This window comes from Ananas comosus, linkage group 14 (genome assembly GCF_001540865.1).
Source record: "Ananas comosus cultivar F153 linkage group 14, ASM154086v1, whole genome shotgun sequence".
NCBI classification, from domain to species: domain Eukaryota; kingdom Viridiplantae; phylum Streptophyta; class Magnoliopsida; order Poales; family Bromeliaceae; genus Ananas; species Ananas comosus.
In genome coordinates, this window is record NC_033634.1 from 8464376 (window position 1) to 8532462 (window position 68087).

The window sequence follows — 68087 nt, forward strand, 5'->3', positions numbered from 1 at the left end:
AAGAAGAGATACCTAAACTATCCCTTTGTTCCCGTTAATTAAGTTTTACAACGAATTTACAACCCATAAATTAATGTGAGATCACGCAGGTTCCCAAATTACATAATGTTAATTCGGCTGCGTACACCGGAAAAAAAAAATTATTAATCTAATGATTTTGGCTCCTTGATTAAATGTACAAGCAATTCACTCATAAACTACAATGATACAGCACATTCACAAGGTCGGTACCCCATGATCATCACCATTCATTAACATTCACATCGCATATAATAGATAAATTCTCTAATTCAATTCTAATTAGATTGGGTTTTCGATTAATTTTAAAAAGCAAATCTTTAGTTTGTTTCATAGAATCGTATTTTCGTGAAATTATTAAATAAGATCTATATACAGTCCATGTATAAATTTTAAAAGTTTAAAAACTAATTTAATTGTGGATTCAGCAATGCAAACCGCATGACAATAGCGTCGATCCTAGCCGTGTCGCAACGCAAGACTGCAGGCAAGCTGTCTTGTCCGCCGGCATTTGCGTGCGCACGACATAGCAATGTGCATATTGTCCATAGCACGTCGCTCGCGCTACCACATGCAGTCAAAAAAGCCCATGCCGATCTTAAATTAATTTAGTGCGTACATGGACATATTTCATGGGCCATCATAATAACGGAGACCACGAATGAGTAACATTCCATGTCAACTGTTCTAGTTGTCACGCTCAGTACCTTTTGTTCTCCTTAACAACCACCTGCATGTCCGTCTCATGTCGCCAACTATGATCGACTCGAGATTCCGTCATCACAAAAAGGAATGGCGCACACTACATCAATCTTACGCGGATCATATCATCGTCCCCTATGATGATCCTTCGCGATTGAGCATTTAATAATCACCTAATAATATGCTTCATCAAATTCTCAAACTCTTGAGAATACATATTATCATTCTATTTAATTCAAAGGACGATTCAATGGACACATTTACATGAATGAATAGAGGCCGCAATTATATAAATAATAAAGATTAGTATAAATATATGTCCCATAAAAATAAAAGCGTCAGCGTATCTGATAGCTTCTAGGGCATACAACTAACAAGAGGTTCACCCTTCTTCTTCTGTATCTTGTGGCCACTGAAAAGAGCGACGAATTCATATCTTCATAACCGTATCTCTGCGTGGTTTGAATTTGTGCTCCTCGCTCCTGCTGTTACAATGCTCTGCCTCTCACGAGACTATTGTGGGTTCAGTTATGATTGTGTCTGGCCGACCTGAACTTGTGTGGTGAACTCGAAAAATCCTCACTGAACTATCCATCGGTCTCTACCTCCACCGTGCTTAGCTACACTCTCGCGGGTCTCATCAGAAGAATTACGGATTAGGGATATAAATAGCAGATTCATCAATGTGAGGCATACCTACTAATAATACTTTTGCACGATTCAGGACACAACAATCTATATCCTTAACCCCAGATGGCATAACCAATAAAAATGGACTTTTTAGCCGCTAGTTCTAACTTGGCCTTTGATTGACAGTGAACGTAACAGGGCACCAAATATTCGAAATTAGAATAATCAGAAGGGACTGCGCAGACCATTACTTCCTCCGAGTTTTGCAATCAACCTGCTGATTGTGGAGATCGATTAGCATCCGTAGAGATCGCCTATGCCTAGAAAACTCTTAGGCAAAAGCCACATTAGAGGGCATACCAACGAGCTCTCTCCAAAAGATTTATTTCATCCGTTCGGCCACCTCGTTTTGCTGCTGGATATCTCTAATCGGTCTATGCCTGAATTCATTCATTCATATAGAATCTTTAAACTGTCCGTCGACGACAGAATTCAAACCGTTGTCGTTCCTTAAATTTTTGATTCTTCTTTCAGTTTGCTCTCACATGCCTGTCCCTGCTTGAAATAATTGATACCACCTCATCCTTACTTTTCAGAAAGAACGCCACACTTTACCGAGAATAGTCATCAATTAAAGTCAACATATATCTAGCACCACCATGAGTAGTAGTAGCGAGAAGGTCCCCATAGATCAGAACTGAATATAGGTCTAAGAGTACTTGTTGTTCGCTGAGCTGCGCGTTGAAAGCTCCACTTCTCTTTTGTTTGCCAAAGGAGATATGGCAATGCTTCAGCAGAAGTCCAATTTTTCAACTCTTACTACCAAGTAGGACCTCGTCTCATACCAACTCATCATACATATTCCCTCATATGGCCTACGTCGTCATGATGCCATAATCTGGTGCTATCCGAATTAACATAGAGCAAGAAGTCACTACTGCTGAAGGCTGTCACAGTGGAACCTGGGCAGAACATATAACATGTTGGAACAACTTGCCTTCATGACTACATAGATTCTCTTTAGCGACCGTGTCATTAATCCATACAGGCCTAACGGAATTAGCTTAAAGCCTTTAGTATCAAGTGTACCCAACGAAGATCAGATTTAATCCTCATATCCGAACATGCCGAACCTTCAGATATAGTCCTCACTACTCCATCGAAAACATCTCGTACCCCGAACAGTGCCAAATTCCAATAAGCTGTAGACACTTAAAGTGATTTCCTATCAATGCATCTCCTACTTTCAATAGTGCTGTACGTGGGAACACATTCTCTATGCATGTCAGATATGGAAGGAACAGATGCGGAAGTTCCATAAGCCACTCATCCTGTCTGCTGTTCTTATCTTAACTGTGAAGACGATATCATTTTTATCTTGATTCTGCCTGCGCAGATAACTTGTTCTACTTTCCAGTATTGGTGTTTTTCGTGATCTTGATTTTATCACTGTATTCTTCCGCGTCTTATTTTCACTTGAAACAATCAGCTTTTAATGTGACCCTTTCTTCTTACAGATAACCACAAATCAGGAATACATCGTGCTTGACTTTGATCTAGATTTTACCGTCTATAACGGAGAACGCAAAGACCCTTCTCTCGAACGCTCCCCTCTAGCGACGCAAAAACTTATCCTGAAGCTCCACCGCCTGTCTGCGTTGCTTATCTGTATGTCAATGTAATCCTGATTAGGGCAAATTGCAAGATTCGAGTTTTGGATTGTGTTGGACTTTTCCATTCAGTTTTTGGAGGGTCGTTGATTAGTGTTTCCGACACCCCTGGCAAGCACCCCGAGGGTGTTGTTTGAGACTTGGCACCAAAATCCCAAATATTAACCGAAATTTTTTGGTACAGCGCCTCGAAGGCCTGCAGACAGTGGCTTGTACCGACAGACGTCCTTGTAGCCGGTACACAGGATTGATGGTGTACCGTACAGCTCATCGTGTTGGTACCGTACAGAGCCGCAGACGCCGCGACCCTGACCTCGGGTTTGCATTTCGCAGGCTTGTAGCCGGTACAAGAGCCCCGTGTACCGGTACAAAGGAGGCAGATTTCGTGCGTTTGAACTGCAGGGTGTTTTTTTCGCAGATGTACCTATCTATTCATAACACTCCATGCCCCTTAGGGCTTCCCTGAGCCGTCAACAGCAGCAGAGCCAGAGGTAGGGGAGTTTTCTGCCACACCTCTCCTCTCTACTTTTTTTGATCTTTGGGTTGGTTTAAATTTTGATTTTAAGCCATCTCATTTTCCGCGTCTTTTTTGCCTTTGCTGGTGTTCTCATCCTCCGATGAAGGAGCTTGAAGCTTGTTTTGGAGCTTGTTGAGGGAGATTTGCAGATTTTGGCGACTTGAACCACTTGTTGGAGGCCTTCCAAAGAAGGTTAGAAGCTTAATCTTTTCCTTTGATCAATTTATAGGATATGTCTTGGTAATGAACCCTTAAGATTGTGATATTAGTTTATTTGGTATTTTGAAATCTAGTGCTTTTGAAGCTAGATTTTGAGTGGATTAGACTTCCATTAGCTTTGGAAATTGGATGAACCCTAGCTCTCTTTTGAGCTTTAGAGGAGATTTGTGCACTAAGGTGAGTTCTCGCCTATGCTTGAGTAGAATTAAGATTTGAGCTAGGTATTATTTCGTTTTGCCGCGTATACACATGTTTCTATACGCTCAGGAGTATAGAACTAGAGGGAACACCTCGGTTGAGCGAACGAGGAGTTTTCGCGTCATGTGGGTTTTGGCTTCGTGGAAATGGCGAAATGGCCGCTATGCTTCTTTGCACTTGTCGTAAAAATATTTTAAGTGTTCATTTCTAATGTTACATGGAATTTATATAAATTTTAGAAACACTTAAACTCATGCCTTGGCTGGTATTATAAAATTTCATCTATATTAAGTAGAGCTATATGAGTAGATATCATCATACGGGAAAGTGTTATTTTTGCAAGTGTAAAAATACATCTTCTTATGGAGGATTATGACTTGGTAATATTACTGGTTGATATAGTTCCATGCTTGGAACTCCGTCTGAACAAAAGTGTCATTAAGGGACTTGGACTAGCAAACTGTTAAACGTGCAACATGGAGACATATTGATAACCACGAAACGTATCTGCATATTCCATGTTAGGACATGATGAACATCGAGAATAGGCCATTGAGATAACTTTGAATATATTCCATGTTGTTAGAACCATGAGACTTGACTTGACGACGTGATCATTTGTTACTTGCATTTTGTTCATGTCGCACCATGCTTGTGAGGGTCGCTGCCCTACAAGCCGCACTCGCAGGAGATAGCCATCGCGACGATCGAGTGCTCGCCATGCGGGATGGGCGCCGAAGTGATTGCCGGGGGGAGGCCTCATCCAGAGTGGGGATGTTGACTACGACGGGCGCATTTAGGCACGGGCTCAGGCCAGACAGCCTTCGGTGAGTCTTATATATATGTATTGGGACTTGTGCCAGAACATGCTAGTGAACCTTATAACTGTTAAACGTGGACTTGGACTAGAATAGTCAAAACATGACAGTCTTTAACGTTTACTTGTGTACTTGGTAGTTGCATAATCATGCTTTATATGTGTTGGTGGTTCATGGTGATATAGCTAGTAGTCGCTCTTCTCACATATGTAAATTATAGCTAAGTAGAGGTATCATGTTTTTCGGTAACCTCGTTATTCTTATTATATATACATGCATTTATCGTTTTGTTAATGATGTACGACTACCCCTTTTCATATAGTTTCGGCTCAAGTGGTGCATTTCACTAGAAGTCACAGTAATTGCCCTACGGGAACTATTTTCAATAGTTCTCACGCCCCTGTTTCTATGTTTCCTTTTCAGAGCCTTCGGCACCGGCGGAGGCACGGGATCGCAGCAAGGGTGTCGCGTAGCTAGCTCGCGGAGAGTTCTTTTGCGCTAGGTGGTTACTCCTCCATTTTTTTATATTTTGTGAGAGGGGGAGAGGTTTTGTACCATGTATAGAGAGACCACCTTGTACTCCTTTTAGCACTTGTTATGGGATCCCTATTGTACTTACTTTATGTTTCTATTTAGTGGACTTTCAGCTTTATGTCCTTTCCTTGTTATAGAACTAGTTATACAATGCTCTGATATCTCTAGATCTCTTGTATTATTGCTTTTATTATTGTTGTTAGTAGACGCCTTATATGTTTTAGACGTATGGCGGGTCTGGGCACGTGCCGGGCGGGCTTCCGCTGGGTCCCGGGGCGTGACAGTCAATTCTCTCTTTTGAAAGTAAAGAGGATTTAATATCATCGAGACATAGAGCATCTCGTCCAAACAAGAAAGTCTCACGAAAATTCTTATAAGAGGGCGGTAGGGAACATAATAATAAAAGGGCTTCATCTTCCTCCTTGATTTTAACATCTATCGAGCGGAGATCCGTAATAATAGAATTAAATTCATCTAAATACGACTTAATAGAGGTACCTTCCGCCGTGCGCAACATGAAGAGACGTTGCTTCAAATGTTATTTGTTGGTGAGAGACTTCGTCATGTAGAGAGACTCCAATGTAAGCCAAAGCCTTGCAGCGGTCTTTTCATCCAAGACCTCGCGCAATATCTCATCAAATAAACATAATTGTATTGCTGTAAGAGTTTTATCATCAATCTTGTCACGCCACGTGCCCCGCCTATTTGGTCGGGTTCGGGTACGCCGACAGACCGCCGAACGGACAGAGTTTGTACGTCCTAGGCGTCGCAATCAATACAATACAAGGGTTCCAACCAGGAACAATATTCAACATTCAGATTGCATAAGGAAATATCAAAAACATAAACAGCTAACTATTACAAGCATTCACATACATGCTTTATACATCACAATTACATATTACTTCTCAAATACAATTTAAGTTATTACAACTTTTACTTTTTCCTTCCCTCTACCCCTAGGCTATGCCGACTCGGGGTACCGCTATCTCGGTCTCGGGGGTAGGGTGCTAGTTATGGAGTTACGCCCTTACCTCGTGCCGCCGCGCCGTTCACGTACGAATCTGTAACACTCCAAAACAACGTGGGGTGAGAACCAACTCCATGGTTCCCAGTGGGTACGGCCACCCAAGGGAAAAGCTCGACCAATAGGTCCAAGGAGGCACTGCAATCATGTTAGTCCAAAAACATCTATAGATATATATCATCATGTTATTATGCAATTAACAGATAACATGCCTCGCAATATGCAATATAAATATATGCAATCAACTAGTAGATCTATTGATTCTACGTTCAACTTTGCTATTTTTAGCTCATATCATTCATCTCTAAGGTTTCTACTACCTTAGGTTCACGGTTCAAGTTTCACCTACTTCTAAGGTTTCTATTCCCTTAGCTCATGCCATCTATTTCTGGCTTTCAAGGTTTCTATTATCTCAACCAAGCTATCCATCCGACTCGGCCTCGAGTCAATCATCCGCGGATAATCCGCGCACTGGCTGCACCTCAGCCTACCGCCCTCCGTGACTTAGCCCCATAGCGGCGAAATCGTCGCACACGCTGAATAGGCTCAAGTCACCTGGCGGCCTGATCCACAATCGGCTTAACCATTTGGCGGCAAAATCGTCACACACGCCCAGCCATGGTTCAAGCCTCCGGGTGGCGAACACTGTACACACACCTAATCCACCTTGGTATCAATCTCGGCGGCGAAATCGTCGCACACGCCCTAGCCTTGATACCGAGATCATCTCAAGTCCTGGGATTCCGGAATCCACTTCCATAGGTCGAGGGTCCATATCCAACCCTATGCTATCGACCTAGAACATCCTAGTGGTTGCTACCACTGTACTCAACAACCTAGGTTCAATGCCACTCTAGGTTTACCACATATCATAACCAAGGTTCCAACACTCTAGGTTCTATGTCATTAGTACCTAGATCTCAGCTTCTAGGTTCACTTGTTCAACCTATGTTCACGACACTAGGTTGGATGCCACTCACCTAGATCTATTTAACTCTAGGTTCATTCACAACCTATGTTCTTTAACACTAGGTTAGATGCCACTCATGATTCACCCTAGGTTCAACAACACTAGGTTCAATGCCACTTGATCTATTCGACATCCTAATTGTCCAATGTCGAGTTCTCTACTTACTCTAGAGTCATCGATCCAACTCACATGCCTATCCTCACAATGCTAATCATGCATTCATTTAGTATTAGCTACATGCAACCATCTAGCATTTTACAATATATATCAACATGCATTCATAGATTTACAGCTAGCTACCGCTATATGCATCAATATGAAATCACAATTCTCTTAGACATAACGGCGACCTAGTCGCTTCGGTAAGCACAACCCACCTTAACTTACTATCCGATTGCTCGTAGCCACTTGCAATCGGCCGCCCGCGGCACCCGCTATCCGACTCGGCCCAAACTCGCAATTGCGCACCAACCGCGCGCCGCTTTGCAGCCCCGAAAATTATAGGTCTTCGGTTATGTGCTACGGTGCTCGGGATCCATTTTCACGATTTATGGACGCCGCCTCGGCCCTCCAGGCAGAAACGAAGCTAAACCGTCCATTTCTTCAATAGCCTTGCAATGGCTTGACGAATCGCCGAACCGACTTCGCTAACACGTTCGGATACCTAGCAAATAGGTCTACAAGGGTCTAAATAAGATCAAACTCATCTATTAACAAAAACCCTCCTTGGATGCTTTAGATGCTACTATTGCTAAATCCATCGTTTAGCTTCGTGATTCACACATCAATCATCTATTAGGCATCATAGGAGTCACCTAAAATCATTCTTAGGGTATAAAAACTCAACCCTAAGGATCTACCATGGATGAGCACTAAGCTTATCTCAAGAAGCTTGCTCCAATGGTGAGAGGAAAAGAAAAAGGTGGAGATGATCTCCTCCTAAGCTTGCTTCTCCTTTTTCTCATTCCTTTCCTTTCTTTTCTTCTTCTTTTCCTTTCTCTTCTTCTTCTTTTCCTTTCTAGAGAGAGAGAGGGAAATGGTTAGAGAGGGTGAGGGAGAAATGAGAGAAGAGGGAGAGGAACCCCTCTCTTAACCCCTCATATGAACACTTTGCAAATAAGCCCCTCCACTTCATGCCTCTTGCACAGCCCTCACTGGGCAAATTTCGGGTACGGGGACCGGTCCTTACTTGAGAGACCGATCCCCGAGAGCAAATCCTGCGGGCAGAGGGCTCTGCCCATTTTCACACGTACGGGGACCGGTCCTCCGGGTGAGGGATCGGTCCCCGAGAGTAGAACTCCTGCGCAGACTCCAGTCTGCCATTTCCCACGCTTACGGGGACTGGTCCTCCAACTGAGGGACCGGTCCCCGAGAGCATAAATCCTGCACTTTGTAGAATTTCACCAGCTTGCTCTCGGAGGTCTTCCTCAATGCACTTTTGACCTCTTTGTCATCCTTGGCTTTTTCGAAGGATACCCAATCGATGATCAGTCGATTATAATCGAAGTTCAACTCTCGTATTTCGAAAATTCACTTCCTTACAAATCTCCTTCTTCTGCTTTGTCGTCAAAGAATCAGACATCTTTTCTTTTCCCAACAGTACCTTCTAATCTCCTTCTTCTGCTTTGCCGTCAAAGAATCAGACATCTTTTCTTTTCCCAACAGTACCTTCTGCAATCCTTGCTGCGTCAATACAGCACGCATCTTGACTTGTCATAATGCGAAATTGTTAGTCCTGTCAAATTTCTGAATCTCGAACTTCGTCGTCATCTTAATCCTCAAAGGGAATAGAAAGGCTCTGATACTAGTTTGTTAAAATCGAAACGACGAAAATTAGATCCAGAAAATAATTTAATGCATGAAACGAAAAGATAAGAAAAAAGCACATCGATATTTGCATGGTTCGGTCAACGGCCTACGTCTACAGACAAAAACGGAGCAAATAATTTATTAATGTCAATACAAGAGAATCTCTCAAAGACCAAAACTTAATTAGATTGGAAACGCCGCAACAAAGCAGCTCCAAAAAGTGGCTTCTCTCTCACCCAACCGTACGGAACCAACATGCATGGCTTTGCTTAATTAGAGCATGGTTTCTAATTAGTCTCAGCCCCTAACCGTACAGACCAACAAGAGGCTTAATTAATTAGGGCTAGGCTTAATTAATTAGGGCTTCTTCTCACCGTGTAAAAGACTTCAAAGGATGCTTCTCTCTCACCACCCGTACAGACTCCAAGAGGCTTAATTAATTAATGTTGCGGCTTCATTAGCTAGAGCTTGCCTCTAATTAGAACAGTGTTTTATCTCCCTCCACAGCTCGCATTGCTGCTGTACGTACGGATGGACCACCAATGGCTGGATTAATTTTGCATGGCTCTTAATTGGGTCGCGGCCTCATTAACTTGGCTGTAACATTATATATATATAATACATGTCTCCTAACTAGAGTTTAATTCTAATTCAATTAGAATTACACTCCTAATTATAATGCATATATGCCAAATTAAATCTAAATTATATATAATCACTATAACAGAATTAGGTTATAGGGACACATGTTTGGGACACTTTTGAGTAAGTGTCCCATTTATGCTAAAACTTAAAAAAACGTCTACTAATGCCTAAATATAAAGCCCAATCCAACCAAAAATAAAAGATTACTCTACTCAACCCACCACACCCAGTCCATTTGGCCCGATTACTAACAAAAAAGAAAAAAAAAGAAAAATCAATTACCATCTTTTCTTCTTTCTTCACTCAATCCACTGAAAGTCTAGACGAAGAGCCTTTCCTATCGTCCTCCTCCGCCACCGCAGCCAACAAGATAGAGTTTCGACAGTTGCTAAATGCTTAAATAAGTGTTGGTAAATTAGAGTTTCGACCATTTTTGTTGTAGTGAATCCCAATTAGATTAGGATTTAACTCCAATTTAAGTAACTACAAATCTAAACTAAATATAACAATCTCCACCTTGGTGTAACAGACGCCGCAACGACAGAAACGGGCATTTAAGTTGATAAAATGCGAAACTCGAACTGAAATTGTCACGCCCCGAACCCGAGGCGTAACAGACGCCGCATACCTGCTAAATTAGCAAATATACAAGGCTACAGAATCAGACAGAAACAAGCAAAAAGATTTTTACAAATTTTTTCGCTAAATCCAAAGAATCAAGAGATGAGATCAGCAATTTAATTTCAACTAGAATCAAACAAATTCTCACATAAGTAGAACTCGATTTTATTACGAAACACAAACAAAATTTCGGTCCAACAGATTCCATAAATAACAAAATAGGGGTACGTAGAAATAACGAAACAAAAACAGATAAACAAATGATCGTTTACGAAGTCCAAAATTCACATCTAAAAATACTAGATATAAAACAAAAGAAACTAAAATCGAACACTAACTACATCTAACGTTCACTCGGTCCCGACCCCGTCTGGCAAATCAGTCTCGGTATCTGGGTAAGCAACCATACACTACATTAGTCGGATTAAGCATACAATACAATAAATAAATGAATACAAAAATTAATTCAAGCGACTGGTTTTCAATTTGTCAAATTTCAAAAAAACAAGAATTTATCAAAACTTAAAGTTCAGATCGGTTTGAAATTATAATTTTACAAATGCATTTCTCTTTCAGCAAATAAACGAAATAGATATTAAGTCTTCGGCAACTAACTATATTGTGTGATTCGTTGGCGAGATCCAGAGGCACCCGAAGGCGCAAACAAAACAGAGGCGCTCGAAGACGCAAACGAAACAGAGGCGCAGATAGGCGCAGACACACGAAGGCGCAATATAAAGACGAAGCTCGCTTCTATAACAAAATACATGTCGACATGGCCAACATAGCATAGCAGAATACCAGGAGACATCATAATTCAAAAATTATCCAGTCACTAATTTACAAAACAGATTTTCAAATTTCAAAAATTTATTTTGTTAAAAGGACCCGTCAATCACAGTTGAAGCTCAATATACAGAAATATTAAATAATATGCTTAACGCTTAATTTTAAAATCTACAAAATAAGATTTTCATACAATCGAAATATTTTTCTAAATTATTTTACGAAAAACTAACGGGTGTTCGGTCGCTTACCTTAACGCAGCTTTAAGGACAAAAAATTTATCCAATCGAAAATGCGCAGAAAATCAATCGTCAGAATCTAAAATAGAGACATGCGATTCTCTATAAGCTACTAAAAAAAAATGAACTTATAAAAAGGATATTTATATATACATATATGGAAGGAAGCTCATACAAAATTTTAGATTTCGAATAGGCTCACACAGATTGACATGACCGGTGACAAATACATGTTGATAGGTTGAGATGGAGCTCAGGAAGGCTTTAAAATAATAAACTCGACAAAACTCAATTAACAATCAAAGGATGAGAGAATTTCAACAATTAAACTATTCAAAGAAGCAAGATGATATAAATGAAGTTTTAAATAATAAACGAAGGATCTAATGATCGAAAAGAGGGTTTTCAGATGTTGAAATATATGATTTGAAATCAGTAATTAGATAGGATCAATATTGGAAACAAAACAATATATGCCTTCTCTTAGGCATTTTATCGAACATATAGCAGGCATGAAGATCAAAATGGCAACCTAAGAGGGGAGGTGAATTAGATTTCTAAAATAAAAATCCAAATAATCAAGCAAATTAAAGATCCGATGCAAATAAAAGTGAGAAGTTTAAAGAAATGCAAACTCAAAAGCACACAATCGATTTGTTTCGAGGTTCGGCACTTTGCCTACGTCCCCGCCAACTTCTCAATACTAGAGAATGTTGAATCTCCACTAGATGATACTTTTGCGGGCAAGCACCAAGCCTTCACACCAACTCCTTCTTCTTTTCAAGCTTCAAGACTTTGATTTTCTCTCTTTTTACAAGATTAAATCTCACTACAAATTTTACTGAAGTGTAGAGAGAGAATTGAGAGCTAAGAGTATTAGAGACACTGAATTTTTAAGCTCAAAATGAACTATCTAGTTGCTACTGAGAAAGGCCTCAATACCATCTATTTATAGCCTCGGGCAGCTTTTGTCCATTGTACTTTCGGGTGCCCTAAACCTGTTTTCGGGCGCCCAGAAGTTGTGCACGCCAGCTTTATGTCAGACCACGAGCGCCGCTTTTCTTGACTTTGTATATTCGGGGCGTCAAAAGTTGTGGGCGCCCAGAATATGAGGAACAGCTTTTCTGACACGCGCCGCTTCCTCTGGATTTGGGCCGTCAGAAATTGTGGGCGCCCAGATCTCAAGGGACAACTTTTTCTGACAGCCGAATTTTCCTGGATTCGGGATCATTTTGGGCTTCCAGAAGATGTGGGTGCCCAGATTTTCAACGCGCGCGCCGCCTGCGTCAGAACTTTTTGGACTGATACGCAACCTGTCAAGTCAAACACTTTCGGTCGCCCTAAACTGAAAATCGGGCGACCAGATCCGGTAAAGAAGTTTCCGGACCACCCGAAAGCAAACAGGCAGGATCCAAAAAGTCTCATGAGATTCAGATCCACTTTAGGGCGCCCGGAACAGGGTCCAAAAATCGCAACTTGACAGAACATAGAATTTGAGCAGTTTTTTGAATATTTAAAAATCCTATGCACCTAATCAAAAGTTAGAAAATGTTTAAGTGATCTATAAGGTGATAAGATAAATAGTTTTAAACTTAGCTCAAAATTTCTCACTCTAATAGAGCATCAAATAAAGAATAGAGAGAGTGAGTTTGTTTTTTTGACAAAGGAAGTAGATATAGCTTCAAGTGGTGAGGCTCGGTGCTAGAAGATTGCCCATCTTGAGTCCTTTTTGAGGATATAAAGATCTAAAACACAAAAACTCAAGATAAAGAATTAGTCCAATAATCGTAATTATTTGTTATCATCAAAATCTAATAAAAGATTAGGGCCACTAGGCCAACAGGGCATTCCAAAAGTGTGTACAATATGCAGAAATTATATAACTAAATTAGATAAAGATGCAAGATAAAATGATAGTTCAAGCAACAAATATTTAGATCAAAGCAAATCAGATTTTGATAGTTTTAAATTTCGATCATCATGAGGCAAATATTCAAAATAATAATATAACGATGAACAAGGAGGTTGGATGATCACAAGATTCGATATAGAGGTAAAATGAGAGAAAAAAAAGAAAACCTTCTCGAAAACGGTGAAGACGACGGCAAGATGCCGTCGATAGTGAACCAAAAAATAATAATAACGGCCAATGAGGATTGCGACGGAGGCGGCTACAGATGACTGCGACGGAGGCGGCTACAGATGACGGCGACGACGGCAGTGATCAGAGGGCGTCACGCGTGCACGTGCGAAACAGTGGAGGTCGTACGGACGTGGAGGGGAGAGAGATCGAGCGGGAAAGAGGTGATCGGGTTGGGGGTTCGTAAGGAATGAAAAGAAAAAGACCTAATTAAATTAGGGATTAATTAAGCAACACTATGCTGCCGAGTCCCTCAAAGATTTAAAATTACGAAAAGGTCCAAACTTAATAGGAATATAAGTCAAAACAATAGGTTAAGGGTATGGGGTGTTACAGAAATTGCGTTCGATAGGCCAATTTTACCGATTAACGCACCAAAACCCTAAACCTAGGATGATTAGTCCAGAGGTCAAGTGCTGTGGCTTCACATTGCCTGAGGCAGCCCACATGGCCTATTTGGATAAAAGCCCCTAAACTTACATCTATTTGGATTATATATGTAAAATATTAAGGTTTTGACTTGTTATCGAATTTTGCGAGCTTAGAAACCCAACCAGCAGTGCATGATGATAGGTCGTGATGTGCTGAAGCCCAAGGTTGCTGTCTGAAGCGCGAAGGATGGCCAAGGAGCACGTCGAGGCTATGCAAATTGTAGATTTCAAGGTCACAAATAGCGATACAGTTGAATCCACAAATTAGGGTTTCGACTGCAACGAAGGTTAGCACGAATGTCCACAATACCTTTGGAGGACATGCTTACCTTCCAGAGGGTCATCGATAGCCAGGATGGCCATAACAGAGAAGCCAGCCCAAGAAAACCCTAGTTTAGGACGGCTAGGACATCACCGACCACACTTTGAGTTCTGGCGTCCGAAGATGGCGCATGCCGACTGGAGGAGGGAGGACTGGTGGGGTCGATTGCTGGCAGTGGGAGGCAAATGCGGCACTCAAGAAGCAGCAGTCAACCCAAGATGAACTCGAGTTAATTCTAGGATTCCGACGATAGGGGCGACCATAGGATGTCGGGGTGGTACGGGAGGGTGGTCTAGAGTCCCCCTATGCTAGCGGCGAGGGCGGGGTGTGGCAATTGCGACGGCACAACAAGCTGCAGCCAAGCCTTGCTTATTGCTTCAGGGGAGATCCGTGGGCACGGGGGCCGACAGTTTCTCGGAGGAGGGTCGCTGGACCTCTGGGTTGCAGGCGTGGTGGGTTCGGGGCAAAAATACCCAATTTCCAATTTTGACTATTTCTCGATTCTTGAAATTTTTTCGTGCTTTCGACTCACCGAATTCGAAAACGGACTACACCACGACTTCCGGCATTGGCAGACTATTAAATTAGTGTTTTTGTTTCATTTGAAATGGTTGCCGGTTTGCGGAATAAGCCCTTTCTCTCTCAACTTCCAAGATTTGAATATAAATTCAATTCAACATTTCCAACTTGAATTTAAATAATTTAATTTATTCAATATTCAAATTTTATGGTTATTATAGTTCAAACCAAATTTACTATATATTAGAGACGCTAATTGAAGGGTAAATTGCCATGAAAAATAATAACAAACTATTTTAGGTCAAGGTTGCAACCTCCAATTGGCATGATTGGACCGATTTTGAAGGTTTTTGGTCAAACTGGTCTTAGAGTTGGATGAATCGCATATGACCATTCAATTGAGTGGTTTCTCTAGCAATTAGCAATAAATCGAGTGTGCGCGGTGCCTTTCGAAGCGGTTGAATTTCTCTCTATGCTTCATTTGAGTTCATGCATAAACATATTGGTTAAGTGTTCTAGAGTGTATTACTATTTCTTCTTTCTTATTTGACATGTATGTAGACCTGGCAATCTCGANTGTTGAAATATATGATTTGAAATCAGTAATTAGATAGGATCAATATTGGAAACAAAACAATATATGCCTTCTCTTAGGCATTTTATCGAACATATAGCGGGCATTCCAAAAGTGTGTACAATATGCAGAATTTATATAACTAAATCAGATAAAGATGCAAGATAAAATGATAGTTCAAGCAACAAATATTTAGATCAAAGCAAATCAGATTTTGATAGTTTTAAATTTCGATCATCATGAGGCGAGTATTCAAAATAAAAATATAACGATGAACAAGGAGGTTGGATGATCACAAGATTCGATATAGAGGTAAAATACGAGAAAAAGAAGAAAACCTTCTCGAAAACGGTGAAGACGACGGCAAGATGCCGTCGATAGCGAACCAAAAAAAAAAAAGAATAACGGCCAATAAGGATTGCGGCGGAGGCGGCTACGGATGACGGCGACGACTACAGTGATCAGAGGGTGTCACGCGCGCATGTGCGAAACAGTGGAGGTCGTACGGACGTGGAGGGGAGAGAGATCGAGCGGGAAAGAGGTGATCGGGTTAGGGGTTCGTAAGGAATGAAAAGAAAAAGACCTAATTTAATTAAACTAGGGATTAATTAAGCAACACTATGCTGCCGAGTCCCTCAAAGATTTGAAATTACAAAAAGGTCCAAACTTAATAGGAATATAAGTCAAAACAATAGGTTAAGGGTATGGGGTGTTACAGAAATTGCGTTCGATAGGCCAATTTTACCGATTAACGCACCAAAACCCTAAACCTAGGATGATTAGTCCAGAGGTCAAGTGCGTGGCTTCACATTGCCTAAGGCAGCCCACATGGCCTATTTGGATAAAAGCCCCTAAACTTACATCTATTTGGATTATATATGTAAAATATTAGGGTTTTGACTTGTTATCGAATTTTGCGAGCTTAGAAACCCAACCAGCAGTGCATGATGATAGGTCGTGATGTGCCGAAGCCCAAGGTCGCTATCTGAAGCACGAACGATGGCCAAGGAGCACGTCGAGGCTATGCAAATCGTAGATTTCAAGGTCACCTAGAGCGATACAGTTGAATCCACAAATTAGGGTTTCGACTGCAACGAAGGTTAGCACGAATGTCCACAATACCTCTGGAGGACGTGCTCACCTTCCAGAGGGTCGTCAATAGCCAGGATGGCCATAACAGAGAAGCCAGCCCAAGAAAACCCTAGTTTAGGACGGCTAGGACATCACTGACCACACTTTGAGTTCTGGCGTCCGAAGATGGGGCATGCCGACTGGAGGAGGGAGGACTGGTGGGGTCGATTGCTAGCAGTGGGAGGCAAAGGCGGCACTCAAGAAGCAGCAGTCAACCCAAGATGAACTCGAGTTAATTCTAGGATTCCGACGATAGGGCGACCGTAGGATGTCGGGGTGGTACGGGTGGGTGGTCTAGAGTCCTCCTATGCCAGCGGCGAGGGCGGAGCGTGGCGATTGCGACAGCACAACAAGCTGCAACCGAGCCTTGCTTATTGCTTCAGGGGAGATCCGTGGGCACGGGGGCCGACGGTTTCTCGGAGGAGGGTCGCTGGACCTCTGGGTTGCAGGCGTGGTGGGTTCGGGGCAAAAATACCCAATTTCCAATTTTGACTATTTCTCAATTTTTGTAATTTTTTCGTGCTTTCAACTCACCGAATTCGAAAACGGACTACACCATGACTTCCGACATTGACAGACTATTAAATTAGTGTTCTTGTTTCATTTGAAATGGTTGCCGGTTTGCGGAATAAGCCCTTTCTCTCTCAACTTCCAAGATTTGAATATAAATTCAATTCAACATTTCCAACTTGAATTTAAATAATTTAATTTATTCAATATTCAAATTTTATGGTTATTATAGTTCAAACCAAATTTACTATATATTAGAGACACTAATTGAAGGGTAAATTGCCATGAAAAATAATAACAAACTATTTTAGGTCAAGGTTGCAACCTCCAATTGGCATGATTGGACCGATTTTGAAGGTTTTTGGTCAAACTGGTCTTAGAGTTGGATGAATCGCATATGACCATTCAATTGAGTGGTTTCTCTAGCAATTAGCAATAAATCGAGTGTGCGCGGTGCCTTTCGAAGCGGTTGAATTTCTCTCTATGCTTCATTTGAGTTCATGCATAAACATATTGGTTAAGTGTTCTAGAGTGTATTACTATTTCTTCTTTCTTATTTGACATGTATGTAGACCTGGCAATCTCGACCCATACCCGCGAGTGCCCGCGGGTTACCCGCAAATTTGCGGGTATGGGTACCAACTTTTCAAACCCAAAAAATTACGGGTAAAACGGGTGGGTACCCATTAAGCTGTGGGCATTTTGGGTAACCCGCGGGTACCCACGGGTACCCGCACATATACTTTTTAATTAAAAAATATATTTTCTTAATTAAAATACATATATTTTTATTTATCCATCTTAAAAATTCTAACCCTAATTTCTTACCGCGTCTTTTATATTACGAAATTTTTTTGTTTTAAGACTTTAAATATTTTTATTGTATGTTATGATATTTTAAATAATGAATTATGCTATATTTTTAAAACTTATTTATATGTATTTGCATTTAAAAAATATAAGAGAAAAAAGAAAAAAAAAAATTGCGGGTAACCCGCATACCTACCCGCCCACCCGCGGGCGGGTATGGGTAAAGATGTTGGCTACCCAAAAATTTGTGGGTAAATTTTACCCATGCCCAAATAACCCGCGGGTACAATGACCCGCCCCTGGGTTACCCAATCCACCCGTTTGCTAGGTCTATATGTATGTATGCTAGTGATTACTTTTCCCTATATTTCAGAGATTATGGAATAAGTAGAATGCCACCTATCTTACTTGGTAACACTAAAACTTGTATATAACTAGTAGTAGAAACTAGTTTTGTATGGACATAGTGGATTCAAAATGCAATACTAGATATTATAATAATTGCCACACATGAATATCGTGATCATGCATAAACTTGAACATCAAGCGCAACTAGAAAATGATGACAATTCATATTGAACAAAGTAAATCTAGCATGTCATATATTGCTGTAGTTGCATTTCGTTTCGAATAAGTATACAAGGGATTGGTAGATCTAGGTATTTGCACCATGGTATGATAGTGCATTCTCTTGTATAAAGGAACATGATCATGCTCGCCAAGTTTGTCAAAACTTGTAGAGGTCGCAACTCCACAAACTATGTCCTTTGAAAGTGCCACATTAAAAAGGGTGCTAGGGCGCAATAGCGATTCCCCTTAGGTGCAAGGGTGTAGAATATTGGGCATTGACAAATAGGTAAGATTGCAGTGTGGGTTGTTAGTCAGCATGTTTTTAGAATGTTGGATTGAGTTGGAAACGTTTTGGCACGAAATAGATGCAAAAACGGACTCAGAAATCAAAATTAGCTAAACCTGTGCTGTTGGATGCCATTTCGAATGCTCAAAAATGGTTTATGGCGCTCAGATGTGGTGAGTTGAGGATTTTGGTGGTTTCAGACCCTCATTTGGGACTCCCCGATTGAGCACTGTAGAAGCCCGAATAGTTTTGGAACAGTGTTTGGATAGGTGTAAGAGTATATGTGTACACTGGTGAGTTAGCATGGTTTCAGCGCAGGTTCGAAATGCCCAAATCGATCCGGGCGCAGCCAAGAGAGGATTTGGACTGTCAAAAGCAATGGAGGGGTGCCCAAAGGGAACTGTTTAAGAGGTTTCGAACACCTGAGTAAAGCTTCCGGGTGCCCGAAACTATTCAATTTGGCTGAGGTAAGAGTATTGATACTTGGAGGGCTTTTTAGCATATTGTTACATTATATAGTGGATGACAGTAGTGCACCGGGGCATTCTTCTTCATTCCCATCTCCTCCACATTACATTTTAGAGAGAGAAAGAGGGAGAGAAAAGAAAGGATCTTGGTATTTGATGAGCTGATCGAGACCGCGCGCACGTGTGATTTTTCCAGTCGTTTCAATAGCGAAGTTGGTATTATAGTAATATTGTTTTCTCGTTGGGATTTCTATGATAAGATTTTGTCAGTAGCTTCTAGGACAGGTGATTTTGATGGAATTTTAAAGGAGTTGAGATTTAGAAATGGATTTATATGTGATTTAGAAGCCAAATATTTGTGCATTTCGTCGAGGAAAATTTCGAGCATTTTGTAGGTGTTGTGCCTACTGTACGGACAAGGGATTACAGCGGAGCACCTTGCTTCTTCGGCGATCATTCTTTTCCTTGGATTTGCGATCTAGGTGAGTTTTGTGTCGTCAAAAACTACATACTTTCTTCTACGTCTTCTTCGCATATATATGTATATGTATATGTATATGTATATATACATGTTGTGATGTGTGTTAGCATTGGATATTAGTAGAGGGATGGATATTATTGTGTATGCATGTGAATATGAATCTATGCTAGATTATACGGACAATAGGTCGCATTACCCCAGCGTGTTGGATTCCTACTATTGTTTTATATAGCATATATTAGGTTAGGTCGGCAGGGGCCATTGGACAATGTATGTATAGATTGTGAGATATACATTGATTATTTGCATTATACATGCTATGATACATGTGATAAATGCCGTGGGTTAGCGTCGCGGTAGTGGACAGGTTTTGAATATTGAGAGATATATGATTGTACTATTATGACTGATGACTTGGTAGAGTCAATGATCGTGCTGAGGGCACCAGAATAGTTATTTGTGACCTTTTTGATCACTGCATAGACTAAGTCCGCAGAACCACATTGAGCTTGATAGAGACACGCGATATGAGACTCAGTAGGGGTACGTCGCTCCCCTTCGAGTGCCTTTTCGAATGCTAGCTAGCGATAACAGAGACTGTAGCCTAAGTGTTGATGGCGTAATTGCGGGAGTGTGATCTGGGCACTAGGCAGGTGCAGGCTTTACCAGACCGATGAATTAGTCGTTGTGATTGGGTATTATAGCATTTCTTTATCAGTATTAGAATTGATGTATGTATTAGTCATCTTAATTACTACGCACTACATATGTAAAGGTTTGATAGTTTAGTATATGCTAGGCAGTTCATATTATGTTCTGTTACTCTCTTTTTGGTGTTCTTTGCTGGTTATTCACTACTCTTGCCTCCAGTAGACCTAGTGGGTAGGCCGTGGTTGTCGCCGACTGTATCCACTGGAAACTACTGTTTAGTGGTTCTCATGTCCTCTTATGGTTTATTTTTCAGAGACTTCAGCACAGACGATTGATCGAGATAAGGGGATTGAGCCGTAGATAGCGACTTCAATTCATGTCTATGAGCTGTAGAGAAGGACCTCCTCTGGATAGTGTACTATACATTAGAATTGGTGAGGCCAGGGACTTTACTACTTGTATATATATTTATGTTGTGAGGAGTTGTGATTGTATGATTTCATGTACAGCAATAGTGATAGTTCAGTTTCTATATTATGCTATGATACTTGAATGTTTAGTGGTAGACTCGTAGGATCGTTTTTGTTGGGCGCTTTGTATGTGTAGGGAATTCTTGTACATACGGCAGTCTGTTGACGTACCCCATGGCTTCTGCTGTGAACCTAGGGCGTGACATGAAGCGCGGAAGCGACTCCCCACCAGACGACCGAGGTTGGTGCCAGGGCGCAATGGCGGCTCCCCATGAGGTTAGAGGTGCAAGTAGGGTCCAACCTTATGGTTGGCTGTTATGATTGGATAAAAAAAAAAGAGACAGGTTGAACGTATTGAGTCCTTAATTTAGTAATTTCTTAAGGGCATAGTAGTAGTCCTTTTCATTCTTGTTCATAGGTATTTGCAGTTATTTATTATTTCGTTTATTATCTATTTACTACTAATGTCTTGTTTAGACCTAGTAGGAAAGTCACAATGGTTGGCAGTTGAACCCACTAGAAACTTCTTGTAATTCTCATTCCCTATTTTGCAGATTCAACCACGACCCGAGTGGCGCAGGAATGAGGTAAGGGCATCGCACCTTAGATTGCAAAGTCACCCAATGCTAGATCACTCTTGCAAGAAAGTAGAAGGATAGTTGCATTTTGAGAACAAATGGAAAGACTGTTTATTTTGGGATGGAAAACTAATATAACTAGAACTTATATATTTTAGTTTCATTTTTGGAAGAGAATCATGTCATATATTTATACTTGGAGTAATGGCATGTAAAAGTTGAATGGTGAAATTTATAAGTAGATAGGTTTACTTAGTTGTTCTTGTGATGCCCACGTTATGCGAATCATGTATGTATTGTTTCTACGTAGAATGCAATGTGCAAATTTTGTGAACTCTTCTTGCGGACGAGGGTAACCCCCCGTCTGCTCAGCAGTTCTATGTGCGCATCCGGGAGGCTTCCACTGTAGGCCTGAGACATGACAAATACATGCCTTACAAAAGCACAGCAGTGAGCTGTGTTTGGAGTATGTTATCATTTTCATAGAATCATTTTGCAAAGGAACAAGTGAAGAAGCTGCATCTTTGCAAACGAGTTACTCATTCCATTTCGTACATGTCCTTCTCCAATGTCTTCTATAATTAGGGATGTCAATGGATATACATACCCGAAATTTTATACGAATCCGAACCCGAATAAAACGGATATATCCGATATTAAATGGATATGGATATCAAAAATAGGAACCCGACGAATATGGATTCGGATACCCGACCCGAACCCGAATCCGACACGACCCGAACCTGAATTTATTTTATATTATATATAATATATATAAAAATTTGATGTTATATTTGAATTTGTATTTTAAAAATTTAGATTTAATATAATATATTTTGAAATATCGAAAAAAGAAATAATTGTTTCGGGTTTAAATTTTCGGGTTCGGGTTTCGGATTTTTAGTTGGGTTCGCGTTTGGATATGAATTTTTAAAATCCGTCGGGTTCGGGTTCGGATTTGGATCCCGGTTTTGGAGTCGGGTTTGGGTTCGGATTTTTAAAAATCCGCCCCGAATCTGACCCGTTGACATCTCTATCTATAATTCTAATGTCTTCCCTTAAATTCAGCCTCCAATCCCTCCTTTATCTATCTGATATTTTCATCAGCTGCTGGAATTTACTGTTAAAATGCACTGGAAGAAGTAATTACTGGCATCTAGCTAATAAGCACATAAATGCATAATACATCAATCAGTGAGAGACTCCGCTTCTTTCCTGGATATGAATTTGTTCACATAAGATAAATTGCATTTGCACATCTATAGAAAAGAACATTAATTAAAAGTAACCAGGAAAATAACTCAAAATGACTGTGTTGGACACATTAATATATATCAATTTGCAACGACTTTTTGATTTATAAGACTATGCTATACAAGGCTCCACAAGCTAATAGAAAATTACGGACATTGTGCAGCCTCCTCCGTCCATAGAATTTTCTTCTTTTTCTTCAATTTCGGTCGACTACGATGAACATATATGTCAGCCAACAAAACGGCACTAAAATAGAACATAAATAAAGAAACTAAAATTAAGTAAAAATGAAATGCATAAGCAAGTACAATCTACATCTGTCAATCCTATCCTACGAGAAACGCGCAGTCCTCTCTCAGTTATTTAGTTAAAAAAGGCTTGATTGGGGGTACCAACCACATAGACATAGACGCAGACGGAGATAAAGACATAGACTAGTGTAGGGGGGACTTAAAGGAAGGGAGGATGGATAAAAAGAAAGAAAAGAAACTCACTCACGTCGAAAAGGGGAAGGGAAAGGGAAAGGGAAAGGGAAAGGGGGAGAGGGTGCACGCATCATGAGAGATTTTCCATCTGAATGGAGCTCTTAAGAGGGACATACTCGCCGAGGTATCCGCCGAGGTGATCAAAGAGGGCGGTCTTGTCGATCGGCTGGCGGTGGAAGCTCTTGCAGACGTAGTAGAAGATGCTCTGGACGAGCAAGCCGAGGAGGTTGAGGAGGACGAGCAGGGCGACGAGGGCCCCGCCGACGAGGACCTTGCCCAGGGGGCTGACCCAGATGCTGCCCTCTTCATCGGGGTACTTGACGACGGCGGCGCGAAAGAGGCTCCCGACGAGGCCGCAGGCGGCGAGGTAGGCCGTGACGAGTACGGCGGCGACGCGGGTGCGGCCGCGGAGGAGCTGGCGGCTCTTGGCCATGGCGGCGAGGCCGCAGACGGGCTCGAGGACGGCGACGACGCTGGCGAGGTGCCAGAGGGCGGAGATGTAGACGTGGGCGGCGAGGAAGGCGACGACGACGGCGGCGAGGAGGAGGAGGGAGGCGGCGGAGCGGGCGTCGGAGAGGAGGAGGAGGAGGAGGACGGAGAGGCCGAAGGCGACGTTGTAGAGGAGCATGAGGAGGGAGACCCAGAGGAAGGTGCGGAAGAGGCGGGGGAAGATGGGGGGCACGGCGGAGAGGGTGGAGGCGAAGGAGACCGGCTTGGCGGCGTAGAGGGAGGCGACCGTGAAGACGACGGCGGCGGTGGAGAGGAGGGAGAAGGTGAAGAGGAAGAGGAGGTAGGCGAACTGGTAGAGGAGCAGAAGGGACCACTCGGAGGCGCGCGAGCTGGAGGAGGAAGAGGCGCTGCCGTCGCGGTCGTACGAGCGGAGGAGGTGCAGGAGGATGGGGTGGGTGAAGAGGGAGTGGGCCAGCACCGCGAAGGACAGAGGGAAGATCAGGGTGAGGGTGATCAGCGCGAAGGTGCGCGGCGATGCGCGCGGCACCGACACCGACTCTCGCAGCACGTCCGTCACCCCCACGCGGAGGCTCTCCGCCTCCTCCATCTGCCCCAGATCCATTATTATTATTATTCCCTTTATTCCCTTTCTCCCTTTCCTTCCTCTCCGAAACCTCCTCTACGCCCGCAAGTGATTGTGGTGGTGAGGATATGGGGGTGATCAATTGCTATTCCGATTGCGCTTGCGATTTCGATTTCCGCGGTGGCGCGGCCGGTGTATCGAGGGGAATGTGTCTGTTTGCGTGTTTAGGGAAGACGGTGGACGCAGGAGGTCGGCACCGGGTCGGCTTTGGAGATGTGATGTTTGTCGTGAAAAAAAAAAAAATAAATAAAACCAATTTCATAGGTAACCTTTTTCCAAAGTCTAAAACAATATTATATATATATATATATATATATATATATATATATATATATATATATGCACTTATTTATATCTATACTATTTATAAAAAAACAGTTTTAAAATTAGTTTTCTTTTTCAAAATACGGATCTCTATTAATATAATTCTAATAACATACTAGCAATATCATTTATTCAACTTTAAGGTATTTATAATGTACCATTTGGTTGGGAGATAAATATAGANGAATAAAAGAGTTTATACCTTTTCTTCTACCAAATGAGATAAAATAATAACTATTCCTCTTTTAACAGGTTATTTTAGAATAACGCGTTAAGAGAGAAGAACTATTATTTTACAAGATAAAAAATGACTATTCCTTATTCCTCTCTTAACGGGTTATTCTAGAATAATGCGTTAAGAAAGGAGAACTACTATTTTTCCCTCCCTATGGAATAGCTACTCTTGTTCTTTATTTTCCACTTTAAATAATAATTTATTTATTAAACTATGATGATAATTATTATATTATATTCTTGACAAATCAATCCTTAAAATATTTTTTTCTATTAATTAGTTTCTAATAATTATAAAATATTGCTAACTAATAACTAATTAACTTATTTAATTATTTACTAACCATTTGAATTATTAGATTAATGTATATTTAATTAAATACTTGAAGAAATAATTGATTATTTATGATCAATCACTAATCAAATGATAAATTAATTAATATGTTTATTCAAATAATAACTAATATTTATAATAATTAACTAATTAATATTTTAACTTATCAACTTAATTTATTAACTAAATGTAAAAGTAAGTAATTAGCTAATGCATTTAATTTATTTTTAAATAACTAAGTAACTAATCAACATGATTCTTCATCATCTTATTAAACTAGTGAAAACCCGCGCTTCGCGGCGGTTAATTAGATTAGCATAAATTTAAGCAGAAAGTAATATAACATATATTATATATAAATATAAATCCACATATAATCCTTCACATAATAGGGTGCCTCAAACATTCAGCATGAAATAATATAAAATATATTGCAAATTCAGCATGGGGCATCAGACTCGTATGGTTATCGGATATTACCTAGCCCACAACCAAGGCCGCCGGATTAGAACTGCTCACTGAGTTAGAACCCACATGAATACCAAAAATAATCTCGAAGTAACAAATCGAAGTCGAAACATAAAGCACACAGTATTATACGAACCAACGTGGCATTCATTAAGAGCGAGTAGTTAAGTAAGAAGGAAAGTATATCCATTATGGTATAATTAACAGTTGAGGACGGAAGAAACACAACTAAGTGGAGACAAAATTTTAAAAAAGTACACAGCATTGTAACTGATACTGCAAAGCCATTCACCAAATGCCTTGTGAGTACAACACATGGCATCAAAAGGTAGCGCCAGCATTTAAGAAGCTTCAATAATTAAGCCAACGGATTCGACAGAGCATCAGATTCATTAGCTGCAGTAGCAAATGGAACAACATTCACGGCGGTTAATTAGATTAGCATAAATTTAAGCAGAAAGTAATATAACATATATTATATTCTTTTGGAAGTTGAACTATTGCGTACTGTGCAAACAACACTGCATACTCCATAGTAACATAATCATAAAAACTCTTGAAGAAGATATTGGCGCCACAATTAACATCTTTGATATGCAAATCACATCCATCTGTGAGTCTCTTAATCGCAATATGGGCAGCATCTTGCTCAGCCCCGAGAGACATAAGGGATTGAGCACCCTAGCACCGGATAGCTGCATAGTTGACATCGTAACAACTGCAAGAAGAAGGAAGCAAAATTTTGCTATGGAAAAGTTTCCACAACCACTCTATAATTCACAAATGAGAAGTTGAAAGGAGAGCAGCAGCAGCAGTAAGCTTGTGCTGCTGCTGTGCATGCAGCTACTGCTGCTGATTGTAGAGCAGCTGCTGCTGACTGCACAGTTGCGGCAGCAGAAGCTGCAGCTGCAGGGGGCAGTGAAAAACAAAGAAAGAAAGAGAGAAAGAGAGAGAAAGAAAAAGAGAAAGAGGGAGAGAAAGGAAAATTTCTGCAACTTATAAAGAGGAAGAGAAAAGAGGAAAGTCACCTATTAACTATTATAATAGCAAGAAAGTGTAGCAGACAATGTAAACTGAAACGACAACAGAGAGTTCTTTGGGAAATCATTGTTCGAAGTAAATAGTTTATGTACTTTCTTCAGCTTAAATAAGATAGCTCTATTATGTTCAATGAAAATATTATATTAGGCTATGGTAAATGAATAAAAAAACATAATCCAAAGAATCATCAAAAGAATATGCATACAAAAAAAATTCCAGGAAGAATTCAATTCAAATGCCGACGGCCAAACGAAGAAGAGTATTTAAAAAGTCAATAAGCAGGGAACAATTCAACCAATTGTATAAATTATGTTGCAAAACCAATCTAAAGAATCACCCAAAAAGGGGACAAAAAGGTAAGGCTCAGTTAAATTGAATCGGCAACATTGGTCATAAGTACTCGGCAACATTGCTCATAAGTATAGGGCAGTAGTAGGACCAATAGATTACCGTAGGAGGGAAATGCCCACTGCCGCCAAGAATAAGAATGGCAGGAAGCAGCTCCTGAATAATAAATTACTATTGTGGAAAAATGTGCGCAACCAGCAAGGGTAAGACAATATGTAGCGGGTGCCTATGAGTAGGCCGTCCAAACTTCCACTTGTTTGAAGTAAACATTTTCCACATTTTGCGGTTGCCGAGCAATAAATGACCGTTAAAGGGAAGTGTGCGTAGCCACCAAGGCTAAGACAATATGAGGCGGTTGCCTATGAGCAGGCCGTCAAAACTTCTACTTGTTCGAAGTAAACATTTTCGACACTTTGCGGTTGCCGAAACAATAAATCACCGTTAAAGGGAAATGTGCGCAACCACCAACGCTAAGACAATATGAGGCGGCTGCCTATGAGTAGGCCATCCAAACCCCAACTTGTTAGAAGCAAATATTTTCCGCATTTCCCTCAACTTATCATCATCGCCTCAATAAAGAGATAGAAAAAAGAAAGAAACAGCAAGGGAAATATCCTTCAACAAAACAGAAAATAAATTTTGAGCAGGAGAACAAAATCTTCAAGATGGTTCTATTGTGTTCAATGAAAATACTATAATAGATTATGATAAATGAATAGAAAAACAAAATACAAAGAATCGTCGAAAGAATATGCAAATTGAAATTTGAGTCAATAGAATCGCCAGCAGGGATGCAAACAACAAATTTGCTAAAAACATCAATTATATAACTTTCAATCACACTTTTCAGTACGAATAAAATACAACTGATGCTCCATTTTCATATTGATGGAAATCATCAGTAGTGCTAATTGAGTGAGGACCCATATGCACACCAAAAGTATTCCAAGTACAAATAAGAACAACTGGTTGTCTACAGAGATACGAATATACATCGCGAATTCTGATAGCTTAGTTTCAAAAAAATCATCATAAAGAGCACGATGATCAGATTAGTTGTAGCAAATAAGATATTCAAAGTATTAATTAACATAATTTGAAGTGACAGATAGAAGTTCTAGTTTAATTTGATCTGCTAGCAACAAAATCAAGAATTAAAGAAGACTCCGCTTAAAAAGATTCTTTTATTTTTTTAACAATTTTTTGAGGCAGGGATAGTCCTCTTCTTAAATATATAGGCGTAGTGAGAATCTGCATAAACTTAAAAGGCAAGAAAGATGCATTAGGTTATAATCGAATCAAAAGGAGAACCTACGCAGCGGGAATTTCATGTAAATTAGTACATCCATTTATACAGTCAACTATAGTTCAAAAGGAGAAATAAAAGTTGCTATGAGAAGTTCAATATTTGTTTCAACTGTTTTCATTAATATCAAGTAAGCTGCAAAGTCGGCAATTTAACCACAAAGTCTTCATCAACATCAGTCTTTATCAACATTAGCTAAACTGCAAAGTCAGGAAGATGAGATTATCATTTGTCAGCTAATAGTAAATGGAGTTACTATATGAATTCTCAAAATATATATATTAAGTCATACGTAAGGTGGCGCTTCTTTGCCTCCGGAATTTCACATAATTGATCAGATGCTTGTGCTGAGCTGTTAACGAAAACGTGAAAAACATTTTAACAGCAAAAGAAACAGTTCATTTTCTTCAGTCTTAAATAAGTAATATATAGAAATATAAGAACAAACCTAGAAGGAATGGCTGAAGCGGGAGGTAATTCTAGTAATAATTCTGTGCGAGGCTGCTTCTTGTTAGGAGGTGAGTATGGTTGATCTTCACATTTTACAAATGTTTTTCCTTTCACATCATTGTTTAACGTAAAAATTTTTAGTACTTTAAAAGTAGATGCAGTTGTCCTAAATCTCTGCGCATCAGGTACAATTTGGAAAATGTGTTTTTGATTGATAACTGTTTTTATTATAGTAGGAATAGTGAATTTATCCGAATCGACTGCTGATGCCAAAATTTGTGCAGGAATACGAAGCAGATCCTGCGCTAACCGGCCAAATATAGTAAAGTTAGCTATGCCACTGCCGTCTTCAACAATTGTACTCAATCTATACCTAATTTTGTAAAGGAAATAAGAATTAGGCATCTACATTAGGACAATACTCAGGCACCAAGTTAACATATTTATTCTTTAAAAAAAGTATTTACCATGGAATGGGGGATTGTTCGCTGCTGTTACAACGGGAGCACCAAAATGTATCGTCACACGTCTTGACGGCTGTTTTGCAATTATGACATGCTTTATACCACCACCCATAAGATGTATCAATTTCAGCAATTGTAGCTTCACATGTGAACTTCGCATTCTATCCACAGATAGAATTTAGGGAAAAAATCATTCCAACAAATAGCATAGAAAGATAAAATTATAGAAGGTTGTTATATTATAAACTTATAAACTTACTTCAGAATCAGTAAGATCAAGGCTTAGCAGTTCAGCAATTGATTTTCTATTCGCGCACATTTCTTCTTGAGGGGAAATAAGTTTTTGTTCACCATAAGTGATTCGTTGTATTGCATTAGGTTCATGTTGTCTGCAGCTAATAAAAATGTGCATAGTAATAAAAGACATTAAGGAATTAAGTAATTAAGTAAGTAATTAAGTAAGTAAGGATAAAAGAAAAGTTTATTTGCTGCCAAACCTATTCAAAAATTCCAAAACTTCTGGAATTTCCAAGTTAAAATATATCTTCGATGCTGAGCATGTTGATAAATGCACCTTCTCTACATTGGAGTTTTTTAAAAAAGTCAAAATAATAGCAAACAATGCATGATAATATTAAAATTAAAATTCATATGTTTACATATTAACCTTTAAATGTGCGTACTGTCATCGCGGCTAGAATTATGATTATAGAATGTGTAGCTCCTTTCTTTGAAATATCTTCTTCATCAAAATTTGTTGCAAATGTATCCCATAGCGTCACAGGCATGATGTTTTTACTGCAAAATAAAGTATATTATTTAGTGTATATATATATATATAGAGAGAGAGAGAGAGAGAGAGAAAGAGAGTAAATTTAGTTGAAAAGAATATAACATGCAAATACGAATCATTTACTCTAAATCTTCTATTTCCAAATTTCTAATAGGAGTCAAAGTTTGCCCAATATATCTATGGGTAATTTCGCCGATAACTGCAATTTTCCCAATAACATCTACACAACATAACACGAATGATTAGTAAGTATATATAAACATTTGAATTCAAAGAAAATTTTATTTTCAGCGAACATTACCTGTTAAAACCGCATCGTTGTAACGTTTCTTTTCAATTTCAAAGAAAGTAGAGAAATTAAAACTGTACAGCGGGATTGCTTCAGAATCTTCTTGAACTTTAGTTACTTGTGTTGATTTGTTTATTTGGATCATATAATGACGGTCGACAGCAACAAATTTTTTTCTATTTGGAATAATACTGAATTTCTCTATTAGATAGATGCTGCCTTCTGTAATTTGGCATTTAAACGCTTCAACATCTTGCTTGCGTATTGTTGCTTGCATGGAAAAGCCCTAATCCATGTCAAAATTTATGAAGGAAAAGAAACATCAGCGAAAAATAGAGAAGTCAATGAAAGAATTGCTAGGAGGGTTGGAAATTTGATCACCTTTTCATCTATCAATAGACAATCTAGGCTGAAAATATTTGCTTTCAAATGCGGGGCAGTTGATTCCCATATCCGGCAGATTCGTACTTTGATCTTGCAATCTTGCTGGTGTAGTGATAATTCCGATAAAAGTTTAATCTCCATTGTAACTGGAAGATTCACCGTATCAACGTGAGGGGAAAATTAATATACGAATAAAGAGAAAGAAGTAAATAAATTTCTCTAATTAAAAACAGGAAAATCATATGCTGCTAACCCGATTATTCTATTTTAAATCTTCAAATATTTCATGGTAAACAATATTTCTTGTATATCCTTCAGGTTCTTTATCTTTTGTTTCCAAATAGATTCTCAAACCTTTCCGCGAAGTTACTCTTGAAATTGCTACGTAAAGTTGTCCGTGTGAGAACACATGATGCGATAAATAAAGACCAACTTTCTGCAATGTTTGTCCTTGACTTTTATTAATTGTCATTGCATAACTGACACGAACTGGGAATTGCCTTCTTTTAAGTACGAATGGCCATTTAGATTCTGTTACGTTCATTATTATGCGAGGGATGAAAACCTTTTCTCCAATGCGGTTGCCGGTGAAAATTTGTGCTTCAATAACTCTAGGAGCTAGCTGAGTTATAATCAAGCGAGTCCCATTACACAAACCAGCACTTTGATTAATGTTACGAAGCAGCATGATTGGACTTCCCACTTTCAGCATCAATTCGTGATTCGGGACTCCATTAAATTTTAAAGAATTTAAGAAATCAATCGGATAAAGTAGATTATTTTCTTCAGAATTTTTTGATGAACCACAAATTGAATCCGAACTTAAATATAAGCGCTCCTCTGTTTGTAACAATGAGAGAACGAAATTGTTGATTTCATCCACACTTTCATTCCTAGGTGTAACGATAGCTCTATCTCGTAGATAATCAGGATCATTGTAGTTTTCTTCAATACAATCATATATTTCTGAAACAATTGTTTTGATTCCATCTTGGTCAGGTTTTATCAACATATCATCAGGAATTTTGATCCAAGTTGGTTCTTCTTCGTCTTCTAATTTTATAGCATTTATTTTTCCATCACCAACATCAAGAACCCATTTGTTGAATTCTACGAAAGAAATGTCTGTTGTGCTGTCTGCTGAGCCTCGGAGCAATCTCATATTTGTAGTCAGTCGGAAAACTTTACATTTACTCCATATGTATGACCTTGTGAGCGATGCACTTAAAATATCCTGTCTGGTTCCACCAACAATAACCGGTAGAATTTGCCTAAAGTCTCCACCCAAAATAACAGTTTTTCCTCCGAAAAATTTTTCACCAATGCTTGAGTTGTTTGTTTCCATAATATCTTTTAATGATTTATCCAAAGCCTCAAAACAATTCCTATGATTCATCGGAGCCTCATCCCAAATAATCAAAGAAGCTTCTGCGATTAAATTTGCAAGTTGCGTGCCCTTCTTAATTTCACAAACGGAACAATCATCAATTTTTATAGGAATTTTAAATCTTGAATGCGCTGTGCGCCCCCCGGGCAACAAAAGTGATGCTATTCCTGAGGAAGCAACAGCTAAAACTATTCTTCCTTCAGAACGTAATTTTGCAATTATAGTTTTCCAAAGGTATGTCTTACCTGTTCCACCATGGCCATAAACAAATATAATATCTCCAATATTTTGATACACAGAGGCCATAACAGCATTATATATGATTGTTTGTTCGCTATTTAAGCCAGCAAACAATTCTATATATTCTCGCAATAGCTCATCTCTGTTGTAATCTAATTCTTCTGCAAGTAATCTATTATTTAATGCATCAGAAATCAACCTATTGGGAGTCGGCAGGTTATACTGCGATAGTGAGCTACTATTCTTATTGAATAAAACCTCAAGCTCAAATAGAATGTGATTTTGAAGGTCAATTTGAGGCATCTGAAGATTTTCAATGCCCAAAACACGTTTCAGTCTATATAATATATCATCAGCCATTAATTTCCAATATTCATCCCATAATTTAAGAGGATTCACAACTTCACAATATATCACCAATGTTGCAAATAATTGTCTAAGTTCAGCTGAGCCTGACCAGTGTGAAGCTTCTTCCAATGCTTCTTTCCATTCTCTATCATCACCAAGTAAACCAAGAGTGTCGCATGCAGCGCGAAATGTCTCATGTACCACACCATTCACAGTCCTAATCTCTAGATAACTTCTTGGTCCTTTGACTACATTTAAAAGCATTCGTAAAAAATACAATTCCCCTGCATTTGGATGAATATAAACTATTCTACCAATACGGGATCCTTGTTTTCGCCTGGACCAAAATTTATCTGTTGCATGCCAAACCCATTTTGATGGAAATTCAGTATATGTTAATTGTCGAGCATCATCGTAAGCAAGATTGGTTTTCATCCATTCAGTAAACATTGTTTTCTCAATATTAGGACGATTCAGAACATTAATTAAATTCTGAGCACCATGATATATAACATTATTCATCATGGGCAGGTGAACAGTTAACCGTTCAACAGATGGCTGTCTAAAGTGTATATCGAATTCAAACAACCTCCAAATTGCTTCATGCGCTGATAAATATCTACAATCCAAGTATTGCTTAATTTCATCAACATTCTTATATTGTCGTCGAGGAGTTGCACCGTCCTTATGTACTGTCACGCCCCGCCCCGAATCCACTACCAATTTGGCACGGTTCGGGCACATCAGACGGACCGCCGAACAGACAGTACCTCTCCTGTCCGCCCAAGGCCAAGCAACCAGATCATGTACAATTAAGCACCCAGGAATTTGCTTAAATAACATACATGATCAAATACGATGCACACAAGTGCAATACATCTAAGAGCAAGAACCACAAGTGATATACAAGTGTATAAAGAGAGATAGTCTAACTATCACAATCATTCAACATTTACATTATTTGAATATATTATATTTTCATCTTCCAAAATGTAAGTACATGTTTTCTTCAAAATACAAGTAGCTCTCTGATATCTATCCAAAATATCAACTAGTACACGAGGGTACTCTAATGCATAAGGAAAAGCTACTAACTAGGCTCACTTAGGGCGCTATGCCCTTGCCGCGGTCCTCGCTCGGCTCGCCTCTATGTGTACCTGTACCCCAAAACCACACGGGGTGAGAACTATATAAATATAGTTCCCAGTGGGTTCGGCCGCCGACGCCGCCGGTTTTCCCACTAGGTCTAAGCTGGCACAGATAGAGAGATAGATAGATAGATAAAAGTAAACTGCGACTACTCTATCATGCCATCAACGATGATAATGCATGCAACAACTACTATCATGCGAGAATCATGTCATGAGTATAGAAAAGTACATAGTAATGCAATCTACAACATACACTATGTCTACTCGAGGTAATGCATGAACATAGCAATGATATTCTACTAATCATGATACTATGCTTCAACAATAATGGAAATGAGCTACTACATAGTGATGTATCTACAACATGCTACTATGTCTCAATGTCAACTCAAGGTATGAATGCAAATCTGCTATGCCATTCATATTCTTTACCCAATCTGCTTGGAAATGAGCTACTACATAGTGATGTATCTGCACATGCTACTATGCCTCAATAATCCAAATGAACGAGCTACACAGTGCGTCGTGCAACTATGCCTCGGTAGTATCCAATCTCATGGCCAACCCGAAGGTTGCCACCCCGGGGTCAACCCCGACTCACTCTCAATCTCATAGGTGAGGAGAAACTGCACTCGCACACCGAGACCGTCTGCGGGACAACTACGTCTGCCCCTAGTGAAGTACTCCGGAGACTCGTGCCTCGGTGGAGCGACCACCGACAAGCAAAAACAGACTAGTGAGTATGATCCAATCCTCACAAGAGGATACCCTATCTACAAGGGTCAACGTGCCTCTGCTGCACAATGTACAATGCATCCTAGATGCCGGGATCTCTACTATCCCTAAGTACATGTCGAGTTTACTACACTAGACTCAATGCCACTCGTTTAGTCATTGTAGTAAATGTCTCAATTATTCTACATGTTATTTGTTCATGTCATAGTGTCTCTCCTACACTAGTTCAATGCCACTCTACTAGGCTATGTCCAAATTCATCACTTTTGCCACTATAGGATTCTTTGTCTCAAGACCCAATCCTCATGCCTCCCTAGTCCAAGTGTTAGGTCCATACCGCTACACTACTAAGTAAGCATGCAAGGAATGGAAATATACTTTACTAATCCTATAATGCTCAATCAATATATGATGAATAAAATTAACTTAGGCATAAAAGGAAACCCGGATGTTTCGGGATGACACCCCCCACCTTTTACCGCTATCACGAGGCTAGGTTCTCAATTGCACGTTCCCTAGTCGCCGCTTTACTCTTCGGTCGCACCTGCTCGACGAATCGACGAACCGACGCTTCACACGCGTTTAGGCACCTCAAACACAAGCTTTTCCTCAAACCAAGTAATGAAGAGGATGAAGACTTCACCTCCAAGCAACCTTTTTCTTCTCCAAATGCACCTCCAATTCCTCTCTTTGGTGGAGAAATTGTTAGAGAGAGAGAGATATTTCTCTTTGGTTGCAAGTGTGAGGGAGAAAGAAAGAAAATGCTCAAGTCCCCTATATATATATATAGGAAACTTGGCCTCCAAGTTTCATAGGAAACTTGGTCTCCAAGTGTCATAGGAAACTTAGCCTCCAAGTTTCATAGGAAACTTGGCCTCCAAGTTATCTAGGAAACTTGGCCTCCAAGTTATCCAAGAACACTATTCACATTCAGTTTAGCAGCACGGTACAGATATTTTTCGTCTGCCCTGTCTCTCACAGAAAATTCTAAATCTTCTGTTTTCGCTTCCATTTCAACACGGGTCACTCTAGACTTATAATTTATGTCTATAAGTCCAATAAAAATAGTATCCCACACTATTTTTATTTATTTCCACTTTTACATTTAAAATCCGGTACCTTACATCCTCCCCTCCTTAAAAGGAGTTTCGTCCTCGAAACTCAAATCTCATCTCAATTCGAGTTTTCGAGCATCTGAAGGTAACAATGCACTTTTGCACTCCGGAGTGGCCTTTTTCTTATCGGAACTATCCAAAGGCCCACTACAGAGGATATGAGACCAAATTCACTCACATTTGCTAAGCACAACACCAAAAGTGCATTACGGTTCCGCAAGTCTTGGTGGCAGCGTAAGTCGACACTCGACAACTCTACACGCTCCAACACTACTTGCGACCGAATCTAGGGAATATACTTCGATTCGATCACTGGCATTGCCTAGAAGCAATATCATTGGTGCATCGACCCATCGCAAGTGCCACTATCACAATCGAATTTGCTTTACTACGAGATGGCACCCTTCGGCACATCTCCAATGTTAATCCTCCAGAGAGCATATTCTCAGATCTCGTGTGGCAATCCAATATCCAAGTGTCTCCAAGAGACCACTTTACTTTCTCTTTCCATTGCCGCGGCTGATATCAATTCGTTCCTGCAATGAATTCACATGAACACTTTGTTCGCGAATCCGAGCCAAACTCCTCGACAGAGTCACCGGCCAAACCGCTCACCTTGGCTTTCCATGGGTGGACCAAAGGTCACCAACCATACGTAGATCTGCCGCCCAAACCTATCTCAACACGTAGCGTCTCTCGCTCGCAAGCGTGGACCCAATCAACACTACTGGGCGAAATTCTCACTTGGGAATTCGCACACACTCCGACTAGGAGCAACTATGACCCCAAACCACGTCAGGTCCTCGGGTTGGGTTACTGCACACTCGGTGTGTCATCGATCTCGTAATCCACACGTGGCATTCCACGCTCCCGGGTCTATGCTCGGACTACCACCCTGACCAAAACTCTGCCCTACCCGTAGGTACCGGGCCGCTGCCACTCGCAGCCGACTGTGCCTACCCAATGGGCCCAGGCTTCACAGTCCACAAATGGTCCAGGCACGGGTCGTCCCCAAGCACTACCCGCCGTCGTCATCCTACACGACATGTTCTACCGAGTCAGACGTACCACTATCGTCTCCTAAGCACCTAGTGCGAGCCATCAGCCCCACGAGTGACCCATGGCCTGCTTCACACTTAGCAATGCTACAGTGCTACTGCCATCTCACTCCTCCGGCTGAATAAAATCCGCACTCCACGAGTATTTACACTCGAGCGCTCTACGCCTCTACAGCGTTCCACACGAAATCTAGCATTAGGCAATCTTGCCTATGCACACCGGCCGCACAAGCACAGCCGCCTACCTCACCTTAAGGTACTACTAGGCCCATGTGCTCAAACTTGGCCACTAATCGACCGTCCTCTCAACAATGACTCTACCTTCATCGTCCAATCTACCGGAACAATATCCGAAATTTTCGGATTACTCGGGTGCCTACAAATATCATGGCTCAACTCTCGCAATCTACTGAGCATGTTGCCTTGAGAGTCGCCTCACCATTTCAGCTACACCACGAGTCTCATTTCTCGTCCATAGGCCACTACTAGCAATTTGCTAGTGACGTCTAGCTTTCTACCTGCTCCAGCAGACGCTATACTCTCTCACACAAGCATGCCCGGGTACCCTCACCTACCCGTCCACTGGTCCCTACTATACTAATGCATAAATAGTAGCAACTGACCATGAAAATGCATGCAATGCACCAATTTAACATCATGCAGAAACACACATTTGCTGCAACTAAACCATACTTGCCATGGCATCTTCGACAGCAGCATGTTCCTCGACTTGAGCGGCAAACACCTGGTCACTCGGAGTCGACTGGGCCACCTCAGGCTGACGAGGTGCCATCGCGTGTCCAGCTAAAGCAACAGTAGGTGGGGCTCCTCCATAATGGCCCGAAATCGCCAAAGACGATGCAACAGACGGGACAGGCGAGGTCCTCCTTGGACAGTGGCGGCTAATGTGCCCCGCCTGACCACACGTGAAGCATCTTCCCTCTTTTTGCTTGCAATGGTTCGGGTCATGTTTACCTCCGCAAATGACGCACTTCCGAGTCCCACAACTCTGGGACCGTGCTCGCGGATACTTCGGAGGCTTCTTAGACCATGACTGACCTCTCGAGCCATCAGAAGCTCGCTTCTTACCGCCGTCCCTCTTGGACGCCTCTCGCTCCTCGCGGACGTGGGCATTACTATGCTCCGCCCGCAACGCTCGATCAAGCACTTCCGCAAATGTAGTGAGCTTCAGAATGTAAACCGCTCTATATATATCCGGTCGGAGCCCTCTCACGAACCAGTTGGCCCGATCTCTATCGTCTCGCACCACGTCGGGGACGCAGTCAATAATACGTGAGAACTCCTGCTCGTACTCTTCGACCGAGCGGTTTCTTTGCTCTAACTTTCGGAATTTATCCTGGAGCTTCCTTTTCTCACTATCGGGGAAAAAGTTGACATATAACAAGCTCCGAAACCCTTTCCATATCAACGGCGGAAGGTCGGGAGACCGATCTCGCTTGATCCGCTTCCACCACACCTTCGCCGCCCGCTCCAAGCAATGAGTGGCGAGGGGAACTTTATCATTCTCTAATATATAGAGATCTTCGAAAAGAGTCTCCATCGAGTCCACCCACGACTCGACCATCCAAGGCTCAACCTTCTCCCCGTTGAACATCGGTGGACTAAACTTCCGAAATTTCATAAGAGCCGCAAGCGCGCGGTCCCTCTCCGCTTCCGTAGCTACCTCTTCGGGATTTGAAGTCCCCGAACCGGTAGCCACCATCGTCAGTGCGGATTGCGCCGCAACCGGCACAGCTGCCGTGGCCACACCCTTTGTCACGACGGGCACGACCACCGAAGGCGCGGGCCGCTCAACATTCGCTTGAGCCGACGCCAGCTGCGCTACCAACTGTTGTAGCCTCGCAATCTGGTCCTCTTGGCGCTGCATCGCGCCGACCATCGAAGCGATCTGCGCTCGCAATTCCCGCACTTCTTCAGATCCCGACTGCTCGGGCACCTCGGGAGGTGGTGCCAGAGTGGATCTAGTCACGGGGCGTCTCTTTGGTGCCATAGCACCTGAAACGCAACAACTTGGTTAATCACCTTAACCCGTTAATCTCGTCGCAACTACTAGACAACGTGACTCAACTCCGCCATAAGCGGCAGTACACTATTGTATTAGTCCTAACTCTTAGCGTCGTGTTGTCGGCCGCCAACACAAACTCCTCGAGCTCGGAACTAACACCGCTCGGATCTATCTCTAGTCACACTAGAGATCTATACTCGATCCGACCCAATCGGATTCTTCCTCAACCGATATAGGTTTACGTTTCTCTCACGTACTTATCACCTTAGGGTTGCCAACCTAGGTCTCCTAGGTCCATCCTAGACTCTCTCTTTACTTGCTCTTAATCGCTCTGATACCATAACTGTCACGCCCCGCCCCGAATCCACTACCAATTTGGCACGGTTCGGGCACATCAGACGGACCGCCGAACGGACAGTACCTCTCCTGTCCGCCCAAGGCCAAGCAACCAGATCATGTACAATTAAGCACCCAGGAATTTGCTTAAATAACATACATGATCAAATACGATGCACACAAGTGCAATACATCTAAGAGCAAGAACCACAAGTGATATACAAGTGTATAAAGAGAGATAGTCTAACTATCACAATCATTCAACATTTACATTATTTGAATATATTATATTTTCATCTTCCAAAATGTAAGTACATGTTTTCTTCAAAATACAAGTAGCTCTCTGATATCTATCCAAAATATCAACTAGTACACGAGGGTACTCTAATGCATAAGGAAAAGCTACTAACTAGGCTCACTTAGGGCGCTATGCCCTTGCCGCGGTCCTCGCTCGGCTCGCCTCTATGTGTACCTGTACCCCAAAACCACACGGGGTGAGAACTATATAAATATAGTTCCCAGTGGGTTCGGCCGCCGACGCCGCCGGTTTTCCCACTAGGTCTAAGCTGGCACAGATAGAGAGATAGATAGATAGATAAAAGTAAACTGCGACTACTCTATCATGCCATCAACGATGATAATGCATGCAACAACTACTATCATGCGAGAATCATGTCATGAGTATAGAAAAGTACATAGTAATGCAATCTACAACATACACTATGTCTACTCGAGGTAATGCATGAACATAGCAATGATATTCTACTAATCATGATACTATGCTTCAACAATAATGGAAATGAGCTACTACATAGTGATGTATCTACAACATGCTACTATGTCTCAATGTCAACTCAAGGTATGAATGCAAATCTGCTATGCCATTCATATTCTTTACCCAATCTGCTTGGAAATGAGCTACTACATAGTGATGTATCTGCACATGCTACTATGCCTCAATAATCCAAATGAACGAGCTACACAGTGCGTCGTGCAACTATGCCTCGGTAGTATCCAATCTCATGGCCAACCCGAAGGTTGCCACCCCGGGGTCAACCCCGACTCACTCTCAATCTCATAGGTGAGGAGAAACTGCACTCGCACACCGAGACCGTCTGCGGGACAACTACGTCTGCCCCTAGTGAAGTACTCCGGAGACTCGTGCCTCGGTGGAGCGACCACCGACAAGCAAAAACAGACTAGTGAGTATGATCCAATCCTCACAAGAGGATACCCTATCTACAAGGGTCAACGTGCCTCTGCTGCACAATGTACAATGCATCCTAGATGCCGGGATCTCTACTATCCCTAAGTACATGTCGAGTTTACTACACTAGACTCAATGCCACTCGTTTAGTCATTGTAGTAAATGTCTCAATTATTCTACATGTTATTTGTTCATGTCATAGTGTCTCTCCTACACTAGTTCAATGCCACTCTACTAGGCTATGTCCAAATTCATCACTTTTGCCACTATAGGATTCTTTGTCTCAAGACCCAATCCTCATGCCTCCCTAGTCCAAGTGTTAGGTCCATACCGCTACACTACTAAGTAAGCATGCAAGGAATGGAAATATACTTTACTAATCCTATAATGCTCAATCAATATATGATGAATAAAATTAACTTAGGCATAAAAGGAAACCCGGATGTTTCGGGATGACACCCCCCACCTTTTACCGCTATCACGAGGCTAGGTTCTCAATTGCACGTTCCCTAGTCGCCGCTTTACTCTTCGGTCGCACCTGCTCGACGAATCGACGAACCGACGCTTCACACGCGTTTAGGCACCTCAAACACAAGCTTTTCCTCAAACCAAGTAATGAAGAGGATGAAGACTTCACCTCCAAGCAACCTTTTTCTTCTCCAAATGCACCTCCAATTCCTCTCTTTGGTGGAGAAATTGTTAGAGAGAGAGAGATATTTCTCTTTGGTTGCAAGTGTGAGGGAGAAAGAAAGAAAATGCTCAAGTCCCCTATATATATATATAGGAAACTTGGCCTCCAAGTTTCATAGGAAACTTGGTCTCCAAGTGTCATAGGAAACTTAGCCTCCAAGTTTCATAGGAAACTTGGCCTCCAAGTTATCTAGGAAACTTGGCCTCCAAGTTATCCAAGAACACTATTCACATTCAGTTTAGCAGCACGGTACAGATATTTTTCGTCTGCCCTGTCTCTCACAGAAAATTCTAAATCTTCTGTTTTCGCTTCCATTTCAACACGGGTCACTCTAGACTTATAATTTATGTCTATAAGTCCAATAAAAATAGTATCCCACACTATTTTTATTTATTTCCACTTTTACATTTAAAATCAGGTACCTTACATGTACATTATTTTCTATAACAACTGCAGATCTATCCGGACCTTTATTGATATACTTGAATAAATATTTAATAAGCCTCGATTTATTACACCATTCAACGTTAATATGAGCTTGATATTTGATAACCAATCGTAAATTGTGAGGGACAACAAATCTATTATCAAGTTCAATACCAGCTTTCAACGCATGAAGATGCGTTTTTCTTCTTCTATAAATAGGAAATCCATCTTCAGTTATAACAGTTTCAGTTTTATATTCTTTCGGATAATATTTTGAGCATCGACCTTTTACCATACATGGTGCTCCCGGTTTAGCCAATCCACATGGGCCATGTATCATAAATTTTGCAACAGATGCATATCCAATTGGGTCATTAATCTGATCAGGTATTTCAGCAGAAATAATTGAATTTATCTCTGAAGTTGTCAAATATTTATGATCCGTATGTAACCATATTAACATATGAACATGAGGAAGACCCCGCTTTTGGAATTCGACGGTATACAATTCTGCGGCCAAATTATAGAAAGAAAAGTAAAGTCAACAGGTGGAATGTAATGAGAAACTTATAAAAGTAAGGACAATATATATTAGCTTTTGGAATTCGACGGCATACAATTCTGCAGCCAAATCATGGAAAGAAAAGTGAAGACAAAAAGTGGAATGCTGACATACCGGCGATTGATTTGCCAAAATATTGTTTTTTTTTAATATCCTCCATTAACGCTTCCAATTTTAATTTAAATACTCTGCTAACAATATCAGGTCTATCTTCAGCTTTTTGGCCATTAATAAACTGCAAAGCGTCTCGAATTTCAGGCCATTGTGCATTACAGGTAAATGTAATGAATAAATCAGGAGGCCCAAATTGTCTGCAGATAGCGATGGCATCTTGATAATTTTGTATCATGTAGCGAGGACCGGCAGTAAAACTTGATGGTAATATAATCCGTTTGCCAATTGCATCACCATCTATATCCCCTTCAACAACAGCATCTCTAATACCTTTATATATCTCAGACCTCAAATTTGTTTGATTTCTCCTGATGTATTGCAACCTTTCTTCTTCAACACAGGAGAAAGCATCAACAATATATTGCTGAAAAAGTTTGCCTCCACTGATTAAAGTCTTTCCTTCCTCTAATCTATTGTGCATCCTATAGGCATAAAACTCACGCATTGTAATATATTGCCTAGAGTTCGTTTTTCTGCGAGATGTTTGCCTACACTGTATGCCAAGTCTAAAACCATCTTCACCATAGGGAAATAAAATGGGATATTGCATCGCCATGAAAGAAGGATGCAAATCACTAATACGTTTTAAGCCTTCTGTTTTATGATCGACAATAATATCACGATGCCGATCCACACTACCCAAATCGCCAACAATCAGACCAGCAATTTCAGCGCATGAAGGACGATTATATTGTTGTAAGACTTCTCCACGTGAACCAATTATTCGCAATCTCATGGGCATGAAATCATCCTGTACAAAACGATCTCTTGCCATCCTAAAGGCTTTAACAATTTCATTTTCACAATCAAACATTTGTATCAAATCTGCTACAATATTTCTGTCAATATTCTGCAAATTACCATCTGTGCCGAATGCATTCATCCTATTGGCGACCTCATTCTCAGTATCGTAAATATAAAGTTGTGCAAATTTGGGCCGATGTCCATCACTTGGGAGAAGAGAACCAATTATATGATGATTTTGGCCATTAATTCTAAAGACATATGGACCTGGGCTCTTATTAATTCCTGTATCAACTTTTGCACCTATTGAGGTAAATGCGAACATAGAATTGTATAGTCTAATATTGTCTCTAAATTTGCGACCTTCCCTTCCACCTTGGTAATCCAATAAAGTTTCTAAAATATGCGGTGTTTCGCGTAACAATGGTAGGTATATTCGGCCTTCTTGACAACACAACGAAAATCTTGGTATATGTTCATTTCGAGATTTATAAATTCTTTCATTATACCACAGTAACGCACCACAGAATTGACATTCATATTCCGGTAACCCAAGATGCAATTGGTTAGCAGGATCCAGTGAAATAGTAGAAGGCCCTGATGCAACTCCAGAATTGATAACATCAATGGTTCTATTTGTTCGATGTTCAAGTTCAACAGTCTGAATTATTTCCTTATTTCTACGCTGGTTAAGAATAACTTTTCGACGCTTTCTATTTTCTCGGGCAATGAATGCAACATCCATCTAAGTGTGACAAAGAACTATCATTTAGTGAAGAATGCAAAGAGTAAAATTAAATCCGCGTAAAGAGCAAAGAGTAAAATTAAATATGTGTAAAGAAAAAGGCAATTTAACAACCATGAAGAGAAGTAAAAAATTTGCATGTATAACTTATAAAAATTTATACGCATGGTAAAAAAGCGGGAACAAAGGAAATAAATTATAACAATATAGATTTTGATGTAAACTAAAGCACAGAGCAAATAAAACGTAAAATAAATTTGCTTTGAGAACCTATGAACAACAAATAAACGTAATAAATAGATAGCTCTTGTTTCCATAAATGCATAGTACTTAGAGAATTACAAACATTCTCATTCGAAGTAATCAACTAAAGTTGGTTAGACGTAGGGATAGAAAAGTAAAGGGTAGAAGAAGATAATAAATAAGTGCTAACAAAGGTAACAAAATCATTTTGCAGTAAACATTATAGAAATATTCTGTAGATATCAAGCGTAGGCTATAGGCTATTCCAGGTTCCTGGAATTTGAATTTAAGCTGCGATTTTAGGTACACACTTTAGAGACAATAGAATGAAGCAAATAAGACCCAAATTATTATATGGAGTAGCATAGGATACTCCGTATAACACATTTCTAATTAACCAGTCACTTTATCTTTATCTACAATTTTCACATTTAAACTTATGCTGAAAGGATTGACCGCAAAAGACTGTTTCCGAAAAAAGAACTACCAGACAATTGTACAATTTATAAGTGACAGAATAGAAATTATTTGTGCCTTATGTAAATATAAAATATACTACTTACCAAAATATAAAACTTAACTATACAAACATTCAGGCAACAAAATCATTTTCCGGTGAAAGTTATGAAAATATTATGTAGATATCAAGTGTTCAAATGACATAGAACAAATTTTTATTTAAACTTATGACGCAAGGATTGATTGCAAAAACTTGTTATGGTAAAAGAACTACTCGAGAGAAAATACTTAGAGAGAAAAAGGATTGTTATATTCTAAATATTGAAATCCTAAATCTTGATTTTAAGATTTGTTTAGGGTTCATATTCATTTTTTTTAATCAATGCACATAATCTTTAAACTTACACTGAAAGAATTGGTTGGTAAAACTTGTCATGGAAAAAGGGGTAATTGAGAATCGAACAGTTTATAGCCGGCATTGTAGAAATTATTAGTGTCTTATGTAAATATAAAATATACCAAAAAATAAAAACTATCTATACAGATATTAAGGTGACAACATCATTCTGAGGAAAAAACAATAAATATTACGTAGATGCCAACTGTACTAATAATATAAAATAAAATTTAGCAAAGTGTCAGGTCTGTAGAGGCCATAACCCCCAATTTTTTCATTTTCTTGTCCCTGTAGGCTATTTCAAAATCCTAAAATATTAATTTTAGCTTTTGATTTCAGGTTTGCAGTTAAGAATCGAACAGCTTAGAAAATAGTAAGAAAATATAGAAGTTGAAATTTTTGTGGGCGCAGTTAGATCAACACTGCAAGGATTCATGCTGAAAGGATTGATCGATAGAGCTTATTATGAAAAAAGGCTGCTAGAGAATCATCAAGTTTATAACAACACAGCAGCCCTACGCAAATTTATGACTGCATTATGTGAATATAAATTATAAAATATACCAATAACCAAAATATAGAACGTATCCATTTAGATATTAACTATAAAGACAGGAACGTTTTAAATGTCGATGCACGCAACAAAATTATTTTGTCGTAAAAAATATGAAAGTGTTATGTAGAACTTAAGGCCTTGTAACTAACCTAAATAATTTCTCAAAACTTTTCATTAGTCTAAATAAAATTTCTGGCAATACGGGTGGTAGGTAATGTGAGGAAATGCTAGGCAATACGGAGAAGGAATGAGGAAGGAGGCTGATGTAATTTTGTATGCGTATTTTGCTTCTCTACGATTTTACCGCCTGTTGCGGGGATATGCTACGCTATGCGCGAAGCTGCTAGGCAACGCGGAGCAGGAATGTAGAAGCAGGCTGATGCAATTTTTTATGCATATTTTGCTCCTCTATGTTTTTACCATCGGCTCATTACTCAATTTCTTTTAGAATTTGTTACTTCGCAATCTTTATTTAAGTTGAATTGTGAGGGGGGGGGGGAAGAGTTACAACCTAAGAGGCCTAATAAAAAACGGATATTTTTTTAGCACCGTAATGTTAAAAAATTTCTAGTCTATAATAAAATATATGTAGGCATAGAACTTTGTAAATATAAAACATACTAATTCTACAAATATTGAATCTATTATACAATAAAGTGTTTGCATCACAATCATGCATTGTAAATTTAATTAATCACGATAATGTATAACATTTATTCAACAGTTTTCAAAAAAAATGTTTTGCGAGAAGGGTTTTATAGAGCAACCTCTTAACATCGCGCAGCAGTAATCCTGGCGGTCCAGTGTGTGTTCGGGTTGTCAGGGTGTGAATTGCGGGCTTATCGGGATAAGAACAATTTTTATTAACTGACCTCAAAGCACACACAAACATTCGTTATAGTTATTTTCTGGAAAGATGCTCATGATGATCACACAGTGAAGATTACAATTTTGATTTGGCCTTGCCTTCAATAACTCTTTGGCAAAGAAGTGAATTGAATATTCACCAAAGAATAGTTGAAGAAAAGTGGAAACCAAAGGTGTAATGTTCGCCGTGTGATCAACATGATCGCATTTCTAGAAAATATCTATAACGAATGTTTGTGTGTGTTTTGAGGTCAATTAAAAAAAATTGTTCTTATCCCGATAAGCCCGCAATTCACACCCTGACAACCAGAACACACACTGGACCGCCGGGATTACTGCTGCGCGATGTTAAGAGGTTGCTCTATAAAACCCTGCTCGCAAAACATTTTTTTGAAAAACTGTTGAATAAATGTTAAACATTATCGTGATTAATTAAATTTACAATGCATGATTGTGCTGCAAACACTTTATTGTATAATAGATTAAATATTTCTAGGATTAGTATTTTATATTTACAGAGTTCATTCGTTATCCCCAAAACAAAATGATATTTTCACCGGGTTATTCTCCAAAGCACCATTTTGTAGGAAAAGAAATAGAAGATATATCAGTAGATTCATGCAAGGGGCAATTCCAATATCTTTCTTTAATGCTTAGCTACAACCAACAGTATAAATAATCGAGCCATGGGAATTTGAACAGGGAAAAAAATTGTTGACAAATTCAACATCTGCACGAAAAATAGAAGAGTCGATAATCAGAGCAAAGAAGTTGAATAATAAACTGCAGACTAAAGCAGGATATGGAAACCAATCAAATAGCATAGAAATAATGCAGCCGGAAACAAACTACTTTGGAATGTAAAGTATAGACAAAATTCAAGAGCAAGGCATAAGAGCTGCAGATAAATTTCAAGAAAGTAAATGGACTAACATGCAGGGGCATTCAAGAGGAAAGTGTGCTAGAAATAAAACGCGTAATTAAAATCTACACCTCTTGGAGCCACCAATAATCAGAATTTGTGATAAATACCAAGACTCGAATGAGCAGCAGCAGACAGGCTGGGACCCTGCAAACAAAAAAAGCTGGAAATTTAAACAGATAATCAATGTTTGCAATCTTTGAAATACAATTCTGCATTGGAAATTTTAAGCTTTCAAGTCTTAACCTTGTAATATTTGAATTCTGAATTCTAAAATGGTGTCGATGCAAAACAATATCCAAAACCCCAAATACAGAATTCACAATTTTAAACTCTAATTTCTCCATATGCAATTTTAACCTTTAAGAATGCAGAATTCCAAATTCTGGGACATCACCGTCGCAACTTAGATTGCTGAATTTGAATCTTTCATATGCACCAAATACCCTAATGCAAATCAGGCCATAATTTCCAAATTCAATCTTCTATACGGACCAAGCACTTTAGTGTGATTCTGAATTATACTTTTTAATTTATGAAATTAGAATTCAGCTAGAGAATTTAGAATTCAGCTAGAGAATTGAGAATCCAAGTAGGCAATCCGGAATTCTGCGAAGAATAGAAAGGAAACAAAAAATTCTTTGCTCAGATTCTCCATGAAATCGAACATCATTAGTCTGACGTTGAAGCCTCATTAGTTATTATGGTTGGTTGCATAAGTAACTGCAAGTATTCCAGCACAAATAAGAGGAACTGGTTGCCTATAGAATAGGCCATCCAAAGTATCCCATCAACAGCGGAGGAGGGTTGCGCCCCTCTCAATTAGCGCATTATTTGATATTCAAGGAGGGGATCATCATAACATGGGAATTCAGAATTAAACTTTGCAATTTGCAATTCTATGGAGAATATAAGGAAAATAAAGATCCTTTGTCCAGAGTTTGTATTCTGCATTCAGACTCCAGATTTCAGAACCTGGAAAGCAAACTCATATATATTGTTTCATATAAACAGGAAGCTGGTGCAAAATTAAGAAGCCCTTTTTCTTTACCTACTCTTATTCTGATAGTACAATTCAGATTCTAGAGACTTGAATTAGGAACACAGGCCCCTGCTAGGCAATTGGAAATTCAGCTGGCCAATACAGAGAAGGTAGTTCTATGGAATTCTCAGCCAGCAGAATTCAGCAAGATAATTTAGGATTCAGTAAGCCAACTCAGACTCCAAATACATGCAGCATACAGTCAAGGAAAAAGACCGGTACTTCGCATGTTATAAAATCTCAGCAAGATAATTTAGAATTCAATTAGACAACTTAGATTCGAAATAAATGCAGCAAACAGTGTGGGTGAAAGAGCGGAACTTTACACGTTATACAATTTCGAGTAAGAATTAAAGTGCAATGCTGACAGCCGAAAGAAAAGCATGGCAATTCTCAGAGAAAAATGTATGTTAACTTGAAGAATTCAGCAAGATAATTTAGGATTCAGTTTGCCAACTTAGACTCCAAATACATGTACCATACAGTCAGGGTAAAGAATTCAATTAGACAACTTAGATTCCAAATAAATGCAGCACACAGTGAGGGGAAAGATCGAAACTTCACATGTTATACAATTTCGAGTATGAATTATACTGCAATGCTGACAGTCGAAAGAAAAACATGAAAATTCTCAGAGGGAAATGTATGTTAACTGGCAAGAAAACCCGCATACATACTGAAAGCATTTTGAGCACAAATCAAAGTGGTTGGTCGCCTATAGAATAGGCCATCAAAAAATACCACCATTGCTTACCAAGAAGGTAGAATCTTTTCTCAAGCTTGTGAATCTACAATTCACCTATGCAATCCCAAATCGCATGAAGAATATAAGGGAAACAAACATACATTATGTACAATGCATATTCAGTGTCCAGGGTAACCGCCTGTAGAATTTAGCATGGAAAGCCATGCGCACTGTTCCTCATAAAAGGCTGTTGATTCAGGAACCGGAATTCATTCACCTAGATAAGCAGGAATTCAGCTAGGAACTTCAGAATTCCATGAAGAATATAGGGAAATTAACTACACTGGTCTAGCCGAATTCTAGATTACCTACTTGAATTCTGAAACTGGAATTTAGGATTTAGAATCCTGTTTTGTACTGAGAGGTCTCAACTGCATCTTGCGTTTAAACCGCGGCATGTACTTTTCATTATACTCATATTTCCTTGGGAGTTATTGAGATATACCATGTATCTTTAGTCTAAAATATGCCACGAATTCTAAAACATGTGAACTGAAAGATGGTTCAAAAGAGGCAGCATAGAAGAACTGCAAGAAAAAGAAAGGAATATAGGACATAAACCATTGGAGAAGCTGGTTATCATTACGAATTCAAGCCTTTAACACACAGGAAATATCTGGATGTAAAACAAATCAAAATTCTGAATTCTAAACTTTTAGATGCACCAAATACCATGTTTTTCTTTAAGGCCAGTTTTCGATTGAATATAAAGACAGCTAATGCACTGAGGGGAAAGGGCCAGGCAGCGGTTGCACACGGAAGGTGGCTGCGAAACAACAACATCATTTAGCTTGTACTACTCCTAATTGCGAAAAGAGTGCAAGAAACATTAGGAAGTACAAAGAGGCTAGAGCTAAAGAAAAATGCAAAAAATAACTGTAAAAATTTAAATTAAAGCAGGCAAAGAGGAGTGAAACGGGACTGAGCTAAAAGGACTATATAATGATGCCAACATATGTGAGACAAACAGGGGAACAAAGTAATCACCGGTCCATTATGTTCAGATCACCTAGTGTAGTTCGCGGGGGATGCAAAAGCTAAGAACTAAACACAATAAATTAGAAGTAACGACAAACATGTTAGAAAGCTTTCGAGGGCAAAAAATGCAGGGAACTTAGCTGAGTCGACCCTACCAAGGACTGACCAGATATTAAGAACAAACTGCACAACAGGGTATATGGCAAGTATAAATTCGAATATTACGAACAAACTGCGGCAATTTTTTGTAGGATACTTGCAAATGAAGCACAAAACTAAGAGATTTCCTTTAGTTAAGTTAAACACAGAATAAACAAATAGAATGAAACATCAAGGTATTATTACAGAAATGCAAAGAAAGCATTGCCAACTAATTTTGGTCATAGTTATTGCAAATCCGGAAAAAATTTCCTCCTCAATATACTTCCGAAGCATGAGTGCGACCACTAAACATGAAATGAGTGCAAAACCGTATTTACATACACCCGCATTATTTACCCTGTACAATTCCTAACATGAATCAAACACAGTAAACCGACGAAAAACAAAAGAACTATGGTACTCATGATGTACAACCGAAGAATACGAATAAGAAAGTAAAAGATGCAGGCTGGTCTGGAGAATACTTGCAAATTAAGCATAAAGAGCAGCGGCAAAAAGAAATGGATAATTAGTGATTCCAAAAGATTTTGAAAAAGTCGGCTGAGCTCAGATAGTTAGAACATCTTCAGTCTGTTCATCACACAGTCAATAGACTTTTCTTTTCTTTTAGCTAACAATCGTCGCAAGTTTTGCTCTAAGGCCATCAAGCTTGTGTTTTTTAAAATTCCGGAGTGTCATATATGTGATGCACATTTTTTAGCCAACAATCGTTGCAAGTGTTGCCCGAAGGCCATCAAGCTTGCCCATTTTTTAATTCCGTATCACCATAGGCCTGGGCTTTCTTTAATTCCGTATAACAATTGCCAAAGAAACAATTTTGCATCATCACATATCACATATTGGATATAATTTTTTTAACCAACAATTGTCGCAAGTGTTGGCCCAAGCCCATCAAGCTTAGCCTTTTGTCAATTCTGTATCATCATTGCTCAGCAAATCATTTGAGGTCACAAAGAATCCACTTTTTTTTAATGCAGCTGCTTTCACAATATTTTAATTAACATTCGCCGAACTTGAGTGCTTATTGAGTTTTGCTAATAAGGTGAACTAATTTATCTGAAGTCCAGCAACCAAAACAAACATAACTAAGGCAGCAAGATTTCACATCATTATTTTGCACTTCCACTCAACTAAGGTTCCCGACTTTCACCTTCACTTAAGAATAATTTCTCAAAAGGAAAAAGAGAAAACACATGTCGACAATTTAGGGAAAAGAGAAAACACATGTCGACAATTTTTCAAAAGGAAAAAGAGAAAACACATGTCAACTAATTTATCTTAGTTTTTAATATTAAGAGGACAACAAAATATATATATTTCCCTCATCCTAACCTTTTTTTTTCCTCACGGAAAAAACTGCTGCAGTTCAAATCATAAGCCGAATTTAGAACCAAGCTACACGAAACAAATAAGTAACATTTTATGCCCATCAAATACCTTCATTTAATTCAGATCAGTATCCTCCTATAATTCATCCAGGCAACCACAGCTAAGTAATGTAGAATTCAGCTAGAGAATTGAGAATTCAAGTAGGCAATCTGGAATTCCACGAAGAATAGAAAGGCAACAAATATTCTTTGCTCAGATTCTCCACGAAATCGAACATCATCAGTTTGAAACTGAAGTCTCATTAGTTAGTAGTGCTAGTTGCATAAGGCACAAATAAGAAGAACTGGTTGCCTATAGAATAGGCCATCGAAAGTACCCCATCAGCAAGGAAGGAGGGTTGCGCCCCTCTCGATTACCGCAATTATTTGATATTCAAGGAGAAGATCAGCATAGCATGGGAATTCAGGATTAAGCTATGCAATTTGGAATTCTATGAAGAATATAAGGAAAATAAAGATCCTTTGTCCAGAGTTTGTATTCTGAATTCAGAACCCAGATTTCAGACCGAACCTTCCCAACATGAAGCGATTCAATGCACATGGAAAGTATGCAAGACTTGATAGAGAAAATATCTATTTACTATGCAATTTTAGAAAACTGAGGTAATTGATACCAGTGAAATTAATCAAAATCCTACACAAAAATCTTAAGAGGGGAAAAAAGATAGAAAACAAATCCAGTGAGGATAATTTTTTTTAACTAAACAGCTGAAGAAGTCATACAAAACGTTAAAAAAACTCAACCTGATAACCAGAAATAAAATTGTCCATTAAGGATACAGGAAGACCAAAGAATTAGAAGGACATTTGCATCAGTGTGTATGCAAAACCTGAAGCTTTTGCAACTAACAAATAATCACAAATAGCGCTAAATACGGATTGTGAATTGTACATTTTTAACCTCTCACCTTTTAAGCCTTGAATTGTCAAATCTGAAAGGCTGCTGATGTAAGCCACAATGATTTGGTCATTTTTCCTTTCTCACCTTTTAAGCCTTGAATTGTCAAATTTGAAAGCTTGCGGATGTAAGGCACATTCCAGAATTCGGAATCCAGAATTCGAATTTCTAATCCACAATTTTTTATGTGTAATTCTAACATGTGAGAAGCTAGAGAAATGAATCCTAGAATACTGCTGTGAGAATTCAGCATCCTGAATTCGCACCTTGCGTATAGGGCAAAAAACTTGGTGCGATTCAAACAACATATCCAGGCTTGGTACTGAGCATTCAATTAGATAGGGGAGAATTCAGATAGAAAATTTAGAATTCAAGTAGACAATTAAGAATTCCATCAAGAATATAGGGACGACAAATATGCATTGCGCAGATTCTCCTAGTTATCAAATATTGTAACTTTGGAATCAAAGCCTGCTTGGTTCCTAATGTTAACCGGCAAAAAAACCGCATTCATACTGAAAGCATTCTGAGCACAAATTAAAGTGCCTGGTTGCCTATAGAATAGGCCATCATACCATCATTGCTTTCCAAAAAGGTAGGGACTTTAAATCTCATGAAGAATATAAGGGAAACAAACATACATTATGTACAATCCATTTTCAGCATTCAGGGTAACCGACTGTAGTATTCAAGGTAACTGACTGTAGAACCTAGCATGGAAACCAATACGCACTATTGCTCATAAAAGGTTGCTGATTCAGGAACCATAATTCATTCAGCTAGATAAGCAGGAATTCAGCTAGAAACCTGGGAATTCCATGAAGAATATAGGGAAATTAACTACACTGGTCCAGCTGAAATCTAGATTACCTACTTGAATTCTGGAACTGGAATTCAGGATTTAGAATTCTGTTTTGTATTCAGAGGTCTCAAATGCATCCTTAGTTTAAATTGTGGCACGTACTTTTCATTATACCTACCTTTCCTTGGGTGTTATTGGGATATACCATGTATCTTCAGTCTAAAATATACCATGTACTCTAAAGGGTTAATTTACTTCTCAAGATAAAAAGTAAGCAGCTGAACAAAAACATGTGAACTAAAAAATAGTTCAAAACAGGCAGTATAGATGTTGTCTCTACTTCTATGTGTAAGTTATTGTCCTCAGACTACTCCCCATCATCCAACATCATCAGATTGGCGCCGCACACTGCACACTCAGTATTGGGGATTTACCTACAATCGGCATGTACACCGAAAGTATTTACAGCCTAAATAAGGGGGACTGGTTGCCTAGAGCAAAAGGCCATCCAAAGTCCGCCCTTTACCGGTGAAGAAACAGATTAGTTGGTACATTATGAATCTAGCCGCACAAAACACCTCCCAGACCAGTGTGCATCACGAATAATTCATATCTAAGGGGGAGGTCATCATAGCATAGGACAAAAAGGAGTAAAGAGAAACCAAGGAAAATATAAGGCCTGCGCACACTGCACACTCAGTATTGGGGATTTACCTACAATCGGCATGTACACCGAAAGTATTTACAGCCCAAATAAGGGGAACTGGTTGCCTAGAGCAAAAGGCCATCCAAAGTCCGCCCTTTGCCGGTGAAGAAACAGATTAGTTGGTACATTATGAAGCTAGCCGCAGAAAACACCTCCCAGACCAGTGTGCATCACGAATAATTCATATGTAAGGGGGAGGTCATCATAGCATAGGACAAAAAGGAGTAAAGAGAAACCAAGGAAAATATAAGGCCTGCACTAAATGCGAGAGGATGGGCAATAAAAACCACAGATTAGACAACACTTCCAAGTAAACTATTTTAAAACGTGAGCAAGTAAGCAGATAAATTATCAGGAAATTCATCGAGAAGAGAATAAATTATCAGAGAATTCGTCCAAGGGAAAAGGGGGCAAAATCAGCATGTAAACCATAAATAAATAAAAAAATAAATAATAAATAAGTCAAATAAAAAGGGAACCCAATCAACAGTAGACAGCAGAACCAAAGTAGATAACAGATAACATAGAGAGAGAGAGGGAAATGCATGGAAATTGTATATATAAACATAGAGAGAGAGGGAAAAGCATGAAAATTGCATGCCCTAGCTGCTCCCTACCCGGCAAGCTTTTAACCCAGTTTTTATGTATTTCTGTGTTGTTCTTGCTTTTCTAGCGATCCGAGTTTGGCCCAATGGCTCTGGAGGTGAGCACAGCGATCGCTGGTCAGTGTTGATCATAGTGCTCACCTCATTTAGGATCAGCGCATTCCGAATCATCTTTTTCGACACGATTTACCTCGAGTGCGGACAGTTTGCTAATTTTCGGGTCGCTCTCATACCTCCCACAACGAACCATTGTGCTCCGAATTATGAGCACGACCTCCCGTATATCGAGCACGCGTCTCAGTTGACTCCGAAAACCCTTAGGTTGCGTGGTTTTAGTATTAGCTTAAAAGGATTTTCATGTTCCAAAGGCTGTCATACAGGGAGTTGAGAAAAGTATTCAGCGAAATCTGTAGACCCTTGACAAAAACAAAGTTTGTGGAAATGCGAGTTGAAAACCATCTCAAAAGTATCAAGCAGCCAATTGTGGAGTTCAAGGCGAAGTTCTCTTCCCTGGGTTATTTGATCGATCCCAAAAGTGATTCGGTTATTGCTAAAGTTCTCCGACAGCTTCCGCCTACAACTTTTTCACAAAGAAAAGTTTTATTCAAGTCAATTGGTTGAGGACTGTTTCCCAACATTTTTCAATAGGTTTTCTACTGGTGGAGATAAGCATCCTTGTGGTAAAATAACAACCAGATTCAGAGATCGCAACATGTATAGGAATCCCCACAATTCAGCTGCTCCAAAAGTAAAACAGCAATGAAACCCTGCCAATCCGATCGACAATTAGTACTTGCAATTGAGTTGAGCCGATCCCACCAAGGACTGACCAGATATTAAGAACAAACTGCACGACAGGGTATATGGCAAGTATAAATTCTGATATTACGAACAAACTACGGCAACTTTTTGTACGATACTTGCAAATGAAGCACAAAACTAAGAGATTTCCTTTAGTTAAGTTAAGCACAGAATAAACAAATATAATGAAACATCAAGGTATTATTACAGAAATGCAAAGAAAGCATCGCCAACTAATTTTGGTCATAGTTATTGGAAATCTGAACAAAATTTCCTCCTCAATATACTTCCGAAGCATGAGTGTGACTATTAAACATGAAATGAGTGCAAAACCGTATTTACATACACCCACATTATTTACCTTGCACAATTCCTAACATGAATCAAACACAGTAAACCAACAAAAAAGCAAAAGAACTATGGTACTCATGATGCACAACCGAAGAATACGAATAAGAAAGCAAAAGATGCAGGCTGGTCTGGAGAATACTTGCAAATTAAGCATAAAGAGCAGCAGCAAAGAGAAATGGATAATTAGTGATTCCAAAAGATTTTGAAAAAGTCGGCTGAGCTCAGATAGTTAGAACATCTTCATTCTTTTCATCACACACTCAATAGGTTTTTTTTCCTTTTAGCTAACAACCGTCGCAAGTTTTGCTCTAAGGCTATCAAGCCTGTGTTTTTAAAAATTCCGTATCGTCATATATGTGATGCACATTTTTTAGCCAACAATCGTTGCAAGTGTTGCCCGAAGGCCATCAAGCTTGCCCATTTTTTAATTCCGTATCACCATAGGCCTGCACTTTCTTTAATTCCGTATAACAATTGCCAAACAAACAATTTTGCATCATCACATATCACATATTGGATATAATTTTTTTAACCAACAATTGGCTCAAGTGTTGGCCCAAACCCATCAAGCTTAACCTTTTGTCAATTCTGTATCATCATTGCTCAGCAAATCATTTGAGGTCACAAAGAATCCACTTCTTTTTATGCAGCTACTTTCACAATATTTTAATTAACATTCGCTGAACTTGAGTGTTTATTGAGTTTTGCTAATAAGGCGAACTAATATATCTGAAGTTCAGCAACCAAAACAAACATAACTAAGGCAGCAAGATTTCACATCATTATTTTGCACTTCCGCTCAAGTAAGGTTCCCGACTTTCGCCTTCACTTAAGAATAATTTCTCAAAAGGAAAAAGAGAAAACACATGTCAACAATTTAGGGAAAAGAGAAAACACATGTCGACAATTTTTCAAAAGGAAAAAGAGAAAACACATGTCAACTAATTTATCTTAGTTTTTAATATTAGGAGGACAACAAAATATATATATTTCCCTCATCCTAACCTTTTTTTTTTCTCATGAAAAAAACTGCTGCAGTTCAAATCATAAGCCAAATTTAGAACCAATCTACACAGAACAAATAAGTAACATTTTATGCCCATCAAATACCTTCATTTAATTCAGATCAGTATCCTCCTATAATTCATCTAGGCAACCACAGCTGAGTAATGTAGAATTCAGTTAGGGAAATTCAGAAATCAGCTCCCATCAAATACCTTAATGCAATTCAGATCATCATTCCCCGTTAATTCATCCAGCCCTGTAGGTTAATTCATCCAGCCCTGTAGAATTTTGTTAGGGATTTCAATGTTCAGCCGCCCTATTAAGGATTCCATGACACCCGTAGTGCTGTCATGGCCAATTAATTATCGGAATCATCAATATTAACTATGCGGAAATAAGCTGATGTTAAAGTAAAGCAGCGGGCTCATGGTCTACCCCAGGAAAAGATCTGTCCGAATTCTATTTGCACATATAGGACAAAATGGTCTCAGTACCATTTTTCTTATGACTTCTTTTTTTTTTAGTTAATTTTCTGAATTCTATTTGCACATATAGGACAAATGGTCTCAGCACCATTTTTGTTATGACTTCTTTTTTTTTTTAGTTAATTTGATGCGCACGGAAAAACGATGGGAAAAAATATAAAGCAGAATTCTATTAGGCAATTATGAATTCAGCTGGTTATTCCAGGACCCCACGAAAGATCCAGCACCTAGGCAAAAAATAAAAAAAGTCTGAGTCAGGGCACAAATGAGAACCACTGGTTGCCTGCTGAGCAGGCCGTCCGTAGTGCTCCCACGGCCAAATAATTACGAAAACCATCAATATCAATGTTTCGAGTGAATCATGACAGAAATGTATTCATGTGGGATTTGAAATATTTGAGAAGGTAATCATTAGAAGGCCAAGGTAAAGTTAATTATATTTGCAAAATATGCGAAACATTATATGGCTTTTTCACGGGCTAATTGTATAGCGCTTAGGCCACGGGTTAATTGTATAGCGCTTATGCCGTATGCTTATACAACAAAAGACTTTTATTGTTTGCACGACTATTCCTGATGTTTAGACTCTTTTTATTTGCTGCTTGTATGAGTTTTTAGATTCTTATATGAGCGCAAATTCAAATTTCCTTTTTTTAGGGATTTTAAGCGGATGAGGCAAAAGGTGCTATGGCATCTGGAGGCAGGCCGGAAGAGGTTTGTACCCTCAGAAGGATATCTTAAGGGAATGACTTCAGTAACGATGACGATGATAAAGAAATTCCACTCCTTGGGGCAGAAAATCAAGCAGTTCTTCTATACTGCCTCGGTTGAACCATGTTTAAGTTCACATTTTTTTGCCGAACAGATTATTTCCAACCTCAAAAAAAATCATTTAACTTTTAAAGAGCATGACATATTTTAAGGTTAAAATATACATGGTAGACCCCAAGAACACTGAAGGACATGTAAGTATAGCATAAAGCACATGACACAATTTGAACTAAGGATGTATTTGATATTTTACAATACTAAAGGACATAAAGCCGAACCAAGAAGAAAGAGGTGTTCAAAGTACATGTGGTATTTGGCGAAGGGAAGCAAGCACAAAATATACTAAACTATAAGAAGCAGTCCAGTAGTACAAAAAGGAGCTGGTAAACCAGCGTAGCATTCAACGGTAAACTGAAGGCAAACAGCAGAAGTAGCCGGATGAGAGTTTGGAGGAGAGCAGCAAGCAGCAGAGCAGGTGGATGAGAGCTTGGAGTAGAGTAGGAACCCCAAGGGAAAAGTGCAGGATTAAGAAGCAGATCCTGCTTCAGAATGGCCAGAAGTCGTGGCAGGTTTTTCCGCACGCAGCTGCCCAATGGCCAATTGGCATTCATCGATTGTACATTGCATTTTTACTTTTTCGTCTATATATTGCACCCTTTCGGCGACGGCGGAAGCGTAACAATCTTTTAGGAGATTATACTCCCGCTGTAGATTTTCAAACTTACCAAGCAAATCTGTATGCTGGGCCGTCACATGATCATATAAACTCTTATACAACATGAAATCGTCATAATTTGTATCAATTATATGCAAGTGAAGCTCACTCTTAATTCTGTTAATAGCAGCACGGGCTGCATCGTCCTTTGCCAGAATTAAATCAGCGGACGGAGAACCCCAGCAACGTGCATTCTCAATGACTGTTGCACTCCGTGCAATTGCGGCATCTACGTATCCTAAATACCAACCCTCCGCAATGACAGTTATAATGCACTCAGGAGGCGCAACACCCAGCTTCTCAGTTATTTCCCCAAGCAACTTACTGTATGAGAGCTGAATCATTGACATTTCGGTTACCGAAGATGAGGCAACATTGTAGGGGCAAAGGGATCAAAGAATGAGAAATTATGAACGTAAAAGATGTCCTAGCATTTTTATAGCAAATTCTAAAAAGACTCCCCTCCCCTTGTTTTGCTAAAAAATTCGCCATCTCCGAAGGTAAGAAAACTGGGGCGCCCTAGCATTTCAAGCAACAGAGATATTGGCCAGTTTCTCCACTTAAATTCCACTAATAGTTACAACCAATTATAGCAAATGAGAAAATTGGTAAGGAAATCAAATTTCGTATTAAGCGAGATCAATCCCCTTTCTGCTGTACAGCAGGCGTTAAACTACGGAGTGCAACAAAGTCAAATAGGCGATTTCGAACTTAAGACGTGCCATGTGTATGATGCATCTTTCCTGGAAACTTTAAAAAGACTTCCTGTAACAAAGTTTCTCGAAGGAATTAAGCACGGAAGTGTGAAAGCAAACCTTCTAAAATACGTGGAACGACGGCACAGCCTACGAAGCACAGGAGGAGGACCTACCAGAAAAGGGAAAACCCAGCGTTCAGTTCGCACCTATCCATAAAAGAATGTAAGAACTTACACGCCCTGTACGGAGTCCGGCACAAACCTCGTAAATAGAAAGAACCCGAGCAAACCTCGCAACCCCCAAATAACAGAAGAATAAGCTAACATGAGTAAGGATCGAAGGAAGATGAGCTAATTCGTTCGGATCTACCGAAGGCAAAAGCAAGGCGAGCGAGTTGAGCCATCGCCGCATACACACACACATATTTATAGGCAACCGCTGCAACTTCGGAAAGAGAAGCAAACAGTTATGAGGGGAGCGGGGTAGGCTGGCTTCATAGCCATCCTGTACCACCACGGGGAGAGAGGAGGAACTAACCCACGCCCGCCGGCGCCGGGGAAGGCGGTGAGGAATAGAGCAGGAAGGGGCAGGATGGCGACCACAAACAGAGAGGGGGGTGGGGGTACGGAGCACACCAACATACCTGCGCAATGATGCCAAACCGTCAATTCCATCGGTACGAACCAACCCACATCCGCCGGCAAAGGGGGGCTCGGTGTACGAACAGCCTAGGATAGCACGAACGGATGCTGCGGCAAATCTCCGAACCCTACGGGGTGTGCCGAGCCAGAGGGGACAACAATGGGTGTTGAGAGAGAGGAAATCGGGGCAGCTGTCGGGAGAGAAGAAGGATCGAAGGAGCTCGACGGGAGACGGTAGAGAGGGGGGCGCTGAGGAGCAGCCACGTAGGCCACAGGAATACTCTCGATTCAAGAGTTATATAGATATTCCTAATTAATTAATTAATTAACATGTAAAAATATTATTTTATATTTTTATTAGTAATTAACATGCCGCTCCATCATATTATATAATATTCCTTGTTAATCAATTAATTAACTTGTTAAAATATTACTTTATTAATAATTAACATGTTTAAGAAATTAATTTATTATTTTAATTAATTTTTGAATTAAATAGTTAATTTTTTTAATGTACTTATTCAATAATCAATATTTATATTGATTAATTAATTAATATTTTGACTAACTTAAATATCTAATTGTTATTAACTAATTTATTTATTAATTTATTAATTACTTCTGATTAATTAAATTATTAATTAGTAATTAATAATTTAATTAATATTAGGGTTATTTAGCAATATTCATGATTAATTAGTAAATTAAATAAGTTTAATTATTATTTAATTAATATTTTGTATTAATTAATTAGATAAAATATTATTATGTTAAAACTATAATTATGTTTATCCCTACTAATCCAATCTAACTTTAGAGTGAGGCTACTATGCTATCGGAAGCACGGAGCCTTCCGTGCTTCCAGCTCGTTTTCAATATTGCGACTTTCGAATCGTCGATCGGCTCCGTTAAACTTGATCTAGAGTATTTGGAGTACCTAGAAAATAAATTTTATTATTTTTCGATATCATTTGCCTAGAGATCGAATGGGCTCAAAATCAACAAATTTCAATGGCCGTAGTGAGCCGTTTGCAAGTTTAACGGTGTAGAAATATCCAAATCATGTGAAATTTTGATAGAAAATTCTTTATACTATATAAAACAATATCAATATCTTTGATTTAAAATTTTAATGTCATATTATTATATTTTGTAAGATTTTTATTTTCAGCCGTTGATTTTGAGCCCCTTCGTTCACTAGGCAAATGATATCGTAAAATCATAAAATTTATTTTCTAGGTACTTCAAATACTCTAGGTCAAGTTTGACGGAGCCGATCGACGATTCGAAAGTCGCAACATCGAAAACGAGCTGGAAGCACGGAAGGCTCCGTGCTTCCGATAGCATAGTAGCCTCACTCCTAACTTTATTCCCAAGAAAAATCCAGTTTTCATCCAAACGCAAAATTGATTTTATTCATCCTTATCCTAAGAGTTGTACTTATCCCTGGAATAGTCTAAAATAACTTATTATCAAACCAAACGGTATCTAATGGAATAAATTACAGTCGTATAATTTTTATTTTATTTTATTGGATCTAATACAATGGCTGACGAAAAATTCCCTCAAATAGTGCGTATTAAATTTTACTTTTTATATGATCTCCTAATAACCGCCGCCCACATAATATCATATTTTATCACAAATAATATTCACAATCTATCCATTTCTTAAATATTTTCTTTCTTACATGTAATATTCGCCACCTATATAAATACCTTCCGCATATATAATATTTAATCATATTTTTTTAAAGTTGAATATATATAAATTATCTCAATTTTATCAACTAATATTTAAAATATGAGATATTTTCCAATAAAATATAACATATGAATTTCCAATTTAAAAGTTTTAATTTGTAGATAAATGTGATTCACAAATTTATATTGATTTAAGATAATTATTAAAATAATTGTTGACAGACTTTTACGGAAGGATATCTACTGTAGAATATTTTTCACAAGTGCCCTATAAAAAAAATATTCCATACTCATCAAATTTAAATTTTAAATTTGGTTCATAATTTCAAATGTGAATTAATATTTTAATTCAAAATTTGAATTTAATTAAAATTTCAATATTTGGGTGTGTAAACAGTATTTCAAATCGAAAATAATTAATTAACTTGAAAATATATCAAATTTGAAAATAAAAGGGATGATAAATAAATCAATATCTGTAATAATTATTTATATTCAAATTGTGGATTCAAAATTAATTTCAAATTTTGAGTTTTGTTTAAATAAATTTAAATCTGAATTCATTAATTTAAAATTTAGAATTACTTCAAATTTTAAAAATTAAATACCATTAAAAAATTAAAGTTAGAAAAAATTAATTGATAAATAGATTTATCCGACCAATAATTATTTAAATTTAAATATATATATATATAATATATATATAAAAATATAAATTTAATTTAATTAAATGTGATGTGTATTGCACGTGCACAATAACTAGTGAATTTAAAATACCGTGTATGACTCTATAAACATAGAAAATCATTATCAATACTCTTGCCGTCAGTTAAAGTTAGTTTTACTATCTATTAACCTATATGAATTCCATTTGTTTTTGTCACGTGCAATTTTCTTTCAACCTCACTAGTCTTTTTTTAAAACCCTCACATTTGCTCTTGGCTTTTTTCCTCCCCTCCTCTCTATTCAATGACCTATAATCAATATGCTCTTTAATTTATACGTTACTTAATTTTCTCTTCAGGTCATTTCTTCTCCCTCAAACCTCCTTTCAACACCAAACCCTTCACCTCCCAATCCTTTGAAATCACGAGAATTAATTAATCGAAAATGCAACATTTAATTATATGCACCATATTTCACCAATGAATAGACTTTGTAACTCCAATCCACTCTCCACCTCCATTAATCCCCCGCCGCCTTCTCTTTTGCATGGCCGCTTATTTTCCATGCAAAAAAGAATATCATCATCTAATTTCCCACTCCGCACTCATCTAGCTCTTTCTCTCTCATTGTGTTAATGAAGATGATGAGGACGATGAAGAAGAAGAAGAAAAAAAAAAAGAGCATGCAAAGAACGTTGTCTTCTTCGAGAAGTATCGTCCCGCAAAGCCGAACCGTGGCCTATATAAGTGCCTGCTGGGTTGATTCAACTGCGTTGAAACTAGCTTTTTTTTATCTTTCACAACGGAATGTTCAAAAGGCACATAATATGATAAAATTGTATGTCTCTTACTGTATTTCGATGATTTTTAAAAAATTATATAAACTTCTAACGATAATTTTATTTTTTTAGTAGTTGAATTTAGTCATGCAAATTGACTGTGCTTAACATGGCATAGCTTCCTATACATCAATAAGCTGTAAATATAAATTTTACTAAAATTTTAAAATTTTGTTTCTATTATCTATTCGCTGCATCGCGGGTCTCTACACTATTAATTATTAAAACGAAATATTTACCTACAGTTATTCCGTAAGTAAAAATGTACGGAGATTTCCATTCCAAGATATTCCATTTGAAATCCATTGACTTTTTAGTTATTTTTAAAATTAACTAATTGTAGTGGATAAATATAACAACTTTATCAAATTTATTGGTAGATTCTATTTATCTTTTTGCAAATAAATAATTATGTATAAAAATCTAAATAAAAAATAAAAGTTGAGAATTTTTTCGTTCTTTCTTTAATTTTTAAAGCTTTATAACTTTTTTTTTAACCAAAGTTATTCTCAATAATCTTATTAGCATTAAATGCATAAAAAATAATATATTTTAGTTTTTGATTCTTTTTTTTCGGTCGACAAAAAAAAGGCATGCATATAATTATGTAATTTATTTTTAATTAAGTAGGAAAAAAAATAAATCTGTCATGTATTTCAAAATTACTATTATTGATTTGGAATGTGAATAGATATATTATTGATTTGGAATGTGAATAGATATAAGTACCCATAATTTTATTTGAGCTCAACTTTGAATGGAATAAGTTTAATCAATTTTTAAATAGGGATGATTTCAGTTATAAGTATATATAAAAAAAGGGTTAAATGCATACAGGTCCCTACAAACATAATCAATTGCGGAAATATCCCTGCAAAACGAAAACTTCATAAGTTATCCCTGCAAAAGTCTAAAGTTATGCAGATATGTCCCTACCGTTAAGGACTGTTAGAAAATTTTCGTTAACCACGGATAAAGTACTTAACCATGGTTAATTATAAGGTAAATTTACGATCCTACCCTTCTTTTTCTTCCTCATCTTCTTCTTCCCTCTTCTTCGTCGCCGGCGAGGGCGGCGGCGGCGGCAGCGACGGCGGCGATGACGGCGGTGACGGCGAACCCTCTCTCTTTTTTTTCCTCCTTCCTCTCCCTCTTCCCTTTTCTCCCTTCTTCTTCCTCTCCCTCTTCCTCTTCCCTCTTCTTCATCGCCGGCGAGGGAGAAGATGCGACGGCGGCGGCGAACCCTCTCCCTCTCCCTCTTCTTCTTCCTCTCCCTCTTTCTTTTCCTCTTCCTCTTCCTCTTCCCTCTTCTTCATCGCCGGCGAGGGAGAAGATGCGACGGCGGCGGCGAACCCTCTCCCTCTCCCTCTTCTTCTTCCTCTCCCTCTTTCTTTTCCTCTTCCTCTTCCTCTTCCCTCTTCTTCATCGCCGGCGAGGGAGAAGATGCGACGGCGGCGGCGAACCCTCTCCCTCTCCCTCTTCTTCTTCCTCTCCCTCTTTCTACTTCCTCTCTCTCTTCCCTTTTCCTCTCCCTCTTCCTCTCTTTCTTCCTCTTCCCTTTTTTTCTTCCTCTCATTCTTTCTCTTCCCTCTTCTTTGTCGCCGGCGAGCTCGACCCGCGCCGTCGCCGCCATCCGCTCCGGCGGCCCGAAGAGGAAGAGAAAGAGAAAGAGAGGGGGAAGATGCTTTTGGAGGGATATATTTGTGAGGGCAAAATGGTCATTTCACATGAAAACTGTTAAAAAATAAACAGCTCTCTAACAGATGTTAATCAGAGGGACATATCTGCATAAATTAGGACTTTTGCAGGGACAGGTTATGGAGTTTCCGTTTTGCAGGGATATTTTCGCAATTCACTATATTTGCAGGGACGTGTATGCACATAACCCTAAAAAAAACCAAATGTATTTAGGTTCAGTTATGTTTTTAGTCTATACTCAAATCGAAGTTCAACCGAAACTAGAAATAAAAAACAAACCAAAACCACATAAAAACATACTCTATATATAATACAATTTTTTAATATAATTTTAATATTTAATATATATTAATAATTTAATTTAATAGTTTATTAAATAATCATAGATTAGCAAAACTTGTCTCGAAACTCCTATTAGTATTCCACACTATTGATTCAAGATAAAGAATAAAAATGGTATTTTAAAATTTTAACTTCATTTCAAATGGATCCTAACTGATGGAGGACATTTATGATAATTTTTGATATAGAAGAATATTTGTGATATTATTAATTTTAGAAAGATATTGATAAAATTAATGGTCCCAAAAAGAGCATCTATGAAATTATCCATTAAAAAAAATAAAGAACAATAAAAAAGTGCGGGTGCTTGGAACGCGGAGAAACCGAATTAAGGGATTTAGTTTGTTGTGCCAATGTTCGGACCGAACCGAAATTAGTTAAGCATCGACCCAACAAATCATATGACTTCTGCCTCCCTGTCAAATGAAATTCCTCTTTTACCTCCTCCAAAAGACTAATTTATAATCATATTGCTGTTCATAAGCCAGTTTGTTTGTCTTCGGCTTGACAATTAAAGATGTCCGTGGACCGGATCAGGTCTGGATAATTAATATACTATACCCATACCCTAAAAAGAAATGGTTACAAAAAAATATATATACCCTACCCATTTAACTTCGGATCGGGTCCGAATCTGGGTACTAAAGTTACTAATTTACCCATCGGGTCTATTTGAGCGGGTCTGGATAGTGACTACCCGTATACTATCCGTTCAAGACCGGATATGGATCGGGTCTAGATCGGGTACAGATATCCGTATAAATATATTTTTTTATAAACTTTATTAAATATTTAATAGACAAACTATAAAGCCCACCATAAAAAAACTCGCATTCTAATAAGTTGTACTGTCTAATAAAATTCATTCAAAAGAAATATTGTCGCTGATGATGATGATGACACTGATGATGATGATGACAATGAAATATTGTTGGCGGAAATNAAAAGAGACGGCTGGAGTTTCATTAGGATGAAAATACGTAGTAACTCATCATCTATAAGTCATATTAAAATTGATCCTTCAACTTCAAAATTTTTTTTTTTTTTTATTTACTATCGGATATTTTATCGGGTCCAAGTTCGGGTCCGGATTTGAAAACTATTCCGGACACTATCCATTTAAAAGTTAGATTCGGGTCGGGTCCAAATTGGGTATGGGTATAAAATATCCGGACCCATACCCGAAACTTTAATGGGTAATTTTTTTTTATCCATATACTATTCATTTTTTATCGGGTCCGGTTCGAGTCCGGATAGGGTCCGGGTTGGGTATGGAATATCGGATATTTTGGACACCTTTATCGACAATAAAATCGAAAATGATACCTCGTATAATAAATGAATCGAACACTAGGTAGGATCAACTAGCTTGTATGTGTAATAAAATATTAAAAATAAAATAGATTTATTTAATATTATTTTTAAACTAAACGCATAGCTTTGAAAGAAATGATTTAAAATTTAATTTTTTTCAAACTTCGAATAGACGTTGGTTGAGTTTGACAAAAGCATCAAGGCAAGATAGGAAATTGTAAAAATTTTATTGGATGCATCACGAATAGGCGAGAATGCAAAAGAGAAAACCATAGAAATTTTTGGAAAAATGTGCAGCATTTATATGGGATATTTTGCTTTATGGCAATGAGAGATATTTTACTTTTTGATTGTTGGATAAGATTCGACAATTTAAAATTATTATTTAATATTAAAATTTTAAATATAATAAAAATATTTAGAGGTTATATGACATTTATCTTATAATTTGGAGTGAATAACAATGTGATACTTTTACTTTATGTTTGTGATATTTTTACATACGCTGACTCGCAATAATTTCTTAAATTTAGAACAATAAAGATAGATTTATATAGTTAGACAAATTACCTGTAGTATAATTATAAATCATGCACCACTTTTAAATTTGCAAGGTAAAAAAATAATATTGGCCTTTTTTGCATTTGCACCCCTCAAAAAAATTAGGGAAAACTTAAAAAACCCCCTCGGTGGTTTCATAGTTTCTCACTTTGCCCCCCTGTGGTTTAAAATGTATCAATTTGCCCCCCTGTGATTTCTTTTTTCTCTTTTTCATATCAATTTCATTATTTTTTTTTCCTTAAATCAGTGATAAAGTTAAAATTAAAGGGTACTAAAATGAATATTTGATAAATCTAGATGGGTATCTGAAGTTTTTTGTATATAATTTAATAAAATATTAACGAAAAAGCTATCGAAAAGATAAAAACAAAACCACAATGGGGCAATTTAATACATTTTAAACCACAGTGAGGCAAAGTGAGAAACTATGAAACCACTGGGGGGGTTTTTGAAGTTTTCCCAAAAAATTATTGGAAAAGTCTACCTGTACTCCTATAGGAAGGTGTATGTCCTACAACTATCAGATCCAATGGCTGATATTAACCCACTAGCACAGTAGCTTCTAACCTCACCCCTTTTTTACTTTTTGCTAAAGCTAACCTAAATTAAATCCTACTACACTTCTCTCTCCCGCATAGTTCCTCTCGCTATCTCTGTTTCTCGCTCTCTCTCGCTTCCTCGCTTTCTCTCGCTCCCTCGCCTCTCGTTTGCTCTCGCGCTCTTCTCTCTCTCTCTTTTGCCCGCAGGGCACTCCATCGGGCAGAAGTTCGGCAAAGCTCGTTCGCAACATTGTCTTCCTCGGTATAAGCTCCTGTCCCAAGCCGTCTCGAAGTTGTCTCTTGGCCTCGCCTCTCTCCAATGGTAGGAGATCGCCTCTCAACTGCTCCCCTATCCATCCCAGTACCTGTCACGCATTTCTTCACTGGTGGGCTTTCGAAATTGGGAACGATTTCGGAGCTAATTCGGCCACAACCGAAACAGAGGATTCAACTCCAACAAGAGATTTTTTGAAGTTCTATAATCTTTTATTTTATATTTTGAATTTGATATAAAATCTATATGTTGAGCGTTTAGGGTTGCAGTTGCTTTTGTCTTTGCGTGGTCCAGATTTCATCACCGAGTAGCTGATTAATTTTATTTTAGGACACTGGTGGTATATTTGCTGGTATATTA

General features: G+C 38.8%; 2 protein-coding genes across 8 annotated transcripts; both read right to left on the reverse strand.

The window, feature by feature from the left end:
• Positions 22641-24449, reverse strand: LOC109719873. Its single transcript, XM_020246704.1, has one exon. The coding sequence runs from the start codon at positions 24152-24154 to the stop codon at positions 23153-23155; it is 1002 nt and encodes a 333-aa protein (XP_020102293.1). The 5' UTR covers positions 24155-24449; the 3' UTR covers positions 22641-23152.
• On the reverse strand, positions 25662-60049 carry LOC109720538 (the record flags this gene model as incomplete). Of its 7 annotated transcripts, none has more annotated exon segments than XM_020247726.1 (14): positions 28181-28430; positions 28523-28582; positions 28679-29053; positions 29148-29305; positions 29404-29539; positions 29642-29723; positions 29812-29942; positions 30061-30157; positions 30239-30512; positions 30608-30756; positions 42007-43555; positions 47071-47146; positions 59689-59794; positions 59877-60049. In XM_020247726.1, coding segments are annotated over 14 exon segments (3391 nt in total), but the record flags the coding sequence as incomplete, so codon positions are not given.

Excerpts from the sequence above, each read along its gene's own strand:
- LOC109719873 (XM_020246704.1), bottom strand. The coding sequence starts at position 24,154 with ATGGATCTGGGGCAGATGGAGGAGGCGGAGAGCCTCCGCGTGGGGGTG.